Raw genomic sequence first — 71,659 nt, 5'->3', positions numbered from 1 at the left:
ATTTTGGGACAAGACATTTTAATGCAAGCCCAGGTATATAACTATATGAAAAAGGTAGACAAGCCAACCATTTTCTCATAGAGAATCATAAAGAAATATGCTTTCAGAAATATGCAAAATAATTCATTTTTTCAAACAGATTTAGTAACTTCTATTAATTCCAAAAGTCAGCATAACATCATTACTTTATGAAATAAGCTAAGCGCCTTGATTACTTTTTAAAATATAACTTATTTATTCTTTGAGAATTTCATACATATATACAATGTATTGAATTCATATCTATCACATTCTTCTTCCTCCAGCTCCTCCCAGAACCCTGTCACCATGTCCCTCTCCCAACTTCATGTTCTTCTTTTTAACCACTGAGTCCTATTCAAATTAGATCTGTCCATGTGTCCACAAGGGTAGGGTCATCCACTCGATCATGGGAAACCCACCAAGGGCCGCATCCCTGAAGAAAACAGATTATCCCTTCCCCAGCAGCCATCAACTGCCAGTAGCTCCTCAGCTAGTGGATGCTTCTATTTTTAAAATAATTAATTGATATATATATATGCATAGTTTTAATATTTATTAAAGGCAAGAGCAAACTGCATACTTAGATGATACGATTGTTTATTCTCACATAAAAAATAAATCTTGACTGAATATTTGATATTGCAGAATGTAGAGCGTCTTTGGTTTTTCTCAGAGTTAATTGATACTTGATTTTATAATCATAATTCTGAGATTGCCACTTTGCACAGATATGTCATGCAAAATGGCAGAATTATGCTTAGGGCCATTTAATAAGTTGCTGGAAATTCTGTCCTAATCTCAGATCAAATTTTAATTAATGATTCTTTTTATGAAACTCCAGTCAACAACTCAAATAGCCATTTTGAAACCAAACATTTTAATGCAGCACAATCTCAAGATACATTAATTTGATGCATGCTGAGAAACAGTGTTAGGAAAATTTAAAACTCTTTATTTACTATAATTAAGCCACCACCTTTCTCTAAGAACAGAGAACTTAGTATGTACATAAAAACACTTCAGTTCACAACACACAATAGTCTCAGATCTGAGTCAAGGGGTTTTGGATAGCATGTATTGATGTTGCATAGCACGTGTCTGTGCTGTGTGGACAGAAAGAACCAAGAATGTGGCGAAGTTGCACAATACAACGTGGGAAAGTGTGCCTGAAACACCTTGGGTTTTCAATTAGTTGTTGGTCATTGTGTATTCAGAGGATTTTTATGGTTGCCACAAATTTTCAAAAAGCCCCACATTCAGTTACATAGTACCACCTGTGTGTATCATATGTGTGCATATCACCACGATGCACATACCAGCATAAAATACTCTTAAGTGTGAGCTACCTGAAACATCTCAGCTAAGGTTTACAAGTATTGTATGTTAGGAATTGCAGTGGGTTCCCCCCCCTCATATATAGGGAGTTTTCTTCTCTAATAGAAACAACGATTTAATCGTGGAAAATAAACCCTGTAAATATTTTCCTACCATTATTTTTCAGCATGTAAATAGCAGATTAGCACGTCTTTGGATTGGATTGTACTAGAATACGGGCTGTGATACCCAGATTAAGGAGCTGGGCTTGTGTCCAGAAAGGTGGTCCAACAGTAAAGGCAACAGCTGCCAACCTGGTGGCTCAAATTCAACCTCTGGAACACACATGGTGGAAGGAGAGAAGCAGATCCCAGAGTTGACCTCTGACCTCCACATGTGCACTGTGTCATGCACACCACACAAAATAAAGAAATGTATTGATATCCTCCGACCTCCACGTGTGCACTGTGCCATGCACACCACACACAACAAATAAATGTGTTGATATCCTCTGACTTCCACATGTGTACTGTGCCATGCGCACCACACAAAATAAATGAATGTATCAATAATTTAAAAAATAAACTCTGGGTTATTTGTGTCACTTGGAGAATCATCTTTGGAGAATTTAGAAAATGTCCCATTTGTTGCAGGACAAATCAAATTTACCTGTTTTATTTTGAATAAGTATAATGAGTTCTTTGACAGCATTACAGACTTTAGGGGTAGAAAATTAAACGCTAGTCAACAACAGAAATAATTTTGAAAGTATTTTGTGCCTAGCAGTTAAAATTTAGAGGATAAATGGACTACTCTTATCTGTTGTTATTTATTATTAATAAAAAAATTTCATAATTAAATTTAAAATAAATTATAAAACTGTAAGTCAACATCTTTAATTTTCCTTGCCTTTAGTTTTCCAAATCTAAATTCTCATAACATATGTTCTTTTAAGAGATCTTCCTTAAGTGTTTTATTGTTTTACTGTTTTTTGATGAATGTCAGGAAACCGTAACTGTCACAGATTTATTTTAAAGTGTGTTTTAACCTGATTTTTTGCTTTTACTTTTGGCAAATGTATTTATCTTAATATATATGTGATATATATCTCAAAGCATCATGTCATAGATGTGAATACACACACACACACACACACACACACACACACACACACACACACACACTGTGGTTTGAATGAGAAATGTATCCACAGGCACATCTATTTGAACACCAGTCCTCAGTTGGTGGACTGCTTGGGAGGCTGAGGAACCTTTAGGAGGGAGAGTCTTGCTGGAGCCTCCCCACCTCAGCATGTGACTGGGGGGTGGGATTTTAGGGTTTATAGCCTTGCCCAATCCTGGTTTGTTCCTTATTTCCTGTGTGCAGCTGAAATGTGATCATGCAGCTTCCCAATCCAGCCACCTGCCTCTCTCTGCCTTCTGATGGACTCCCTTCTGAACCTGTGAGCCAAAATGAACTCTTTCTTCTTTAAGTTGCTTTTGACCATGGTATTTATCAGAGTAACATAAAGGTAACGGACATAACATGTACTCAAGGGAATGGCTAAACTGAGCTAGTTAACATGCACAATGTCTCATATAGTTTTTCTTGAGGTGATTTAGAGTCTACTTAGCATTTTCAAAAATATATTATTAACTATAGTTACACCATGTACACTACAGCTCTTGAACTTATTCCTTCTATTGACTGAAATTACGTTTTTGACCAGCATTTTATTATTTCCAGTATTACCTCTAGCCACAATTATACTTTCAAATTTGATGAAATAATCGTTTTTAAATTATGTAATTTAAATTTATTGCATGCACAGTAAGTTTTGCCTGTACATATGGCTGTGCACAACATGTGTGCCTGACGCTGGAGGAGGCCAGAAGGGTGTTAGAGTCCCCTGGAGTTAGAGATTATTGTGAACTGCCATATGGGTGCTGAAAATCAAACCCAAGCGCTTGGGAAGAGCAGCAAGTATTCACCTCTCCAGCCCCAAATGACTCTCTTATGGTATAACACACACTAAGAAGGAAGCTGGGCTCTAGACCCCGCCACTGAAGCTTGGATCCCTTTTTTCCTTCTTTCTTTAGTTTTGTTTTTGAGACAGAATTTTACTGAGCAGCCCAGGCTGCTCTCAGACTCATGATATTCTTGTCTTAGCCTCTAGACTACTGTGATTATAGGTATGTACCACTATTTCCCAACTCAGCCTCTTCACTCAAAGGAAAGAGTTTGGGCTTATTTCTGCCAGATGGCACACAGGAAGACATTTGCAGTGTCTTCACCAAGAATCTTATTTAGTCTTCACATCAACCATGAAGTGTGTGTGTGTGTGTGTGTGTGTGTGTGTGTGTGTGTGTGTGTGTGTGTGTGTGTGTAGGGGGGGACACTGTCATCCTTATAAAGATCCAAAAGTTCTATACACAACTCTGCCAAGCAAGCATCATTTCTTGGGCTACCCCGCCTCGTGTGCTAGAGGATCCTCAGAATCTTGGAGGGTTAGACTCACCATTTATATATTTGACACTAAACTGAAAACTAGAAAGCTTAAGTGACTTTCTCAGCGTACAGAACACTTAAGAGCTGAAATGGGACTCAGTCTCAACTCTGTCTGACTACAAAGCCATTTGTATCCTGTCCTGGCTAGTTTTATGTCAACTTGACACAAACTAGAGTCATCTTAGGGGAAAACACCTCCATGATATTGGGCTGTAGAAAGGCAAGCCTGCAGGGCATTTTCTTAACCAGTGATTGATGTGGAGAGGCCCAGCTCATTGTGGGTGGAGATACCTGTAAGCTGATGGCCCTGGGTTCTATAAGAAAGCAGGCTGAGCAGACCACAAGGAATAACCAGTAAGCAGCATCCTCCGTGGCCTCTGCATCAGCTCCTGCCTCTAGGCTCCCACTTGGTTTGATTTCCTGCTTTGGCTTCCTTCAGTGGACTATGATTCAGGATATATAAGCCAAAAAAATTCCTTCCCTCCCCAAGTTGCTTTTGGTTATGTTTCGTCACTGTAGTGGGTAGCTGTTCCAGTACCTGCCCTGGAAGTACTAACCCCATTGAGGCTTCCAGTAACTGTCATGCCTACGAGGTGGGGTCGAGAGAGGAGTCCTTAAGACCTGAGATCCTGGATGCTGGAGGTAGATCGAGCAGAGTTCTCCAGAGAACACCGCTGGACTGCACTACACCTTTCCCAGACCCTGTACCCTATCCCTTCACTTGTAAGTTACCCCACAAAATAAACCTCCCTTTTAACTATGTGGAGTTGTCTTAATACTTCCACCAATGCATCGCAGCCCCAACTAAATAATAGTAGCCCCAACTAAAACAAGACGTAATTTTCTTTAGGCTAGTAAACATTCAATTCATTACTTTGACTTGGGGGGCAAAGGGGGGATCGGGCCTGGAGAGATGGCTCAGCAGTCAAGAGCATCTGCTGCCCTTGCAGGGGACCTGGTTTGAGTCCCAGAATCCATATCAGGTGGCTTACAACCACCTGTAACTCCAGCTCCTGGAAATCTGATGCCCTCTTTTGGCATCGACAGGTACTGCACACATATGGCACACATACATACATTCAGGCACACACATGCACATTAAAACAAAAAGACCAATTCCTGCTCACGAACAACCAACTCTGGTACTGGAAGCACCTGCTGGCTGCTCCTTTGTGGCCCCATTTTATTTAACTTACCTCACCTTGGTGCTAGAAGGGGACAAGGAGGCGAAGAGCGACAGCTGGCATTTACGGACGGTTATGGGGTTGTAACCACTGTACGTATATTAATTTCAGGCTTGTAACAGCTCTATAGGTGCCATTTTGTTGTTGCTGACTTACAGAAAAGACCATCAAAGCAGAGAGATCCTAAGTAGCTTGCCAAAGGTCACACAGCTTGCGAGGGGCAGAAACAGACAGCCAGTGTGTGGGAGTCCTTCCTTGCTGTCAATTGCTGTATTACGTGCTGAATTATATATAATCCCCCAAAGGACGGACTTGATTAAACCTCAAATCAAACCCCAACCTATCCACGTGGCACCATGCGTCTTTCTCCCTGGCAATGCAGAAGAAAGGAGAGAGTCTATTATGTGACATTTTCGTAGAGGCACAGAACAATTTTAACTATGCCAAGGAGTCCCATGGGTGTTTTATTTAAATGGTGATCGGTACTGTGCAGTTGTCTGATATTCCCTCCCACTCACTTTCCTCAGATGTGGAAATAACACTGCTCTGTGCACCCTCCACCAACATAGAAATGCTTCACCAAGGAAGCTGAAACTTTTTGAAGGGAGTTGGGTGTTCAGAAAGTTCCTTTTTTAAAATGCCACTATTACAAGAAACTTGTAAAGATGAGTCAGAGAGGCAGAAGCTATAATGGAAAATTAATTGTTTTATCAGAGATGGAATCCAGCTAAAGCCCCAGCTTTAGACTGACAATAGCCTTCTTCCAAGGAATCCTGAGTTGAAACAGAGCAGCTGTTCAAGGTCAGTCAAGAACAGGGATCCAGCAGTTCCCATTCCCTGGAATAAGAATCTTGAGTGTGTCATAGACTGCGAGAGTGGGAGATGGGCCCACCATAGGGTGTGTTTGCATGGTGCATTGTGGTTGCTCTGTGAGCATGTGTGCATATGTACACTCATGCAATCATGCTTAAGAGTTTGTGTGTGACAGAGTCCTGGAAAGGGTCTATACACTGATCATGCTTGTGTGTATCTGCTCATATTGGTGTGTACATGTATGAGAACTTATTTGTCACAAGGTTCTGGGCACCTGTGGGTCCCTGGGGTATATTTTAGAACCTCAGTAAGGAGAAATGGCCTTGATATTTAGTGAGAAATTGACAAATATGAGATGCCTAGGATGACAGAAACAGTTTCAGGACTATTCCTACTGCCAATGGCATAGGAGAAGAAAGAGACGTGCAGGCTAAACCAATCTAACACCTTTACCTTAAGTGGGAGATGGGAGGTGTCTCGGTGGGAAGAGTGCTTGAGCTTGGATTCCAGCACCACATAAGAACCCAGGCATGATTATTCACAATAGCCAGAAGCTGGAAACAACCTAGATGCCCCTCAACTAAAGAATGGATTAAGAAAATGTGGTACATATACACAATGGAGTACTACTCAGCGGTAAAAAAACAATAATATCATGAAATTTGCAGGCAAATGGATGGAACTAGAAAATATCATCATGAGTGAGGTAACCCAGACTCAGAAGGACAAACACAGTATGTACTCACTCATAAATGGATACTAGATGTAAAGCAAAGACTACAACTCACAGTTCCAGAGAGGCTAGCTAACAAGGAGGACCCAAAGAGGGAAGCATGGATTGCTGTGGGATGTTCTGTATGGTAAATGTGTTGCTGATTAGTCAATAAATAAAACACTGATTGGCCATTGGCTAGGCAGGAAGTGTAGGCGGGACAAGGAGGAGAATAAAGCTGGGAAGTGGAAGGCTGAGTCAGAGAGACACTGCTAGCCGCCACAATGACAAACAACATGTGAAGATGCCGGTAAGCCACGAGGCACATGGCAAGGTATAGATTAATAGAAATGGATTAATTTAAGCTATAAGAACAGTTAGCAAGAAGCCTGCCACGGCCATACAATTTGTAAGCAATATAAGTCTCTGTGTTTACTTGGTCAGGTCTGAGTGGCTGTGGGACTGGCAGGTGAGAAAGATTTGTCCTGACTGTGGGCCAGGCAGGAAAACTCTAGCTACAATGGATCATCCTGGGAAAGGGAAATAGATGAGCTCTCCATAAGTAAACTGGGGATGAGGGGGTGGGCAATGATGGGTATGGGATAGGGGATGAGAACACAAGGGAACAGGATGGTGGAACTGTAACAGGGATAGAGTGGGAGAGCAATGAAAGAGATACCATGATAGAGGGAGACGTCATAGGGACAGAAAGAAACCAGGTGCTAGGGAAGTTCCCAAGAATCCCCAAGGATGACCCCAGCTTAGACTACTAGCAATAGTGGAGAGGGTGCCTGAACTGGCTTTCCCCAATGATCAGATCGGTGAATACCCTAACTGTCATCGTAGAACCTTTCTCCAGTAACTGATGAAAGCAGATGCAGAGATCCATAGCCAAATACCAGGCCGAGCTCCAGGAGTCCAGTTGAAGAGAGATTCTATGAGCAAGGGCATCAAGACTATGATGGGGAAACCTACAGAGACAAACAAACCAAACTAGTATGAACTCATGAAATTTAGATCAACAGCTGTGGGGCCTGCATGGGACTGAACTAGGCCCTCTGCATAGCAAGACAGTTGTGTAGCTTGATCTGCTTAAGGGGTTCCTTGGCAGTAGGATCAGAATCCATCCCTGGTGCATGAGCAGGCTTTTTGGACCACACTACCTATGATGAGACACCTCGCACAGCCTTGAGGCAGGGGGAGGGGCTTGGACCTGCCTCTACTAAATGTACCTCCCTATGGGAGGCCTTACCTTCTTGTAGGAGGGGATTGGGGGTGTTGGGAGGGGGAGGCTGGAGGGGTGGATGGAGGGAAGAGGGGAATCTTTGATTGGTATGTAAAATGAATAAAAAAATTTCTTAATTAAAAAAAAAGAACTCAGGCATGATGATGCCTGTATCAGTGCCATAGGACAGAGACAAGAGGATTCCTGGGGGTTACTGGCCAGCTGGTCTAGCTGAAGCAATGATCTAGTCTGAAAAACAATGGAAAGAGACAGAGGAGAACGCCCAAAGTCGACCTCTGGCTTTATGTGTGCACACACAAGCAAGTAAGTATACATGCACATACACCCCGGTGCACATATATACTGCATACACACATGCACAAAATTTTAAAGAAAAAAATTAAGTATTTTCATACTGAAGTAGATTAGCTGCTGATAACTACCATGCAGCTTCTAAGTCAGCAAAAACATTGTAGAGTTATTCATACTCATCAATATGCCCTTTTATATATACTACCTTCCACATTCAGCATTATTGTGTTGCCATGATGCTCATTTCATAGAGAAGGCAACTGGAGTTCGGGGAAGGATAACTTGCCCAAAGCCACACAGGCAGGAAGAGTGGTACCCAGAAGAAGATTCAGGTCTATCTTCAGAGCCTGGGCTTCTCCACCCCTCCAAGTTGCATTGCTTCAGCTGCGCCAGCCTCCCTCTGGAGAAGTGGTCTGCTGGCCTGCAGCAGACATAGGACACAATAGGAAGAAAGGAAGAAACTAGGTTTTAGACTCAGCTTGCCATCAATTATGTGGCCTTAGGACACTAGAGGGGCCTCCGTATTGCTGTGACAAAATGAGACTTTGGAGTTTGACCCAATAGGATTCTCCTGATCTGGCTGCGTGGGCCACATAGGCAGGAGGTAGGTCCTTGTGGGTGGCCTTCCTACCACCCAAGGAGTAGTGAGTTGGGAAGAATATCTCAGGTGGGTACAGAAGAGTAAATTCAAGACTTGTCCACCTATCCTGGACACATTTCAGATATTTGAGATTTGCCCTTTTCAAATCTGGTCAAAAGCATGCCACACCACTGTTCAGTGAAGTCTAGACCTGGCACCAGTACCACCACTTGCCTATTGTTCGACCAGTGGCAGAAGTCAAGAGCATGCTCTAAGATCTGTGGTCATAAATATGAATGATGTTTCTAAGTCTATGACCCAGATAAGTGCTCAGGAAACAGGGTGTCCATTCTTCTGGCATGTGCTGATCACAGCCTTGTTCAGGGCTTGCTCCCCGATAGCATTGTGGATAGATGAAAGAAAGGGACTTGGTGTACAGACCAAGCAGGCTTTGCCATAAGTGTGGTTCTACCCAAGCCCAAGGTATCATTTGGGAAGCTCTTTGCCTGCAACCCAGAGTTTCATTTTCTTCATCTGTGAAAGAAACTTCCCATAAAGAACATTTGTCCCTGTTCACTATACCTGACACATAGTGACTCTCGGTGAGTCACCGAATTCATGCATGGGCCACTTGGGGACTAGTTGCCTCTGTAAGGTACTTAAATGCTAAAAGTCAGATAAATCTCGAGTTTCTGAGCTGTGTGACCTCAGGCAAACCACTGCTTTCAAAGTTCAGTTTCTTGCTCTGAGAGATGAAGGTAAAAACAGCATCCACTTTGTTGTGAGGGTGAAATGATACAGTACACAGAGATCTCTTAGCAGAGTGGTAGGCTCCAAGTAGAAGAAAAGTAGTTATAAAGCAAGGGCCAGAATGCTATGTTGCTAGCTGAAACAAAAATCTGAGAGGCATTGTGTCCATCAGGAATGGGACTCTCCCCAGTTCCTGTTCCTGGCACCTGGTGAACTCTTGGGCAGAAGATGCACACTGCTCTGTGTTTTTATTACTACCTTTGAGCCCATCTTCTAGGAAATGACATGTTTATAAGTTCTGTCCAGGAGCATATACATGCCATGTCTAGCTTGGTGTCTGGGTGATTAGGTCCTCAAAGCTTAGAGTGAGTCGCTGCCAGAATTGGGAGCTTCCTGCCAGCTCTTGGCCTGGTGAGAGGATATTTCTCTCTGAGGATATCTGGCAGCTCTTCCTGCATCCTCTGCGATGGCCCTGAGCATCCTGGGGCTATAGTGAGCTTTGAAAGATAGAGACCATGCCTTACCATCTGGTTATTTACAACTAGGTTCTTTATTGCCATCCTAAAGGTCTATATACAAAGCTAAACTTTTGTGTAGATACTGTGGGCTCTGCCCTGGCCATCCCAACCTTATTCCATAGTCAAGATATCTATTATGGTTGGTTTTAATGTCAACCTGCCACAAATTAGAATCACCTGAGTGGAGTAGAGCACCTCACCTGAAGAAGTGATTGCTTTGACTCATGTGGGAAGACCCACCCAGATTGTGGGAAGCACCTTCTGGTAGCAGCCCACATAAACTCTTACTGAATTTATTTGTCTTGTGACTGACAATGATTATTTCTTTGCAGATATTAGAACCAGCGTTTCTTGACTTTCATCATAGACTAAGGGCCAGCAGCTTTCCAGGAACTTTCAGGGCTTATTTGAGAAAAATTCCCTCTGTATCCAAGAAAGATATACCCCATGATTTTTTCAAGTTCATCCTTATTTCAGATTCCAAGTCTCTATATGAATGGATGTGAGCCAAAGAGCATAGAGGGTGGGAAGACCCAGGGAGGAGGCAAGAGTCTTCAACAAAGGATAAGGAACCCCTGGCTCCTTCGAACAAACCACTGTCAGCTTAGGATTTGTTTCTTTTTCTGAACTCTGTGATGATAAAGCCATCCTGCTGTGAAGAGATTGTGTGTGTGTGTGTGTGTGTGTGTGTGTGTGTGTGTGTGTGTGTACACATACAAAGTTTACCATTGTAATGAGTTACATGTTTAGCTCATTAGTGTTGCATATTTAGTTTGTCATGATGTTCTACAACCATCATCCATTTCAGTCAACTTTTTCATCATTCCAGAGACTTGAGCAATGACCCCATAGGTCCCCCTTCCCCATATGAGTGAGTTAACTCTACCCTACTGTCTTACTAATGTGCCTGTCTGGACTTACAGGGCTGTCGCTGTGTGGCATTGCCTTCTGGGTTTGCTTGACTGTGTTGCTAAAACTCATATTCCATAGCATATATCAGGACTCCACTCCTTCTCAGAGCCCAATGATATTGCATTCTGTGTACAGACTGTTTAATCTTACTCATTCACCAGCTGGGTTGATTTTTTAAAGTGAGTTTATCCTTTTAAACTCGTAGTTCCAATCTTTTGGAGGTTATTCCTGGAAGTAGAATTGCTGGGTCATGTGATAATTTTATGTTTATATTTTGAGTAACTGCCAACATTTTTTTTAACCATAATAATTATACCATCTTACGTGAGCTTTCCATTTCTCTACTTCCTCAAGCTTGGTTCTTTGAGGTGTTCTAGGAAACCCTCTTTGTTTCTTTGGTGAGCTCCTATCTATCCATCACAACCCAGGTATTATTCATCACAACCCAGGTATTACCCGGGCCGAGAAGCCTTCCTGAGCATGCCTGAAGAGAGACGTCTCTGCGCTTTGCCTCTTGAGTTTCTTATCTTTCGCAGCTGTTTCATATTCTCTGCCTTCACATTTCTTTCACAGGATGATGAGCCCGATAAGGACGGGAATCATGTTGAATTTGAATTTGAATAACTAATATCAAAACACTGAGAAATGCTTCTTGTTCAAGGGCTGAGTAAGTTGTTTCTGGATCTCTGGGCTCTTTGTTGACAGGAAGAACCATTTTCAATCCTTGGCAGCTTCCCAAGTCTGTTTGAAAACTGTTTCTAACCTGGGCTCAGGGTCCTGCACAGCCTCTTCTCTCCCCATGCTTCATCTCCCTCTCTGCCCAAGCCACTTCACTTGACGGAGTTCTTTTGGTCACTAACTCAGCAAATGTTTATTAAGCACCTACTGCGTATCCTGCAGGTCACTACATTTGCCTTCCCAGAGTTTACATTAGCTGAGGGGAAGGAAGCTGGCAACGATCACAGAAACTAACAGTCATCACACACGTGAGGGGAAATGCTGCGAAGATGGACCTAGTTGGATGAGGGACAGTGATCTGCATGAGGTAGCAGGGTTGCTCCACTAGAGAGCAACACTCTCCATAAGTAATGGAAGGAATCTGAGGGGAAAGTGGCCCTGTTACAACCCAGGAGACTTGAAGCTGTCCAGGGATGGACACTTCATTCTACCTAAGTCCTAAGTGATCTCTCTGCCTCCAATCAAAACACCTTTCCAGTGTGGCTGGTAGACAGGGACGCACCATGAACTCTATTTTATTCCTTATTTTCATTGTGTATATTCATCATAAAACACTACTGTATTGCACGAGGACATTTTCATCTAAGTCTGCATTGTGCATTGAGGACACTCCCCCATACACCTTGCCCTCCCTTTTCACACCCACACCTTTTTGTTTCTCTAGACAATTTAGCTTCTATTTTCATGTCACATATGAATTTACGCATATGTATAAAAATCCAGGAACCACAAGTGAGAGAAAACACATAATATTTGTCTTTCTGAGACGGGCTTAATGCACATAATATAATTATCCCTAGTTGCATCCCTTTCCTGCAAACATAATTTCATTATTCTTCATGACTGAAAAATTCCATTGTGCATATTAAACCATTGTCCTTATCCACCTCTTTGTTGTTGGACACATAGGTTGATTCCACAATTTAGCCTTTGTGAACAGTGTTGTGGTAAACGTTGATGTGCAAGTGTCTCTGTTGTGTTAACTTGGGAGGCCCTTGGGCAAATAGGAGTGGTACAGCTGGGTCATGTGGAAAATTATTTAGTTTTTTGAAGAAGCTCCATACAGACTACTATAGTGACTGGGCTACTCTACATTCTAATGTGCAGAATATAGGGGTTCCTTTTTTTCTCTTCACATTCCTCACCAACATTTGTTGTTACTTATTTTCTTAATGACTAGATTGTGACAGAATCTCAATATAACCTTGATTTGCCTTTCTCTGGTGACTAGTGAGGTTTTAGGCTAAAATTGCTAAACTACAATTCTCATGTTTAGTGAGTATTTACATGTTATCCTTTGCTGAGTCTGTTAATTTCATTAGCCTAGTAAATTGAGTTGTTTTCTTGTTTAGTTTCATGAGTTCCTTGTATAGTCTAGATATTAATCCTCTGTGCTAAATAAACAAGCTAAAATCAGATGTATTGCTGTCAAAATTTTTCCCATTCTGTAAGCTGTCTCTTCACCAACTAACCTTTCCTTTGCTGTGCAAAAGTTTTTTGATTTTATGAGGTCTCGTTGTCAATTATCAGTATTATTTCCTGATCAATCAACTGGAGTCCTATTCAGGAATTCTTGCCTATGTCTATATCATGGAGAATTTTTTGTTCTTGATGTCTTTTGTCAACTTGACACAAGTATTTTGCTCTAGGAAGGAACCTCTATTGAGAAAATGCCCCCATCAGATTGGCCTATAGTCAAGTCTGTGGGGGAATTTTCTTGATTAGCAATTGATGTAGGAGGGTCCAGCACATTGTGAATGGTACCATCCCAGTGGTTAAAGGCAATTGCTGTTCTTGCAGAGAACCTAAGTTTGGTCCCTAGAACCCACAAAGTGGCTTACAACCATCTTTAATTTGAGTTCTAAGGGAACCAACTCCTTCTGCCACCCACAGGCACCAGGTATGAAGGCGACACACACACACACACACATACACACACACACAACCATGCAGGCAAAACATTCATACATGTAAAACAAAAGTAAATATATCTACTTTTAAAAGGTTATACCATTTAAAGAGAAAGGAAGCTGGGAAAGGAGGGATGGAGGACGCAAGGAAGGAAGGATGGAAGAAGGAGATAGAGAAAGAAAGGAAGGAAGAAAGAAAGGAAGGAAGGAAGAAAGAAAGGAAGGAAGGAAGGAGGAAAGGAAGGAAAAAGCAAGCAAGCAAATAAACAAGCTAAAGTGAGCCTGAGGAGCAAGCTGGTAAGGAGCATTTCTCCATGGTTCTGTTTCAGTTTGGGCCTCAGCTTCCTACTAGAGTCCCTGCCCTGGCTTCCCTTCATGATGGACTGTAGCTTGTAATACGTAATTAACCCTTTTCTTCCCAAGTGTGTTTTAGCCAGTGTTGTACCACAACAATAGAAAGCAAACTAAGATAGAAATTGGTACCAGAGAATGGTATGTTCTAAAGAACCTGATCATATTGGTTTTTGGTGGAATGTGGAAGACTTTGGAACTTTGGTCTAGAAAACTAGTCTAACATAGTAAGCAGAGTAGGAGCCTGGAAGACTGTAGTTCTGAGAATAATATAACTGGAGAGGCCAAGCTCCAGAGGTTTCATAAGGAAACAGCAACTGGGCCAGGGGCTATTCATATGATGCTTTGACAAAAAAAAGTTAGCTGCCTTTTGCCCATGTCCTAAGAACTTGCCTGAGGCTAAATGAAAAAACAATGAACTGATTTCTTTGGTAGAGGGAATTTCTTTGTTTCTTTCTTTCTTTTTAAATTTTCAAAACAGAGTTTCTCTGTGTAGCCATGGCTGTCCTGGAACTCTGTTCTGTAGACTGGGCTGACCCCGAACTCAGAGATCCACCAGCCTCTGCCTCCTGACTGCTGGGATTAAACCTCCCAGCCGGTAGAGGAAATGTCAAGACTGTATGATAATAAATCTGTGGTGTGGTCATTATTGATAACCCTCATGCAAGTCTACAATGAAAAAAAAAGTGGGTCACAAAGAAATGCAAAATGCACAGTTTGGAGACACGTCAAAGGACACTAAGAAGCTTAATGTCATGCATAGCCAAGGCTTATGCTAAAGAGACCTGTAGTTGTTAAGAAGATTAGCACCACTAAACAGGCAGATCTCTGAGTTCAAGGCCAGCCTGATTTACAGGACAGCTAGGGATACAGAGAAACTGTCTAGTGGGGAAAAAAAGAGGTCTGCTCTGCAGTGGAGTAAGGGAAAGGTGCCCTCAGGGCAAGACCCCACCCAGCCAAGCTTCCAACTTGGGAAAGGGAGCTGCTGAGGCCTACAGCCTGAGGGAGGGGACTCCCTGCATGAAGACCTTGAGAGGGAAAGAGAATGTGGATGGCCTTTGTGTGAAGCTGTGAAAGTGAAACCAGAGTTGCACTGGAGACTCCAAGATGTTGGAGACACCAGAGCTGTGAGGGAAAAATCCATGACCCCTTCACTCTTGCCTCCTTCATGCCTCTGAAGACACCCTTTGAACCACAGTAGGAGCTCTCTTTCCCAAGTTGGAAACTTAGCAACAACAAACAATAGCTGCCACTACTACAGTTTGAAGTAGTGCATCCCAAGCTGGTAGCTTAACTTGGTAGTGCTGTCTGTGTGGTGCTTGTTAGTTATTTTACGGTGCTCTTTCTTACCCTGCGAGGAATGCTGTGGGATGGTCTGTATGTCAAGTGTGTTGCTGATTGGTCAATAAATAAATCACTGATTGGCCAGTGACCAGGCAGGAAGTATAGGCGGGACAAGGAGGAGAATAAAGCTGGGAAGTGGAAGGCTGAGTCAGAGAGACACTGCCAGCCGCCATGATGACAAACAGCATGTGAAGATGCCGGTAAGCCACAAGCCACATGGCAAGGTATAGATTTATAGAAATGGATTAATTTAAGCTGTAAGAACAGTTAGCAAGAAGCCTGCCATGGCCATACAGTTTGTAAGCAAAAAAAAAAAAAAAAAAAAAAAAGAGAGAGAGAGAGAGAGAAAGAAAGAAAGAAAGAAAAGAAAAGAAGAAAAAGACAGCTACTAGTTTTAAATATTTTACATTGGATTGGACTGTTTTATATTGTAAACAAATTATATATATTGAAATTGATATTGTTAGAAAATGCTATATGTATATTTCTAATTGTACTTATACCGTTCATATAACAATGCAATTTTCTGATCCTTGAATGTTATTATTACCAACTATTAGGATATAAAGAAATGAAAGTTAGTAGTTAGACATTACAATAGAACTTGTAGTCATATTAGATATGTTTTAAAAGTTGAGCAGATATATTTTAGACAGGTCATCTTCAAACCCTTCAGAGATCTACAGAATATGGCATTTAAAATGTTTTAATAACTTAGAAAATTTTTCTTTTTTGAGACATGTCGGCTCCTGGCAGTACCAATCTACTTCAGAGAAAATATGGGCATTGAAGAAACTGCATATGGAGTTAACTTTCATTGTGGCAAAAGTTAGCCACTGGGCAACAAAGTATCCTCGAATCAACAGGACAAAATGGACAGACAGGACATGAAACAAAGGACTACTGATTCTTGCCAAAACAAGTGTGGTTATGGCTTTATCAAAAGGCATCTTCTGAGGCCAGGACAATATGGTACCATCCCTGAAGTGGCCTTCGCAATTCGGAAAAGGTACAGTGCCCTTTTCTTTGAAGGCAGCTGAACAGGCAGTGGGCCAATGGCTTCTGATGTACAATGGAACAGCAGCTGAAACAGTTATTCTTGAAGAGTAAGCTCACGCCTCTCAATAGTAGACTGGCATTTGATAGAGGGATGTGGAGAAGAACGGGATGCTGAGATGAAGTCATATATACACAGCCAAGAAGAATGGACAGCTGAATTAAAAAACCATCAACAGTTTTAAAACAGAATTTAAAATCCTGAATCATGACATGACACTAGTGGAATTCAGGTGTTTCTGGTACATGGACTGCTCTCATCCAATGTGAGGTTGAACTGTTGACCTTGTGTACATCCTACTTCACAAATGAGTCTGTCAGATACGCTAAGCCTATAGGCTGAAGATGATGCTCCAGCACTGCGCAGAAACCTCAGGTGACTGTCCAGGCAGCTGGCTGTTTCTGTCAACTCAAAAATTTTTTGGAAGTTGCTTGCATGTACTTCCTGTTTTTATTTTTGTTAGCTAATATTATTTCCTTCTTGGGCCTCTGAGGGAGTTGAAGATTAGTTAGTTATAGTTGAAGATTAATTAGGATAGAAAGTGAATTAGATACATTTTGGACTTACCAAAATAGGATAGATAATAAAATTATTTTCTCTGAATTTGTCAAATAAAAATGGACTAGACATTGTTTAGGTATTTATTACTTGTATATATTGTATATAGTTATTGTACTTTTGTATATAGTTTTTCTTTTGTTAGTTATAACCTTTTTCTTTTTTTTCTTTTTATTAAAATAGAAAAGGGAAAATATGGTGGTATTTTAATTGTACTGAAATGTGATTTTAATTGTATGTTAATAAATAAAGTTGCCCGGGGGTCAGAGCTATTAGAGCCATAGCAAGAGCGTGGCAGTGGTGGCGCACGCCTTTAATCCCAGCACTTGGTAGACAGAGCTAGGTAGATCTCTGTGTGTTCAAGGATACAGCCAACATTGGAGACACACGCCTTTAATCTCAATACCATAGAGGACTTGGAGGGCTGTCCATACAGGCAGTGACGAGGCAGTCATGTGTTTGGGTTTACAACCAATGAGAAGGCAGAACAGAAAGACTATAAAGACAAACACACAGGAAGTAGCCCCTTTTCGGAGAGCTCTCTTGGCTGAAGAGGATCGCTGAAGCAGGAAGGGTAAGGCTCTTAGCTCTGACCTCTTGGCTTTCTTCTCTGAATCGGCTCTGTGTTTCTTAATTAATAAGACGGTTGGTCACATCTATGTAGGAAATGTCACGAAACACAACAGAATCCGCTAACAAGAGTTTTATTAAGATGAAAGGGACAGACAGGTGCCCAGGCCTATGGGAAAGACACGTGTGTAGAGAAGAGGAAGAAGAGAAAGCCGGGAATATGGCACCGGCTTTTAAAGGCTGGGTGGCATACGTGTGTACACAGGTCGACATAACTACTCCACACCTGCGCAGATCACAAGGTTGCGTTGCACGCTCATACGCAACCATGCAAAGTCACGGATCCTGGTCACGCGAGACGCCTTGACCCGGAAATGGCTATTTTGACCTGGAACTGGCTAGGCAAAAATGTCCAGGTCCGCCGTCCGCTGGGCATGTGCAAACACGCCCAACCGTGGGGGCACGTTGTGAACCCATCAGTGCTGGTTTTAGAAGCATAACGGATCTAAGAGTGAAGGTGTCTTAGGCTCTTCCTCCATGGCTTGAGAGAGCTGTTGAGGCCAGGCAGTGGCAGGGGCATCCCTGCATGAAGGGCCTGAGAGGGGAAAAGGCTGTGAGAAGTGTTGTTTTTTTAAAATGGCAGGAAGGCGTCACACCATACAACAGGGCCTACCTGGGCAGTTTATTGAGGGGACAGGAGAGAAGAGGCAGAGAAGGGGGCAGAGACCGGCCCCTGGGAGTGAGAGCAAAGGAAGAGAAAGAGAGAGAGAGACGGGAGGTGTACAAGGCCCACCTTTTATAAGGAAATGTAGCGAATGCGCACAGGGGCTTAGTGGCTACAGCTGAGGTGTATCCTGTCAGGACCCTAAAGGCAGGCCAGTACAGACGCCTAAATGCTGACAAGAAGCCCTGTGAGAAGCTGAGAAAGCAAAGCCTGGGTTTCAGTAGAGACCCCAAGATGTTGGAGACGCCAGAGCCATAGACACCCGCCAAGGAGATCTCCATACAGGGAGTAGTCACCCCAAGAGAGACATGTATGTTGCAGATAGTGAATGCGGAGGGCCAGAGTCATCTAAGCTCTTTCATGGTAATGTATATTCTATGTCATTAGATGTTGGAAATATGTAATTTATGTTTTTACTTTACAGGGGGTTACAATTTAAGAGATTATGTTGTGTCTCAGAAAAGACTCTGAACTTTGTCATCTGTAAACGGTGTTGGGACTGTAAAAGACTATGGGGACTTTTGAAGTTAGACTAAATGCATTTTAATGGCCATGAACCTCTGGGGGCAAATAGTAGAATATGGTGGTCTGAACAGGAAATGTCCTTCATAGGCTTTGGTATTTATAAATTTGGTCCTCAGTTGGTGTTGCTATTTGGGAGGTTTAGGAGGTGTGGTCTCACTGGAAGAAGTTAATCATCAAGTGTGGGCTTTGAGATTGTGTAGTCTCACCCTATCTCCAGTTGTTCCCACCACCTTGCTTTGGGTCTGTATTCACTGGTGTGACCTCTCAGCTTCTGGCTCCCTTGCCTCCCTGCCGTGATGGACTCATCCCTGGGAACCATGAGCCTGAATAAAGTCTTTCTCCTTTAAGTTGCCTTGGTCATGGTGTTTTACCACAGCAACAGGAAAGGAACAAAGATATTTTCTTACATTTTCTTTTATAAGTGTCGGAGTTGCAGGTCTTATACTTAGGTCTTGGTCTATTTGAAGTTGATTTTTGTGCAGGGTAAGAGGGAAGACTTTCATCCTTCTATGTATGGTTATCCAGTTTTCCCATCACCATCTGCTCAAGGTGTTGCCTTTTCTCTGGTGTATGTTTTTTTTTTTTCATCTTTGTCAAGGACCAGGTGGCTGTAGCTACATGGATTTGTATCTCCATTGTGTTTCACAGATTGATGTGTTGGTTTTTGTGCTGGTACTGTGCACATAATGGAAATCAGGGGTAGTGATACACCAAGCAATACTCTGTTCACTTAGGATTGCTTTGACTCTCTTACAGGGATTCTAATGTATTTTATGTTTCTGTGAAGAATAGTGTTAGGATTCTGATACTGCTTTTGGTAAGACAGCTATTTTCACAGTATCGATTTGTCCAATCAGTGATCACAGGCAGTCTTTTCATCTTCTAATGTCTTTTTCTATTTTTTTCCTCTGGTGTTTTAAAGTCTTCATTATTTTTCACATCTTTGGATAGGTTTACTCCAAGGTAGTTTGTTTGCTTGCTTGCCATCTCCCAGCCTGTTTCTTAGTCTGCAAGCAGGAGGTGAGGGGCACAGCTGATCACAGGACGGGTGAGAGTTGAGAGAGGTTTGCACCAAAGGAGAAGGAAGAGCTGCCTTTCATTTTCTTTACTTTCCTGTTTTTTAACATGATCTTCCTGAGACCTTTCTAACAGCATGACTTCTTGAGGGTGGATTGTTTCAAGTATTTCCTTCTCTTTATTCTTTGTTTCTTGTCCACAGATCTGAAGTAGAGCTCATCCTTCACTGAGGACAGGCGGGCAAGGGGCATGAGAGAACTTGGGAATTAGTCCCGACCGCTAGATAAAGCTGGTGCTATCTTCCTGCTTTCAGAGGATGACTCGGGCATTTGTGCATCGAAATGAGGTACCTGTCAGTCGTGATGGATGGAGTCAGCCCACAGGGCAGTCCAGTGAGCTCGGTTTCCTGTTCCCCTGTGATGGTGCTCAGAGACCAGTATTAGGACCCTAAGTGGGAGGGTGTGTGTGTCGCAGGCCTAAGGGATAGGCAAACTTTGTGTTGAGGTTCTCCAGGGATAAGGAGAGTCTGTTTTTAGCCTTCTCCTGCACACATGTGCAGTAATTGTGTTCGCATGTGTGCACGTGTGTGTGTGTGTGTGTGTGTGTGTGTGTGTGTGTGTGTGTGTGTGTGTGTGTGTGTTTAGAGGACATTGCAGATAGAGGAAAACTAAATGCCTGAAATATTTGCTTTTGAGGCTAAAATAGCCTCAGATGAAGGCTATTCAGTGCCAAGCATCTCTGCCTCCCTGCACTTGCTTCTCTTTATGATACTCCCACATCTCTCTCTTCTAGTGTCTGCTGACTTCCGGCTATGGGAGTGATGCTGCCCCATCTCTTCTAGGATTCTCAGTCTATTCCAAGGTCACTGCCAAGAGCTTCTGTAGGTAGAGATTAGGAGGAGGGAGGGGAATTAAAGAGAACAGGAGTGAATGGCAAGAGAGTGAGACCTTGAGGGGGAAGAAACAGTTCATTCTCAGGTTGTGAGGTCCTTGGGTAACAGCTACTAGAGACTCGAGGAGCTCCAGGCTGGCAAGCAGGAAGACAGCCTGAGACACAGCGACCGGATGTCGTACAAGTGCTTGGAAGTTCCTGCCTGCCAGAGCTAGCGCTTCACTCACCTTGGGAGAGGAATCCTGCAGAAGGAGAGCTTAGGGTGGAGATGAGAAGGGGCAGAGGGCCTGGAGTCAAGGCCAGAGGGACAGGGGCATCTGGGACCTGCAAGGCTGTCACCCCACCACACTCCAGCTGCTTAATCACCCAAGGCTGCCTTGTGATAACCACGTCATTGCATTGTTCTCTGAGGATACAGGGGAAAAGGTGACAATGTCTGTGATGTACAAGGTACTCACCAAATGGCCCCTTCTGTCATCTGAGTTGTACAAGAGCACATAATGACCCAGCAGCCGGAAGAGGATGATGCCCCAGAGAGGTGCAAAGTGTGGCTGGTGCATCAGAGCATGATTAGCTGATCACTGCCACCTCGGGGACAGCTGTAAGGAAGTACTGGCCACGTGCCAGCTATGGCAAATGTTCTTGGCATGTCCTCCTTTCCCTATGGCAAGATCCCAACGGGGCTCTTTTCCCCATTCTCCAGATGAGCAAATTGAGGCTGAATCCACTCACTTGGCTTAGGACTCTGCAGAGGTGAAACCCACACTTTCAATGTTGTGAACTATAGCTCTTGTCTGCCTTGTTCAGGCAAACCGACCGAGTCTCAGAGATGGACACTCTAGAGCCAAGTCCTAGAGGTGGGCAGGTATGCTGCAGGTGGTTAGGACCAGATCCGTCTGGGTCTGGATGATAGGTCTTGGTGACTGACATGCTATGTTCTGTGGCCAGGTTCTCAGCTTTCTAGCCTATGCTGCTCTACCTGGCCAGGACATGAGAACTGAAGCTGACATCTCTGTTCCCTGCCTGGTGCAACCCAGGCATTCGTGACGTGTACGGCCCGGCCAGCCCCTGGCAGTCTCCCAACCAAGGCAAACAACTCTGCTGCTGACTGGAGACAAGCATGTTTTCTCCCAAACTCAGAGATGCCCGTGTTCTGGGAGTTTTTTTTTACAGCCGTGCCGAACCTTCAGGCTGCTCATGGCATGGCGGAGGGTTCCCATGAGGCAGCTATGCTCCCACCCAGAGCCACACAAAGGCGCATCATAGCCAGGATTCTGAGGGGGATTTCGTGATACTCACTCCATGTCACTGCCAGGGATAACTCAAAATTGAATGGCAGTCCCTGGTTGTGAGGAAGGGCGGTGCCTGGCATCAGCTCAGGCAGGTGCCCAAGTCAACTGGCATCCAAAGACACATGTCCACTCATGCCCATCCCAGTGTGTGTGACCCAGTTCACATGGGGCTGAAAGTCCCTTTTCCATAACCCAGAACTCTGCTTCGGCACTCCAGGACATCCCTCGGTCCCTACATTTTGAGACAGCCTTCGTTCCTTGTCCCCGTATTCGTCCTCTGACTCTGTATCCTTCTTTATCTCCTGGTCTTTGAGAGCCTCTGTGGCTGGGGGTCTTTCTCTTTTCTTCCTGCTTGTCTCGGACTCTGCCTCTCTGTTCCCATTCTCTGTCCGCGGCTGACTTTCCCTTTGCCTTTCTGTTTTACTCTCTGTGTCTCTTCCTGTCTCTGCCTTTCCCCACCTTTGTCTCTGTCTTCCTGTGGCACTCTCCTGGAAATGCTGAAAGTGGCCGAATTTCAAGTGACAAACGGCACTCTCCGCGGAGAATCCACCCCCAGACTGCGCGAGTGCGTCCTCCCCCACATCACATCACATCTCCAAGAGCAGCTATTGTGTCTCACTCAGGCCCAGGGAGTTGAGTGGAAGGGCCCGGGGGTCTGAGCTCTGACTGCACTGCCACCTCCCCATTGGCTCCCAGCAGCCTGTGCTCTGCCAGCCAGCGCTGACAGGGCTGAGCGACAGGGGGAGACTCTCATCCATAAAAGGGGGGAAAGGCTTCAGAACTGCCATTCGAAGGGGCTCTGGTAAGCCCTCACAGCTTCCTCTGTGGCACTTTTCTGAGCTAGAGTCAGGGTGCCTCCCGAATCTTGGATCGGCCACCCTACCACCTGACCAGCCAGAAGCCCACCAGGGACAAAGCAGAGTACAGGTAAGATCTTCAGGAAGCTCAGGCATTCAGGCTTTACGCATCTGCTCCTGATGCTAGGCTGAGGGACCGGTGGGAGCTTGGGAAGGGGGAAATCAGGTTTGGTTCTGATTACTCAGCACAGGAAGTCATAGTTTCAAGGCTAGTTTACAAAAGCCAGGTCAGTGAGTCCAAAGGACTGCCTGCCCTCTAGACCCCATGCCTTGTACAGTCCTGGCTTACACAGATGCCAGCTACACCTTGGCTCTGCCACACAGCAGTCCCCATCATAGTTTCCAGAGTCTGGGGAGAAGGGGGCAGCCTGGGTGGAAGATCAAGAGGTTTCACTAATTAGCCTGATTTTAAAGGTCAGCATCCTCACTGGACTTAGAGAACAAGGGCTGGGAGTATTAATGAGGTTCAGGACTCGGCTTTTGCCAAGTATTGATCGGCACCACCACCGCATAAACAAGCGCCGTCTTTTTTATTCTTTCTAATTCATGTTAATCGCCGATGAGGTGCTAATTGGTTATGATTTTACTCAGAGTGGAGTCGGGGACTGTTTGGTTGAAAGGGAATGAAGAAACAAAGTGGAAGCGTGGCTGGATACCCAGGCTGAGCAGGACTTCTGTCAATTTTACTTTGAAAAGACTTGTTGCTTTCATGTAAATTACAGCCACATTACTGCTGGAGGCAGCTAAGTCAGGCGGCAGGAAGCTCACTTGTGGAAAGCTGAGGGCTCTCTTATAGAAATACCCACATCCAAAGGACGTAGTATGGAACCCTAAAGTCTGACATCAGCAAAAAGCTGGCGAGCTTCGGAGAAGGTGACTGTAGATCACTCCATGGTTGAGCAGTAAATTCTGTGACTTGTTACTTTTCCCTGGGTATTTTTTTTTTCTGAGAACCTCTCAAGATTTACAAGTACCCCTTAATAAAGCCTCCAAGCTCTTTAGGTTATTGGATCTGGTTTCAAGCACCCTCCCACAGACAGCAAGCTCTCATTATCACCCTTCCGCCAAGGGTTGGTGAAATGTACACCATTCATCTTTCTGATCTGACAGGCATGGCTGTCAAGATCTGTTGCAAAACCTTTCAGAATGTCAGTCCTCCTCTGCTCCTTCTCATGGGGGCTCTACTCCCACGCACTGCTCACCCGCCTCCCCTGTTTCCCTCACCAGTGCCCCGTCCCACCCCACTTTCTCTCTTGTTCGGTTTTTGCAGGTCATCCATCTCCAGGCTTTGAGATCTGCGTGGGGGGAGCTCTTGAAGCGGCCACAGCGGGGTGAGTTATGGTGACGGTACGTGCGTGCGCGCGCGCGCGCGTGTGTGTGTGTGTGTGTGTGTGTGTGTGTGTGTGTGTGTGTGTGAATTTACCGACACAACCCTGAGCCCATCGCTTTGTCCTCACTGTGCTTTAGCGTGCTGGGTGGCAGGTGACTCTCCTTGTCTCCAGGAGTAGCTGGCAGCTGGGTGTCACAGTGGTTCCACAGAAGCTGTGTGGTAGACTCCACTGCTTCACTGCAGCAGGCTGCTCAAGTGGTTGGCTCTGGGTTGTTTGAGAAAGCACAGGGAAGGTTGTGATAACTCACGGGATTCACTGACCATTACTTCCAGAATTTTCCATGTTTTACCTAAGAGTGTGTGGCCACACCTGAGCCTACGCTGAGTTCAAACCCATATCCATCCTTCATTCGCTGTGCAATTTTGTGACACTTGATTTCCCTTTCTGGGTCTTAATTTCCTCACCAATATCATGAAGATAATAACAACATCCTTTCCCTCATATTATTGTGAGGCTCCTAGAGGAGGCTGTATGCACCTGGCATTTGGTAGGCATTCAGCGAATGTTACTATGGTCAACTCTCCACTGATTCAAAATGGCGGGCCTCCAAGTGAGCCCCTCCCTCCTCTTCTATGACGTCTTCAGTCGCCCCAGTCCATGCTGCTGTGTGCTCTTCCAGGGAAATACGACTAAAAGTCAAATTATTTCTGGGGCCAGTGTTCCCCTCCCCATTGCTACAGATGACTTCATTTCTTTATCTGCCCTCTCCCTGACAATGAAATCCCTCCCTGACATCTCATCCCAGCTCCAGGTGTCCTGGCACGACTCTTCTATTCATTAGATCTCTCCCTCATTCTTAGAGGGGTCCGCGGTGGCTGGTTTGGTTTTCACGCATGTCTGAGACAGTGCGGCCAGCAGCTGGTTTCTCTCAGCAGTTCGCTCATCTCAACTCCGAAGTGACCGGCAGATCTTAGTGGGTCTGACACGGTGCTAAAGCAACCTAACTGAGTCAGAGCCGACCGCAGGAGGAAGAGACAGTAACATCAGACTGAACTATGTCCCCAGGTCCTTTACAACTCAGCCTGGATCTTACTCCTTACCCCCACCGGAGCTCTGAGGCAGGTGACATGCTCAGGAGTTTTCTCCTCACCCTACCCCATTTGCCCTGCTGGCCGGAATGCTTGGCCACTAGCTGCAGATGTACTCACCAGACGTAATGTCTCCACAGTGGCTTCCACTGCCTTTGTTCCCAGTCTTATTCCTGCAAAACTCAGCTTAACCTGATAAGGGTTTCCTGAACTGTTACTCTGTAGCTCAAGGGAGCTTCGGGGAGAAGCAGAAGAGGACGTGGGCTTCGGCCTCCTTTTCCTTGCTGCTTCTCAGCCCCTTCCCTCTCTTTCCCATTCACCTCTTTCCCCAGCATCTACACTGTCACCCCACCCACCCACTGTGTCCCTTTTCTCTGACTCTTCATCTCTCTCCCTGACCTCTCATTTTCCTGTTTTCTTTCTCCTTATCCTATAAATTATACCAAATGACAATAAGGGAGGAGATTCCATTACAAATCTGACAGCTGAGAAACATCCCTTTAAAACTGCAGCTAATGATATCACTGAGACCATGACCTTTGTGGCCTGGACTGCAGGACCCATATTTCTATCTGTCTCAATGCAGCAAATGTGATTACCTTTGGCTAAAGCCTGGTCCTGTGTCCATACTTTGGTACTTGCTGAGCAAAAGGTTGGCTCATTTTCTGCTCAGGACCAAAGCCATTCTGCAAAGTGATCGCTCATCCTCTATCAGTGAGCATATCTCAATAAGAGTACCCTCAAGTTTCAGATCCTTCCTTGGACAGCCCCTTGGGAACCCACAAAAACAAACTTGCTATTTTCCAGTAAGATGAAAAGCCCTAAAATGGTTTCATCTCCAGGAGTGTGTGAAAGTCTTGGGGATAGCCCACAGGACATGCCACGTGCCCTTACATCTCTGTAAAGTCTGGAGATAGTCCATAGGACATGCGATGCGCCCTTACACCTCTGTGAAAGTCTGGGGATAGCCCACAGGACATGCCATGTGCCCTTACATCTCTGTGAAAGTCTGGGGATAGCCCACAGGACATGCCATGTGCCCTTACATCTCTGTGAAAGTCTGGCGATAGTCCATAGGACATGCCATGTGCCCTTACACCTCTGGACAGCTTGTGCAGTCAGTGGGTTAATGCTATGCCTAGTTCCCATCTCTCTGAGTCACTGTATTACCATCTAGAAAGGGGGCTGATAGTGCCCAGATCACTGGTGCAGGTAATTCATATAAAAGATATAAAGCGTTTGGCCTCCATTCCAGTCCTGCCACCAGGGGTTGATGCTTCTGTCTGTCAGTCCACATTTTTCCCCTGAAGACTGAACCTATACTGATAGCCTGCCCTGAGGGGCCATCTGGAGGCATCTGGCACAGAGCAATGGCACAGTCTTTGATAGATTCCAGGGTGGTTGTCACTGGAGTGTCACAGAAACATTGACATGTGTCAGGGTGGGTGTGAGAGCTGGTGCTCTCCTGACTCATTGTGTGACCTTAAGCAAGTGACTTCACTCTTACCTTTTCCCATTTCCTCTTCCTCCAAATAGGAATAATCATATGCATCCATTGCTCCCAGAGATAATTGTGATGTTAAATCATGCCATTATTATTCCTCCCTGGCTTTTCAAATAGAAATGCTGGCTGCCCCTGGAGCCCTGGCTGACTACAGTAGAAATATCTCTAATCTGGGGAGAGGGCAAAAATCAAATCAAAACGAAACCAACTCTTTCAAGGAACTCTGGATCAAGAGGTAAAACAGTTCCTACTGTGTCCACAGTGCCCTGGAGAGAGGGTGCTGGGGGCTGTCTGATGAGCCCATGGTTTTACCGCTCAAAGAATATTACAGTCTCAGGTGAGTGGTGACTTTTAATAGAGTCTGCTACCAGCAATGGTTCTGAATTTGTGGGGTGCAGGATGCAACCGACCTCTATTTCAATCTGCAGTAAACCCATCTGGTCTTCTGCCAAGAGATGGCTACATTATTATTAGGTAATAAGTCCACATGGCCGGAGACCCAGGAAACTTAGCTGAAGCCTATCAGATTCGCATAAATCAACGAGACAGGACCAGCATATTTCCTTGGCGAAGGGTCAGACAGTAAACACCTTTGGCTTCGTGGGCCACTGAGTCTATGTCTCAGCAGTTAATAATGCTTTTGTGGTTGGAAATCAAGCTTTTTTTTTTCCCTAGAAAATTCCCAGTTTTAAAATGTCTGTTTATTCACTCAACAAACTTGTATGGACCTCCTGGTCTCATTTGAGCCCTGGATGAAGCTCTGGGAACCATTCATCCATCATTCATCTATTCATCTGTTCAGCTACCCATCCATCCATCCATCCATCCATCCATCCACCCACCCACACAGGGATCAAGCAAGCCTCTCTGATTCTCTCATGATATTTCAAACAAATGCAAACTATAGCTAGGTCCATGAGGCTGGCACAAACTGGCCTCTGCCCCTTCTTGGCATTTAGCACTCCAGTTTCCCTTTTATGTATTTTTCCCAACTGTGGCCTCCCTGTCATGGTCAAGCACACCACACACACTCATACTGCAGGAACTTTGCATTTACAAAATTCTCTCTTGTGTCAGACCCAGATAGTCAGATGTAATTATGTGCTGGGGCTAGCATGGGTAGCTGCAGGAGCTCCAAGGGGGGATCGTGTCCAGACAGACTTCCTGGAGGTGATTCCTGAGGCTGAATTCTAAAGAACGAGTGAGAGTTAGTCAGGTCAAAGGTAATAGGAATGGGTGACAGGTGTTCCAGGCAAAGGGAACTCTGTATGCAAGGGCTGGAAATAGCATGCATGGGCACTTGGTTATGGAGTTGAGGAAAAATACGGGGAAAATATCGGTTTCAGCCTTATGGGGTTATCTTGAGGACTCCCTCACATTAAGCTCTATTCAGGATGGAGCACAGACAGGCACGCAGTGTGCACTTTGCAAAAGTAAGCTCTCTGTATTGGGAAGGCTGCTGGGTATGGGCTGAAGGGTCAGACCTCTGAGAGGCATTACAGAGCCTGAGAGGCTGGAACAGAGCTGGGTCTGATGGGAGTGTCCAGAAAGTCCTCTGGCTACCATGGAGGCTGTGTCTAAGGGGATACCAGTTTTGTATAGAGAGGTCAAAATTGGGCCTATTTCAGAGCTCAGTGCTATGAGAAGTCTCCTAACAGGTGTTAGAGACTGACACAGGCTCACCAGTGGTTTAGTTTGCTCAAATATTATAACAGGCCAGCTGTTACAATACAAAACACAAACATACACCCCTAAAACAAAAACAAAACCCAAAACCATGAACCATTTATTTTGTCTGCGTGTAAATGGAACACTCACTTGCCCAGACCTCTGATTTTTCTCATCTGATAGAGCAGGGGAGAAACCCGAAAGATGCAGAGACGCACAGGGTACGTGCATATAGTTCTCTGAGTTTTCTACTCTGAGCTTCCCTGTGCCAGCAGTAGTTGATCCGAGTCTCAGGAGAAGCACATGGACCTGCATCCTGGCCTACAGTTGCATAGAACTTCAGACAAATTACCAAGTTCCTGAGCACCAGTTTTCGCATCTCTAAAGTGGGCCAGTCATGCTCACCTCTGAGAAGGTGGGTAGAACCAAGCTCAGGGCAGAGTCAATGTTCTGCGAATTGTTGCTGGGACTCATGGAAGACTTAGCCGTTGGTGACTCAAACCTCTTCTAGAAACTGTAATTATTAGGTGGAGAGAATCAACAGAGTGGGCCTGGCACCTCAGCGTCACTCACTGCTCAGAGCAGAATGTGGGCAGCAACCTGCACTAGAGGTGCCCCCGCAGGGACGTAGGGCAGTAGGGCTCAGTGATGGCAACTGACGTAATGGCTAGGAAGGCTCTGTTTAGGGAGCCTACTGTGTGCTTTGAGAGAGGAGACCTGTTCTGGGGTGTATTCTGGGCTTTGGGCTCATGGGGGGAATCTTTGAAACCCCTGAACATCAGAAGAGGAGGAGCAGATTGCAGGAGGGAAGGCAGACAGTGTCTTGTCTTGGAGACAGTAGGTCAGGATGTCTAGGTAGGGAAGAGGAAAACCCCTAGGTGGCCAGGAAGAGTCTCTGGGGCCTCACAGTTCCACTTTCAAGAACTACATGGTGATTTGACTTACACAGAGTGGACTGATGAGACCAGAGTGACACTTCCGTGGTGAAGAGTGAACACTGCTTTTGCAAAGGACCCAAGTTTGGTTCCCAGCACCCACGCCAGGCTCACAACGGCCTGTCACTTCAGCTCTGGTGGATCCAGGGCACTCTCTACTGGCCTCCACAGGCACCTGAAATAGATATCTCCTCACCCGACATAGACATATAATTAAAAATAAAATAAGAATCTTTTGAGAGTTGACTGTGAAAGGGACAACTTTAATCTTTTACCTTAATTGAAATGTAATTACACAGTTGTCCTCTTTCCTTTCCTCCCTCCAGTCTTTCTCATGTCCCTTCCTTCTGGCCCCTCCCATGTTCCCCCTCCCGAAAGGGACAACTTTTAATAACCTTCCTTAGAAACCACCAGTTCATCTGTCAAGCACTTACTAAGGGCCTACTATGTGCTGACTGGAGTTTCAAATGCTAGGATGATAAGAAGTTAAGACAGCTAATGTTCTAGTTGGGGAAACGGTAAAGGCAGATACCTCAGCCAGTGTGAGCCTGTCTGGCCCTGTGACATTTAGTTTATTTAATGCATCAAGACAGTCTTGTGAAAACCTGAGATCAGAGTTCTTCAGACAGAGGAAGAGAAAGTACAGGGGTCCTGAGGCAGGAACAAGCTTAGCCTGTCTGAGGCCCACAAGCATGTACTACAGAGAGGGCAAGAGATTGTCTCTTTGTTCAGTGTGTGTGTGTGTGTGTGTGTGTGTGTGTGTGTGTGTGTGTGTGTGTGTGTGTATGCCTGGAGGGGCAGAGTGCTTGCACAGCTAGTTGGGGGGTGCACTATTGTGACGGAGGAGGTACAATTCCTGGCAGGTGAGACCTAATCAGGAAGGAAGTGGGAAGAGGAGAGGAAAGGTTCTCCAGGAAGAGGAAACAGCATGTGCAAGGCCAAGGGGTGGGAAAGCAGATCCCAGACCTGACTGTTGAGGTTAGGGATGGGACCAGACAGACAGTGCCTGACAGTGAGGCAGAGGGTGAGGCTCTGCTCCACTTAGTGGGCGCCATCTCAGAATTTCTATGCTGAGAAAGGTATGTCATGCTCCAATCTGCGAAGCTGAGGAGAGAGGCCAGCGCGGAGAGGGGGTGAAGGGGGAGCTCTGGTCAGAGTGAGGAGCAATGCTGAAGTGAAAGAGGATTGCTCCAGAGAACTTGCAAAGAGCAGGAAGAATGGGAGTGTAAGTCAGTAGTACAATGCTTGTCTGCCGTGTGTGAGGCCCTCGGTTCTATCTCCAGCTCCAGAGAGGGAGGAAGAGAGACAGAGAGACACACACAGATTCACAGAGAGAGAGACAGAGAGACAGAGAGACAGAGAGACAGAGAAAGGGACAGAGAGAGAGAGAGAGACAGAGACAGAGACAGAGAGAGAGCACTCCAGTCTGGGGACTCAGAACCTAGCGGCACACCTTCATGTTGGTGACAGTGGAAATGTGACTTGCAGTTGGACAGACCTGATCAAGCCCTGGCTTCCTAGCTGTGTGGAGCCATTTTCCTGTGCCTCGGCTTCTCCACTTGTCAAGTCGAAACCACAGCACGGCCTGCCTTGCAGAGCTGCTATGTGGATTGTGAACAGAGAAAAGATCCTAGTATGCGGCGATTACTCAGCACTCAGCCCGTCCTTACTCCTCGGCCTTGACTCCCACTTTCCCTCCCCAGCTTCTGTGTCCTTGACTACAGGACTGGAAAGAGAATGCCTGCCTATGCTGCTCTTACCCCAGACGTGAGTAAGAGATATGGCCTTGTCGGCTCAGGACATACTTCACCATCCTGTCCTTCTCCCTCCCTCTCCAGCAGAAGAGTGAGCCAGAATGGTGTGGTCTGCGCTGATGCTGGCAGCTTGTCTCCTCGCGGTGGTACCCTCTAACCATGCAGCGGACTGCCTGGACCTGTGCTCCCTGTGTGCGGTGAGGACTCAGGATGGGTCCCATCCCATCAACCCGCTGGTAGGTCTCAGCAAGGCTTCTCCATGCCGCTCTATTCATAGGTGGAGCCCAGAGCAGGGAGGTCGTATCTCAGGGCAGCTGAGTCTGCTGCACCTACTACATCAGGGCATGGCTTCTCCTGCCCTCCAGACAGCCGGGAACCAAGGTCTGGTATTGTCTAGTTCCCATTGCGGTCTAGACTTCATCACCATGGCTCTCCCAAGCCTGCACACAGACCGTGTTTCCAGGCAGCCGAGTGCCTGGCAACGGGGTGTAGACATGGGGTGCTTGGTGTACTGTCTGTAGCCCTGGGCACACATTCCAAGGCTTCTTTTTTCTGGCTGATAGGCACCTCCAAATTCAGGCTCCTGGCCAGATCTCTCACTATCAACCCTGTCAGGATGCGTTTGGTGGGCTTGGAGCCTCAGCCCCTCTCCTGGGCCTAGCCTGGCCTGTTGATGTTGCTTTGGGTCCTGCTTTCCCACAGGCCTCACCCCAGCACTGCAGAAGGACTGCAGTTGTGTCGGCTGAACCGTGGTGGACAACACTCAGGCTTTGATTATGGCTCTTTCTAGCTCGCTTACTCAGAAACTGCTCTCCGAGTCTTACTTTCTTCATCTGCAAAATGAGAGCAATTCCCTGAGATCACGGTGCTAAGTGTTTATAATATCTCAGTCTAGTCTACATCCATGGAGCTGCACACAGTGTGTCCTGCTCACCCCCAGGCAAGCAATGTGGCTAAGCGTGGGGACTCCAGCCGCAGATCTTCAGAATTCAAGTTCCCGGCATTGCTTCCTACCATCAACACTGTTAGAGTCAAGGGGGTTGGATGCTCCCCGTAGCACTGTGAAGCAGATCCTATGGTCCCCCCAACACACACCCTCAGGTTCCCCATGCACATTCTTCCTGCTGTTCTGAACCTCTGTCTCTAGAGTGTTAGCAGTGCCCTCCACTCCTGGCAGAGCAACTATACCCTTTGGAAGAGTGAAAGCACATGTAGGGCAATGGGAAGATCTTGGGCATTTTCACCCATGTCTCTGTGCCTTTGGGAGGAGTCTGATTTCTCATCTCTCAAATGATGAAAGTCATTTGGTGACGTGACTACCTTGCTCTTTGGGAATCTTTCAGATTTGCTCCCTGGAGTGCCAGGACCTGGGGCCACCGTCAGAGGAGTGGGAGAGATGCCAGCGCCTTTTGTCTTTCCTCGCCCCCTCTGCCTCTGGGCTCCGTGGCAAGGATGATGTGGAGAACGAGGCTGCTTTGGAGCAAGGCTACAGTGCACTGTCCAAGCTCCTGGAGCCCCTCCTGAAGGAGCTGGAGAAAAGCCGATTGCTCACCAGCGTCTCGGAGGAAAACCTCCGGGGTCTCTCTAGCAGGTTCGGGGATGGAAAAGAATCTGAGCTGGTGGGTGCTGACCGGATGAACGATGGAGCCACGCAGGCTGACACACTCCATTTCAACGAGGAGGACTTGAGGAAACTGGCCAAACGCTATGGCGGCTTTTTGCGCAAATACCCCAAGAGGAGCTCAGAGATGGCCGGGGACGAGGACGGGGGCCAGGATGGGGACCCGGTAGGGCATGAGGACCTATACAAACGCTACGGGGGCTTCCTGCGGCGCATTCGCCCCAAGCTGAAGTGGGACAACCAGAAGCGCTACGGCGGCTTCCTTCGGCGTCAGTTCAAGGTGATGACTCGGTCCCAGGAGAACCCCAATACCTACTCTGAAGATCTAGATGCTTGAAGCGTAACACTTCCCCACCATGGAGCTGGGTCAGGAGTTTCCCCCGCCCTCTTCCTATGCTAGAGCTCACTTTTCCCTCCTCGTGTGCTTGACCCACCCCTGACTCCATTCAGCACTCACAGGAAAAGGTTCCAGCCCAGCCCAGCCCTGTTCTGCCAATAGGCCCCGTGTCCGGCTCAAACCCTTAGACCTCTAAACTACCACTACTAGTGGTAGTTTTTTGACATCAGCCCAACCACTCTGTCCCTGTGACGTCCCCCACCCCAGAATCCAGAGAGACTTGTTCTTTGAACCTGTAGATCTGGGATCCCCAAACTTCACTGATCACGTGCTCCTCTCAGAAGAAGGATGAGCACTCCCTGATAGTAGGCATGCATGAGACATACAGAGTGGAGCCTTAAAACGAGGTATTTGCAAACAGATATCGTAGCTGTATTCTCAGCATCTGGGGCTCTTTTTTATGGGCCCTGCTCTGGAGGCCACAGGCTAAATGAAAAGCCTTTTCGGGGGCAGGGATTATGACCCTAGAAAGACCAGGCCTCTAGCACGATCAATGCTCAGTCTGAGCATCCAGAGTTCTCATGGTCTCAAATGTGTCTCTGGAAAAGCCCGGCTCCTAAGCCCTGGTTTAGGGTGGTGCCTTTCCTAAAGGAGTGAAAGCCCCTTGCTCATGATGAAAAGCCATGAGCTTCTAAAGGCTGAAATGATAAGAGGGAGCAAAACAAACCAATTTGTTCTGTACAACAAACTCAGAATTTGGGCCAGTTCCCACAGCCCTCATTAAAAATGATCAGTATCACACTTCTACCCCATGAGGAACTGAATCAGAGTGGAGCTGAGGAGGCTAAGCACAGCTGTGCTCTTCAGTAGTTGAGTTGGCTGCGGGAGCCTGAGCCATTTGCCTGAGCCATTTGGCCCAGCGTATGCCCTGGCACTGGGAAAGGGGATCCAGAAGCTGCAGCTGAAGGAGAGATTGTCCCACCTCAACACTACAGTGAGCCTTATTCTCCATGTCTCCAAACAAAAGCAGAGAGCGGGAAACAATTGAGTGTTCATGATAAACTGGATTCCCTTGATTAAGATAACCCAGAATCAGAGGCAAGGTCCTCTCTGGTTTCAAATCTCCCCATCTCCAGGCAGATATTTATATTGATAGGTTAGGGAGATGAGGCTGGATGGGAGAGGAAACAGACTGGATTTGCATATTTGCATGAGATGTCTTGAGTGGTCCCTCTCCACACATAGGCCATAGCCTGGAGAGCTCTTCATGTGTTCTGAAATCTGTAGATTGTTTTAGGATGACTTTGTGTGCTGCTTAAAAATCACATTTATCCAACTTACTTGGAATGTGTGAGTCCTTAATAGGCCTGTATAATTCCCTGCTTCTCTGCTATAATAAATAAAATTATGCTGATCACTTGGTGTGTTTGCATGAATAATAGTCTCCAGAGAAAGTGTACTGCATTATACATGCATATCTGATACGTATATACCCACAAAAGCACACATGTATGGTTGTATTAGAGGATTGAACCTGGCAACTCATGCATGATAGGCAAACACTCTACCACTAAGCTATTACTCCAGCTCCTATAGTCACATTATAAAACAAAATGTGGAATAAAAGAAAACAAGAAAGTGAGGGTACCACAGACTCAAATCTGTAAATTGAGTCTGTGTGACTTTGGGTAAGTCATTGACCTTTCTGGGCCTTACTTCTTGTTTTTCTATCTGCTTAGCAGCCTCACCTGAATCTAATGATATTTTAACTATCATTTGTTGTTGCTTGGATTCTAATGGCTCCCTCAAGGGGGGGGGGGGGTGAGAAGGTGCAGTGTCAACAACACAGACACTGGGAGTCCATTGAAAGCAAATAACAAACTCATTTATTTAATAACAGGGAAGGCCTTATATACCCTCCTCCCAGGGCCCAGTCTGTGTGGTCGTCCCTCATTGGCTGGGCACAATCAGGAACTCTGACAGTGACTATTGCTAGGCCTTCAGGCAGACTCTGCAAGATCAGGAACTCTGACATTGACTAGGAACTCTGACAACTCCTGTTGCTAGGCCCTCAGGCAGACTCCAGGTTGGCTCTTAAGGAGTGCGTTATGTGCATGCCTTAGCTACTGATCTGAGCCAATTTCCTCGACCTTATGGGCCTGTCCTACTACAGTGTGTGCCCTGTGGCCTGCAGTCAGCACCCAGCCACCCAGATTGCAGCCTGGCAGGATTTCTGATCCAGCCAGCACTGGCTCAGCCACGGCCACCAAATGTAGTTTTTATTGAAGTTGTTCTATTTATCAATAGACTCAGGAGTCAGATGTCGGGGTGAAAACCTGCAAGATCAGAGAAGCTGAGAAACAACCAGCTGAACTTCCTTTTTGGCGAGAGAGAGAGAGAGAGAGAGAGAGAGAGAGAGAGAGAGAGAGCACCTCTCCACACTGGTCCAAACCAAAAAGACTGAGAATCTCTAAGTCCCACCTTACTCCTTCCTGCATCTCTCTACCCATATTACTGGGTCCCCCATATTCTCTATGGCTAATTCTTGTCAACTAGTTACGGGCTCTGCCTCCTGATCTGAAGTTAGTTTTATTAACACAGTCTAGGAGTTTCACAGTGCCATCAAATATCCAACAACACTTCTTGTTTACATAAAATAAAGACTAATAGGGCCTTGTTTACAATGTGGCTGAGAGGGTCAGATGAGATCATACATATAAAGTTCCCAGCACTTAGTAGGTTCAATAAATGAGAGTTTCCTTCCCTGTGTGGTCTTAAGGAACAATAGCAAAGTTGGGCATTCAGCAACAGAACATCAAGGACAGAGGGAGGTACTGCACCCTCAGGGGCCTCTTCCTGCGCTGGGAAACGGGGACAGGTCACAGAGATGTTCCTAGCAAGAATGAATGTGCTAGTGGCGAACATATACTGCCCTCTGCTAAACTGATGCCTTAACTGAATGGTGCAGATGAGGTGTCTTTAAATAGGCTGTGTCACAGGGACTCAGTGGCAGTAGATGTGCGTTCCATTGGAGCACTTGCTTTTGGAGTGACTTCATAAAAAGCACAGGGCCAGGGATGTGACAGTACTCATTTAATGAAGTACTAATTGATGGCCTACTGTGTTTGGAAGACTTATTGCAGAATGGACACATTCTCTGTTACAGTGTTATAGAAATCCAACTTTCAAAACTGCACTCAAAGAGCTCAGCTTTATTCATGATTTTGCTAGCAGGCAAGGTACCCAAGCCAGCGCTTCGTAAAAGCCTGGTCCCGTCATGTAGTTTCTTACAGCTTTTATAGTCTGAACAACAGTGTTGAACTCTCCGACCATCTAAGGGTGCCCTCTGGGTCCCATGACCACTGACAAGAAGTGTCTACTGTAGTCCAAGTATGTCTTGGACAACATGGTCATTGACATGAAACATGGGCGTTGCTGGGAGCCATTAAGAAGTTCTTGCTTTAGGAAACAGGGTTTGGTTGTCTCACTGGACAGCTGTGTCAACCATTTCTTAAGACAGATTTACAGGCATTTGATTTTCCCAAGAAAAGAGAAAGGGGATTCAACCTAAATAAGCCTGAGCACATAGAGAAGAACTCAGGAAAATCTGACTCAATCTGTCTCTCCCGAGCCCCACAGCTCCCAGGCTGAAAATATTAAGCTGTAAAAGTGCATGGCAGCAGTTAGACTACATTAGGTGCATGTAATACTGAATGTTTAGGATATATATTCCTTTTTCCTCCTCAGCAGGTTAGAGGATTGGCAAGTAAGGAAAAATATGAATCTAAAGTTAAAAAATAGTGGCCATTGCCGTAAAGAGAAAAATTGGGATACAGAGGTAAAGGACAGTAGGTATGTTCAGAAAATCCTTCTCTTTGGGATATTTCTTTCTTGGTAGTCACAGGAAAGGGAAGTTGGAAGGAACCTAAGCTTTGAATCCATTTTATCCAGCCACACCCAGGTCCAAAGCAGACACTTGAATCTGCCTGAACATGTTTATAGACTGACACTTCATAACATTGTCCTACACTTTTTTGGGGTCAAAGTGTCATCTCTATCACTTTTACCCACTGGATTCTGATCCTGCTGTCAACCTGGACTAGTCTCTAGGGAAGACTTTTCTGCCACTTTCAAACAAATGGCTTATGACTACCTCAGATGGGTAAAGGCAGACAATTTGTTGGCTTATATAATGCAAATACCAGTAAGGTTTTGCTTCAGATAGAACTGGAACAAGGGACTCTAAGGACTTCAGCATTTGTCTATCAGTAAGTGCCATGTACTTTCCAGTGGCTTCCAAAAGTTTCAGTCCTCAATACGCAGGTTTCTGTTTTATGTACTATTTTCATAATAGTCCTAGCCAATGCTCTATTATACCACTTGGGCAACATTTGGGTCTTATGATCAATAATGAGCTAATTCCACTCATCACAGATAGGTGTTTGTATGGTGATCGGGTTGGTCACAACATGAACATCATAGAGGCAGGATGGGTTCAACCTCATGCAAAGTAATGGGACAGGAAGGGGCAGGACCAAGTGGGGGGCGGGGACTGGAGCATGATTCCCAGTAAGTCAGGAAAGTGCCAGGCCACAACAGCAGTGAATCACTCTCTAGTGAGTGGAGGGATTGGTGGGGACAGGAGATGTTGGCAAACAGATGCTGTGGGAAATCTACAAGAGACTGCAGACAGCTGGCTCTCCATGATGGCTCTCAGTTGGAGCTAAGTAATTATAAGATAGTATTGCAATATGCACAGCCGTGTGTTTGACACTAGTCATCACTCTCGCACCACTTTATGATTTCTTTAGCTCTTCATTTTTTTCCTATACATTATGGATTTCACAATCCTAGTGTTCTGGCTTCCCTTTTCTAGGTTACTTATGTGGTCACCAAGAGGCATGCTTATGAGGGGTAGACAACGTGGTTCTAGGGGCACAGAGTATTTGGGCTCAGATTTCCAATCTCTTGAGAGGAGAATACTGACTTTACTGGTCAGAGGCAAAAATTCAGGAGTATCCAGTAAGTCACAATACACCTAGCTTGCCTTTGGCACTGTGTACCACATACTGCTGTGCTCCAATAGTCCAGGCCCTCAGGCCCGAGTATTGTTCCGGTACTGCACAGCAGCCACGGCAGTGAGACTGGACCTCTTCAGAACTCAATTTTCCTTTTTTTTTTTTTTTTTTTGGTTTTTCGAGACAGGGTTTCTCTGTGTAGTTTTAAGTGCCTGTCCTGGATCTTGCTCACAGAGATCCACCTGGCTCTGCCTCCCGAATGCTGGGATTAAAGGCATGGGCCACCATTCGGCAGAACCTAGTTTTCTAATGGTGACTCTGGGGTGCCTGATACCACTTGAGTGAAGCACATGCCCGTTGAAGGAACAACATTCTGCTGTTTGTGTTAAAGAGCGGCATTAAGTAATTCTTCCGGAGTTGTGACCTACGTGCTCTGAAGTCCCCTCAAGTGTGGATACTTACATTATGCATATAACGGCAGTTGCTTCTGTTTGGTCCCCAGGAGAAAACATTTCCACACCCTAGAGGACTTAACAAGATCCTTTTTAATGAGCTATTTGTGGAGACAGAGAATATCCCAGCCCTTCCAGATTCCAGAGCCTCTGTCCCTGCCCGAGACCGCTGCGCAATGGTCACAGAGCAGACAGGCACTGGCTACCGGCGTGCCAACACCCTAGTAACCTTTAGAGAGCCCATTACTAATAAGCAAGCGGTTTCCAGACAACATCCAACCCAGTCACCAGACAGGAAGTTTGGTCATAATGATCATGACAGTCATTACCATTCTCTGCTTTGGATGGCCCCTCCACCCCACACCCCCTCCAAGCCCCTCACAGGAACCAGCCTAGTGATGGGGCTTATCCATTAATTAAAGGCTCCAAAGTGAAGACAACAAAAATCCCCACACCAGTCACGGGAACAATTCTTCCCTAATAGATGTCAAGTCGGCATCCTGAACACTGCACAGGAGTGCGGAGATTTATAACAGAGATTTCTAATTACTCACCCAACGGGTAAACGGGCACCCATGCCGCACTCACACACCGTTTGTCCTGTTTCTGTCTAATTTCAGTTGAGTCCATCATTCTTTGTTCTCAGGAGTCCTTCCACACCTCTGACAGGAAGTTTGTCTTCTGAAAGCATGTTCCTATTTTGCTTTCCAACACCTCTGGTCCCCCGCCAGGCCCCTGCAGGAGCTGCCCTGAGGTCTGAGAAGCCAGGGGAGCTTTCTGATTACTGACAGGATATGTGAAATATTGGGACTTTGGGAAGGAGTACTGGACAGAGAGTCCAGGCCCATGGGCCTGAGTATTGCTCTAACTGAACAGCAGCTGTGGCAGGGGACTGGACCTCTTTGTTTTTCTCTTCTGTTAAACACTGCTGCTAACATTTCAAGCTTCCAGCGCATGATGATCTGCCTCAGTCAATAAATTCTGACCAAAGTCACTGAGTCTCAGTTCCTCGTGTAAGAATGGAGTCGATGATCTCTACCCTATGAGCTGAGGGAGTTCACAGACACACAGGGTCACCATCTGGCTGGAAGCTGTTGCATAATCAGGGGCAGTGTCTTCCCTATCTGAATTCATCTCATTTTTGAGGAACATTAATGAGCAGCTACTGCATACATAGTGCCAGGCAAGGAGCAAGGGATTCATTGGTGCTTAAGCAAAGTCCTGTTCCACGGGGTTCACTTTTCAAGGGGGGAGCTAAACTATCTCTAAAAGAGTAAATGGATCTGTCAGGAGTGGGTTAGGTGGGGTGAGTCCTGAGGAGGAAGAGAAAGGGAGGTCGGGGATGAGCAATGAAGGGAGGGTAGCCACTTAGAGAGGTCACAGGACCTCTCTGAAGGGTGACAGAAGACCAGAGATTAGTAAAGTGTGCATGTGTGTGTGTGTGTGTGTGTGTGTGTGTGTGTGTGTGTGTGAGTTGTGTGAATGTGTGTACGTTCCAGGCACAGAGAACAGCAAGTTCAAAAGCTAAGAGTGTGGTTATTTGAGGTAGAGGAGTAAGGAGGAGGGAACGAGGGAGGGCAGAGGGTGGAAATGGAGCAGGAGCAGATGGGACCAGATGGTACTGGGCTTCCACACTGTTCTGACTTACCCTGCTGCCTACTTCAGCCTCCAAGTGTCCTGCTCCGGATAGTTATAATACTGTTGCTCAACTGATGGACCTTAGAAAAGACCCTTGCCTTATGACCTATAGGGAATGGAAGCCTCTGGAAGGATGAAATCTGGGCGGGTCAATTGGCATCCCCCTAAAAAAAAGGATGATGGAAGGTTCCAGAAGTAACCCAGGAACTTTTCTTCATTAAGATCAAAGCCTCAATCACAATGCTTTCTCCAAAACAGGCAGCAAGGGGAAATGGGACTTGTGGCTCCTGGGTGGTTCAAATTCTCTGCAGGCAAGGGGTAGCTCTGGGAATGCCTCAGGTGGAGGCTGGCAAGCCAGTTTGCAAAAATCAATTGCACTTGAGAAATTAGCTTGCAGAAGGTGCAGGAAGCTCCCACCTCCCCACCCTTCTTAGCCTGAAAAATATAACCTCATGGTTTGAGCTTTTAGGAAGAAAATTATCTGAATTGGTCCCTGAACTGCTTTATATAAAAGATTCATCACTGTCAAGTATATACATCAAATTTTTGCAAATCAAATCAGATTTCAATGCATTAGGGACTATTGCTCTTCAGTTTCTTTTCTGATTTTGCAGGTTACAATGCTTTTTCCCCATTTAAAAGTATCTGAAAACCTCCCAAAAGCATCAAGAGTGTTCATGTGAAATTAAACAGTCGTGGTTGAGACAATGAGTTTTCACTGATCCCTTCCCTGGGCAAAGGCACAGTAGGGGTCAATGAAGGCATGATCCCTTCACTCAGGACTGTGTGGTACAGCAGGGGAGATTCCTTAGAGCAAATGCCAGTAGCAAATGCATGAAGAGTTATTCTGCTGGGGTGGAGGTGAGAGAGGAGCTTTGGGTAGAGACAGCCCAGGCCTGGCCTGTGGGAGCCCTTTGAGGGAGTGACTTCCAAACCAAGGCCTGAGGAGGAGCAGATAATTGGTGTGGAACAGAGACATTTGAGTGACAGGAAAAGCTTGATCACAGAAGCCCTCTAGGTTATGTTGTGTCAAGTGGGCCTCATTGTTGTGGAATATTACTTTAACTAGACAGAGATGTGTTGCATTTGTTAATGCTGCATTTGTTTAATGATGTAAAGATGTGTTACATTTGTTTATGCTGCATTTGTTTAATTTTGTAAAGATATGGTATTTTGCCTGCCTAAGGCATCCGATTGGTCTAATAAAAAGCTGAATGGCCAATAGCTAGGCAGTAGAGGGATAGGCGGGGCTGGTGGGCAGAGAGAATAGGAGGAGGAATCTGGGCTTGAGAGGAGAGAATGAGGGAGAAACAGGAGGAGATGCCTGGGGCTCACCAGCCAGGCAGCCGCTTGCCAGCCAGACACGGAGTAGGACATACAGAATGATTAAAGGTAAAAAGCCTCGAGACAAAACGTGGATGAAGAGAAACAGGTTAAATTAAGTTATAAGAGCTGGTGAGACAAGCAATAAGATAAGGCCAAGTGTTCATAATTGATCATAAGTCTCTGTGTCATGATTTGGGAGCTGGTTGGTGGCCCAAAAGAAAGCCTACTACACCTCATTGCAGAAATAAAGAAAGGAAGCAAAAGGTCTCATCTAAGAAGTGACATGGCCAGAGTGCTGAACCAGAGCGATACTGCGCACCAGAGTAATAGTACATCAAGGGTTTAAAACCTGGCATTGCTAGGGCCACGCTTCTTCTGGCCGTGTTGTGGATGCTGCAGGATGCCATGCCCCGGGCTGTCAACGGAGTTGCTGTCATTCATTCACTGTTGCCCTGGAGCTCACATTTAAGGAGCTAAGACAGGGCAAGGGAGATGACTCAGGGGTTAAGGGTGATTGCTGCACAGGCCTGAGGACCTGAGCTCTGATCCTAGCACCTGTGTGAAAAGCAGGGCATGGCTGTGCACCCGCTTGTAACCCCAGTGCTGGGAGGCAGAGATGGGAGTATCCGTGGAGCTTACTGGCAGCTCTGAGTTCCACGAGAAACCTTGTTTCAAAGTGATAATAAGGAAAGTGACAGAGCAGGATGTCCCCTTCTGTTTTTCATGTACACACACCTGCATGTTACATACACACACACACACACACACACACACAGAGAGAGAGAGAGAGAGAGAGAGAGAGAGAGAGAGAGAGAGAGAGAGAGAGAGAGAGAGAGAGACTGGGCTTGGTGGCACACAACTTAGGAGGCAGAAGCAAGTGGATTGCTGAGTCTCAGGCCAGTCTGGGCTGCAGAGTGAGTTCTAGGTAGCCTACATAGTTAGTCCCTGTCCCCAAAACAAAACAAAACAAAAACAGAAGGAAAGGAGGGTGAGACAAAGGCAGAATGCCGTGCACCCACCTTGCAGTAGAATACAGAACAGGCTCTACCTGTCCATTCTTCCTCCCCAGTTTTAATATCAGCTGGTTCTTTTACAGTCTCCATAGCTGTCTTTTCCAGAATATGATATGGCTGAAATGGTGCAGCCTACAGCCTCTGCAGGGGCTTCTTTGGCCTAGTGATGGGCACTCAAGGTTTCTTTATGTCCGTCTTCAGCTTCCTGGTTCATGTCTTCGGGTCAGTGGGTAATATCTTGTTAAGTAGATGTGTCAGTTGGGCTTCTCTAGAGGAACAGAGCAGAGGAAAAAAATTACATAATAAAAGGTGTGTGTGTGTGTGTGTGTGTGTGTGTGTGTGTGTGTGTGTGTGTGAGGTTGGCTTACACAATACAGTCTGGGTAGTCCAGCAGTGGCTGCCTTCACACTGGCGAGGCTGAGGACCTGGTCGTTGTTCAGCCCACAAAGCTGGTTGCCCCAGCACCTCCAGTCTAGCACTGATGGCCTGGGGATCCCTGGAGAGCCACTGGCCTTCGGTCCGCGTTGGAAGGTGGAAGGAACGGTCCTGATGTCAGCAAGCGAGAGCAGCAGGAGCAACAGGGTGCATGAGCCTACAGCCAGACTCAAACCGGGTCCACGAGCGTGCCAGCACGGTGGGAAGGCATCGGGAAGACAGGCGGGCGAAGAGCAAAGCTCCACGTTTAGGGTGGGTCTCCCCACTTCACATACCTGGGTCAAGAAAACCCCTTACAGGTGTGCCCAGCGCCCAGCTTGGTTCACTCTAGATCCAGTGGAGCTGATAAGCGAGATCAAGCCTCACAGTGGGGGTTCTCCAGTTACTCCACGTGTACACTGAAGGGCATCTTGGTTTCTGAGGGAACATACATTTAAAACTAAGAGCTTTAATTATTATTAAAGTTGTTACTATAGTACGTTATTTTTAAAAGATTTTTTTTTTAATTACGTGTATGTGTGAGCCTGCATGAACTTGTGCGCACCGCCTCATATAACCCTGGAGGCCAGAAGAGGTATGGAGTTACAGGCAGTTGTGAGCTGCCATGCAGGTGTAACCCAACCTAGGTTCTCTATAGGAGCAGTAAGTGCTTTCAACCCCTGAGCCATCTCTCCAATCCCCGTTATTACTTTGGATGCGCGACAGAACGAGCTAGTTTTATCTATGGTCAGGGAGCTCTCTCAAGGGAGACAACCTTTAGCATAAGACCTGAAGGACAGCAAAGGAGCCAGCCACAGTAGAGCGAAGGGAGGACAGTAAGGGCAGGCCTTAGTGGGGAGTACTGGGCCAGTACGGGTGTGGCATGATCTGCCAGTGGGGAGTGCCCAGGCCAGCATGGGTGCATGGTGATGTGAGTGGGGAGTGTCCAGGTCAGCATGGGTGCATGGTGGACTGAGTGGGGAGTGCCCAGGCCAGCATGGGTGTATGGTGATGTGAGTGGGGAGTGCCCAGGCCAGCATGGGTGCATGGTGGTGATGAGCTGAGGATCACATTGACTCACTGGCATTAAGCTACTGGGATATTACGGCCCAGACTCTGGGAAGCTGCCTGGTCTTTAATCGGGGAAGCTAAGCACATCACAGTGTCTGTGTAGAAAATCTGAGTCATGTCCCAACAACCTCACCATGTCAGAATCCAGGTTCCATCTGCAAGAAAAGGAAATGGAGGCTCAGAGCAGGAGGATGCTCGCACCCCCAATCTGACTTGACTTTGAGACTAATAGAACATAGAAAGGAGAGATGTGGAATTCAAGATGTCTGTCATATCTATCAGAGTCAGAGCCTGGGCAGACAACAAGGACAAAATTAGTTTCAGAATTCAATTAGGCAATAAGGAAATTAGTGGAGGAAGCCAGCGGTGACCTCCTATGTGGGTGGAGGGAGGGCAAGGCAGGGACTGGGGAGGGCTACTGTAGTCTCAGATTAGAAGAGTTAATGAGATGGCCAGAACCCAATTGTCCACAAGATCCACCTCTTCTGAGAAAATGGAGTCCTTTGTTGACATGGCAACCAATTAGAAAAGGCTCTGCATGTCTGTTGGCAGCGAGAGAGAACACCCTGCACATTGACACAGCTCAGCTCGGCCCACAGGTGCATCAGGATCCGATGGATCCAAACCCAAACAAAAATGGCTTAACACTTGTGGAAAAGTGAGACCTGGGCAGCTTACGGCTGCATTCTGTGTAGCTTTTGCTGCATAAACAAACCAACCACCATAAAACTCCATGGCTGAAAACAATTATGTACACTGGGGAGCACCTCTCGGATGGTTTTACCTGGGCAGAAATGGGGTGGGGGGCTGCAGAGCTGGGAGACTCTACAGGGTTTCCCCCAGCTCCTAACAGCAGATGCTCTGGCCAGAGTGCCTCATCTTCCAGCAGGTTAGAGCAGCTTTGAATGGAACACTGCACCTCAGGTCATCGCTGCAAGCAAGCAAATGTAAATGCTGCCTTAGACAACACCCAGTGCCAATTTTGTCACAAGCAGTTGATCAAAGCAAGTCACAGGGGCAAGTCCACTGAGGGGAAGAGGTGAGACTAGGTCCAGACCACATTACCAGGAAGTTTAGATGGGCAATCTTACTAATTAACCTCAACTCTTCTCTGAAACCACCAGAACCCAGGATCCTGATTCCTCACATCGCACTTGGTCTTCTAGGACTACGACAGTGGCAAAGGTCCAACCATTGCACCTACGGGCTGGGGCAAGACGGAGGAGTGGCTAAATAGAGTGGGTGGGGCACCCACCGCAGCCATTTTCTCAGGAGGCACTCTAGACACGGTCACATCATGTTTCTGCTTATCTCTCACTGGCCAGGTCTTGGTCATGTAGTCACTTTGTTACAAGGGATGCTGGGAAATATTACCTTTGTTTCATGTAACCAAGCGGTCAGGCAGGCACGGATATTTGTTTTGTTGCACCTGGAACTTTTGCCCCGGAGATGACCTAATGTCCTAGAGGAGGTGGTAACTCTAATTCCCTCGGGATGGAGAACTTTTCACTTACTTGAGCAAATGCCTTTTAACCTTGCACACTTAGGTATTTGCTAGGTAAAATATAACAACAAAGAATCTTTGCGTAGAGAATGAACACATTAGCCTTGTAACTCTAATTTGGAACTTGTAATTGATTTTAGACTTGTGGTTTTTCTGTTGAGGCCCATATGACTTCTTCTATTAAGCCTGTGAACACTAGTGTGACATGCAAGAGGTCTCAGGATTCACTACAGTTCAAGTCTCAAATTAGATTTTCCAAAGTGCTTAAACTTTGGAAAGTTTTGCTTGTGAGGTCCAGCAAGGAAAGTGTTTTAAAAGTGAAATCGAATACATTAAATTAGTAAGTCCTGTGTTAAATCTTGAAGATAATGTAATTAACCACATTTGCAGAGGAGATGGATTTTTTTTTAATGGAGCTGACTATTAATCAAAAGTCCCTTGAAAGTGACTGCACAGAAGCAGAATGAGTTTCGTAAATTCAACTGAAAGGCTTAAGGGCAAGTAGGATTTCCTTTCTTAAAAAAGCAATCCCAGTGCACTGAACATTAATTAAATAACAAGTACTTACACATTATCTTTGTTTCATGGCATCTCTGATCACACTCAGGGCTAAGCTGGGGTTGGAGGTAACAAAGTTTCTGTTTGTCCCTTAGGCTCACAGCACGCCAGCCTGGGTGGGGACTTTAAAGACATGGAAATGGTGGGACTCAGCAGAATGGGAAGAGAACACAGGGGGCAGGCACAAGGGGCAGGTACAGGGGTAAGGCACAGGGGGCAGGTACAGGGGTAAGGCACAGGGGGCAGGTACAGAGGGCAGGTACAGGGGGCAGGCACAGGGGACAGGTACAGGGGCAGGCACAGGGGGCAGATACAGGGAACAGGTACAGGGGCAGGTACAGGGGGCAGGCACAGGGGGCAGGTACAGGGGGCAGGTACAGGGGCAGGTACAGGGGTAAGGCACAGGGGGCAGGTACAGGGGCAGGTACATGGGTAAGGCACAGGGGGCAGGTACAGGGGCAGGTACATGGGTAAGGCACAGGGGGCAGGCACAGGGGGCAGGTACAGGGGGCAGGTACAGGGGGCAGGCACAGGGGGCAGGTACAGGGGGCAGGTACAGGGGGCAGGCACAGGGGGCAGGTACAGGGGCAGGCACAGGGGGCAGGTACAGGGGCAGGTACAGGGGTAAGGCACAGGGGGCAGGTACAGGGGCAGGTACATGGGTAAGGCACAGGGGGCAGGTACAGGGGACAGGTACAGGGGCAGGTACAGGGGGCAGGCACAGGGGGCAGGTACAGGGGCAGGCACAGGGGGCAGGTACAGGGGGCAGGCACAGGGGCAGGCACAGGGGGCAGGCACAGGGGGCAGGTACAGGGGGCAGGTACAGGGGGCAGGTACAGGGGGCAGGCACAGGGGGCAGGTACAGGGGGCAGGCACAGGGGCAGGCACAGGGGGCAGGTACAGGGGGCAAGCACAGGGGGCAGGTACAGGGGGCAGGTACAGGGGCAGGCACAGGGGGCAGGTACAGGGGGCAGGCACAGGGGCAGGCACAGGGGGCAGGTACAGGGGGCAGGCACAGGGGGAGGCACAGGGGCAGGCACAGGGGACAGGCACAGCCAGCACAGTCCCATCTTGCCATATCCACCTCCAAAAGTTACACACTGGAGACTTTGCTTTGGAGCAAGCGGTCTGAGGAGACACCCATATAAGAATGAAAGAGTTGGGACAGTCACCGAAGCCCTGAGGGGATCCTTGAACAGAGGATAGTTCCCAGAGCATCCTAAGGCTCTCCACCTGGGAGGATAATTTCTGCCCTAAAAAATCGGAAGCAATCCTTACCATCGTAGTGCCAGTTCCTGGCAGGGACACTGCCACTTCCCACGTTGAGACACGGTGCTCATCGGGCTGCTGTCCTCTCCAGAAACCTCAACCTCAGTCCCAGGCCACAGACCAATCTCTGAGCCCTGCCCGGAACCTGGCTGGAGCTGGGCCGCCGCTGAGACCACGTTTCTTGTTTTTCACTGCCAAGAAAGCTGGACTGGTGGTCATGCTACTACCCAGCCCGTAGGCTCCTTCCCTTCCTAGACGGCTCCCTTCCCCACAAATCCTGTGTGTACAGAGAGGAGTTGAGTTACATAAAGTCCGGGCACACAGTAGGCCCTGGATTTACTTTCCGCGTCCTCTCCAGAAACCCAGTGTGTTTTGTAGAGATCTTGATAAGTCTCAAAAGTAATCCTGCTCCTTTGCTCCCTCCTCCACAGCTGCTTCCAAACTTGAGGAGCATCACCCTGGGGCAGGAGTACTAAGCTCTACCAGACGGATCCGCAGCAAGGATGCATCCACCGCAGGGGGCAGCAACAAGCCAGGTGGCTGCAGTCAGCAGTGTCTGATCTGGGCGCGCCCCCTTGTGGCCACCTGTATCAATACACACGGGGGAGTTCTGCCACCATCCAGGGTAGGTTTAAGAATCTAAAAAACTCTGGGTTTAAGGCAGGAACTTAGTAGTGCCCTGACTATAAATGGGTGGTTATTAGCATTAAGATAAAAATCTTTGGCGTTTGTTGTTATTGTTGATATACCCTGCTTTTCAATGCTGTCTTATTTTTGGCTACAAATGAATAAGCAATTTTCCTATTTTCAAAGAAAAGGAAACAAGGCGTAGAGAGCTCTCAAGTGCACCCAAGGACCGTGAGCTTGGATGACTGACTTTGGGTTTGAGTTTTCACTAAGTACAAAACAATGCTCCCCTCCACCCATTCCATTATTTCTCCACTTAAAAAATCTGAGTATGAAAGTAAAGACAGGATCACAATAGGACTCTACAGATGGTCAGGGGGTAAAGAGCAATTGTTACTTTTGCAGAGGACCTGGCTCAGTTCCCAGCACCCACATGGCGGTTTACAAATATCTGTAGCTCCAGTTCCAGGGGCTCCAATGCCCTCTTCTGACCTCCATGGGTCAGGCATGAATGTGGTGCACACAAATACATCCAGGCAAAATACTTGTATGTATAAAATAAAACTAGAAATTAAAATGGCCTGTAATATTTGGCTACCCACTCTTCCCAAAGCTCCAGGGAAAGTTTAGAATAATAACCACAATGAAAGCAAATGTGATAAACCATAAACGTCGAGGGCTCTCAACTAAACTCAGCCCAAGTGGAGTTAAAAGATAACAAGGAGGATTTTATTCAAGGATATCCATGGTGGATGGTGTAGGGACCAACTCAATAGAGGGGGTGTGGCAGCCCTCGTAGCAGGAAGATGGACTGGACTCAAGTCCAGCTCTGATGATGATGAATGAGGACATACATACATTATATACATTCATTACATCATGGGCCTGACTGTGTCTGCCTGACTGGGTTGTGGATGCAATTGTGTGAGCAGGGGCTTCATAATCAAGGAGCAGGGTGGAGCTTGGTAAGCACAGACTCACCAAGAGAAACACCAAGGACAAGGGGTTTCTTGGTCAGCTGGGTGGATAGGATTACCACTGCAGGCAGGCCAGCACATACCACATACCACATACCAGACACCAGGGATGGGTGCGCCTACAGAGTGACAGGATGCTTGCTCCACCTGGAGTCCAGGAGGACAGAGAACTCTAGCAAGCAGAGAACACAGTTTTATTCATTCATTCATTCATTCATTCATTCATTCATTCATTCATTCATCCTCTTAATCACTTACTTTCTTATTTATCTATTTAATCACTTAATTGATCATTCTCCTGTATCTGTACTCAGTTCCTCCTCGTTTACTCATCCTCTTACTCCATCCATCATTACCATCACTAGTCCATATCCTTATCTGTCTGTGAGTGTATCTATCTGGCCCTCTCTCCCTCCATCAATTCTCCATATATCTTTCCATTCATGGTTCTCCTTCCTTGCTTCCTCCCTCCCTTTCTTCCCTGTCTGCCTCCCTTCCATTTCCCTCCCTCCATCCCTCCCTCCATCTCCTCCTGCTTTCCATTCTTTCCTCCCCTCCGTATCCCTTCACGTCTTCTTCCACTAAGTCCCCTTCATTTCTATCCATTTCTCATCCATTCTTTGAGTCCTTGTGTTTACTGTAGGAGTTCGGAAATTGTTTAAAAGCCCAGTTCGGCCTCTACCATTTCTCATATGTCATAGTGGAGAGTGAAAAATGAGGCACCAGTGCTTAGACTGCAAGGGTTGGGGGAGCTTAAGGCGATCCTAAGTCTTTGGGAGTGGTTGGAGAAGGATGTGGGCAAAGGGCACATGATGACACTCGAGTGTGATTGGGGACCTACCCGTGTGGCTGGAGTTTGGCAATCAAAGATGGCAAGAGCCAGGGGAGGGCAGGCCCAGCTGCCTGAGCTCACCCTTGTCTGCCCCAGGTATTTCCTTATAAGACTTTTGGTTCTGCACACTGTGTGTGGCCAAGATCCGTGCTCTCTCTCTCCCCCGCCCCCACTCTGGCCTCCCTGAGAGAACAGCCAGCCAGGCTGTCTCTAATGTCCTTGGTGACAACCCAGTCTTTCCTAGTCATTGTCACAGTCGGTGTCTGGGCTTCCCCTTGGTCTGTGCTTCTACCCCAGGCTGTGATGCCTTTAGAGAAATAGCTTCTAAATTGGCTCCGACAGGCCTCCCTTCTACTTCCTCCCCATGTTGATAGGCTCCAGGTCTCACAATTTCACTCTTCACTCTCTCCATGTCAGCCAGACGGTTGTCACTTAATCCAAAACTCAGTAGATTCTGACTGTACCCCCCCTACCAGTCCCCACGTCATCGCCCTGCCTCTTGGGGATCACCCAGACCTCACGTGGATATCCCTCTGCCTCCCGAGTTGCCCCTCTGAAGCTCCAGGGTGCTTGTAATCTGCTTGAAAACTATCTTTCAGTGATACCTTTTTCCAGGCCAGGGATCAAGGTCAAACCCCTTAGGCAGACATTCAGAGCCCTTTATCATCTGGCACACTCTGTTTCTCCCAGGTTCTTTCTTAGACATTCCCTTCTATGCTTCCCAAAGCTCTGCATCTCCCCGGCACACCTGCTCCTGCTACCCTCTCCAGAAGCCTGTTGTTCGTCTTCCAGAACATGACTGGTGTTCTGTCCACACTCACCATGCTTTAATGAGTCTATCTATCTCCATGCAATAGGTTGAGCGCCTATGATGGTTAATCTTCATTGTCTGCTTGGCTGGCACCTAGGAGATGCACTTCTTAGTGTGGCTGTGAGAGTGTTTCCAGAGAGTTTTAACTGAGGAGAGGAGACAGACCCTGAATATCGACAACATCATCCCATGAGGGTCAGGTCTTGAACCACATCAGGAGGAGGAGATAGCCCCCTGGTCTCAGCATCCACCTTTCTCTGCTCGCTGACTGCAGATATAGATGGGGTGTGCAGCAAGCTACCTCCGTCTCCTGCTGTCTCAGCCTGAGCTAACCCAGCCACTTCCCTGCCCTATGAGATAACACACCTTTCCTTCCCAAAGCCACTGGAGGAATTTTGTCCTGATAACTGGAAGAGCAGCTAATCAAGGATATGGGAGACAGAGCCTTTTCCGAGTTTTTATCCCATCTCAGTCTCCAGAACAGCATCTGGCAGACAGTAGGTGCTCTGTGAACACAGGCAACCAGATTAATACATGTCTCTATGGATGCCTGATTTGGATTCGATGAATACATCCATGATTGTCTAGAAAATAGCATTTCACAGCACTCCTCCCCGTCCTCTGGCTTTTATATTCCTTTGGATCCTTCTTCCTCAGGGTTCCCTGGGAGGAGGTGATGTAGATGTCCTGTTTAGCATGCAATAGTCATTTACTCACAACATTTTTACCAGTTCTGAGTGTTTGTATTAACTAGGGAACACAGGAGTTTGTCTCACCAATGACAACAGCAGCACTAGTCTATGGATATAAACAGACATATTCATAAGGCAGTTTGAAAACATGTCCATTTAGCAAAGGTTGAAAACATGTCTGTAGCTGGAGAGCTTCTCTCCAGGTCCCACCAAGCCCCCGCAGTCCCACAACCCACGTATAAAATAATCACTCAGATGCTTATATTACTTATAAACTGTATGGCTGTGGCAGGCTTCTTGTTATCTACTTCTATCTTAAATTAACCCATTTCTATTCATCTATAAGTTGCCATGTGGCTCGTGGCTTACCAGTACCTTACATCTTGCTTGTCATGGCGGCAGCTGGCAGGTCTCTCTGCCTCAGCCTTCCACTTCCCCCAATTCTCTTCTCTTTGTCCCGCCTATACTTCCTGCCTGGCTACTGGCCAATCAGGGTTTTATTTATTAACCAATCGAGCAACACACATAACATACAGAACATCCCACAGCACATGTCCATTTAGCAAAGGTTGAAAACATGTGCATTTAGCAAAACGAGAGCAGTAGGTCAATCTCTAGGGCCTGTGCCTCCGCAGCCAGGGACTTCTAACAAGGCTTATAGGAGATACCCAACACGCATTCCCTTCCGTGGAGTGGGATACAAATCGAATCATAAAGCTGTTGGTTACCCTCATACCGTCATGCCATTATCGCACCCCATCTTACCTGGCAAGGTTTATATCTGAAGAAACCTGTTAACAGCCTGCATAGCACGTTCTAGTGATATAAAAGCTAATTAACGGGAAGGAGATTTTCGAGGCAGTTTCTGTTTGATTTCTCTACATCCTATAACCTGAGTGTGTGGTGTCTGCGGCAAAGGGGTCCTACCATGTACTTCTGGTGGGTAACCAAGAGCAATGACAATAGCCTATATTATTTTGAAACTGCTGGGGCCTTCTTGATCCAAAATTCATCCAGAGGCACTCCACATCTGGCACTGGGATTTTCATTTAACAACATGACTTTTAGGAGTAGTAGTATCTATTCATGCAGAGTACCTCCATTCAACCTTTTAAATTTTTATGTGTGTGCATACATATTTGTACTCATGTAATGGTGTATACATATTTCCCATGAATACATGCATGGAGACCAGAGGAGGACTGGGTATTCTCTTAAGGCCTCTAACTAAAAATGGAGCTAAGCCGGAAACAAGGACACCTCAGTATTGTTTCACCTACCCCCTCCAGCACTGGGGTTATAGGTGCTTATAGCCAATTCTGGTGTTGTGGCTTGAATGAGAAATATCTCCCATTGGGTTATGTATTTGAACTTCTAGTTCCCAGGTGGTGGTAGTGTTTGGGGAGTTTATGGAACCTTTAGGAGGGACAGCCTTCCTGGAGGAAGGACATCTCTGGGGATGGGCATTCTGCATCCTGCTCACCGTCTCTGCTTCCCTTGGAAGGCTGAGACATGATCAGCTAGCTCCTCACTCCACCCGCTGTTATGGACTCTGACCCTCTAGCACTGTGAGCCAAAATGAACTCTTTCCTCTCTAAGCTGCTCTTAGAGGTCATGGTGTTTCACCACAGCAACAGAAATGGAACAAATCCACCTGGTTGTTATGTGGGTACTAAGGATTAAAACTCAGATCCTGTCTCAGTTAGGGTTGCTATACCATGATGAAATACCATGACCAAAACCAAGTTGGGGAGGAAAGGGTTTGTTTATTTGGCTTACTCTTCCACACTGTACTCTATCACTGAAGGAAGTCAAGGCAGGAACTTAAACAGGGCAGGAACCTGGAAGCAGGAGTTAATGCAGGGGCCATGGAGGGGTGCTGCTTACTGGCTTGTCATCATGGCTTGCTCAGCCTGCTCTCTTATAGAACCCAGGACTGCCAGCCCAGGGATGGCACCACCCACAATGGGCTGGGCCCTCCCCCCATCAACACTAACTAAGAAAATGCCCTACAGATGGATCTTATAGAGGTTTCCTCCACTTAGATGACTCTAGCTTGGGTTGTTGACATAATCTAGCCAGCACAAGGTCCTCAGGTTTGTGCAGCAAGCCACCGAGCCACGCCCCAGCCCTAAGTTATCTTTTTTAACAGCTTACGAAGCAGTAGGTTTCCACATGGTTTTTCCATACTTCCTTAGTTTGGGCTAAGCCCTCCACCCCTTCCCGACCCACTCTCTCATCCCCGAACCTTTCTGTTCTCAGCATTCTCCCCATCTACTTTTACACAACATGTGCTCTGCCATCCACTTCGTCCTTAAAGCCTCGGTGCCCACTCCCTTCTCGTGACCTCTTTCTAGCTTTCCAGCCTCTATGAACAGTCCAAGTTCAAGTCATAAACCTGCAAATTTGAGGCTAGGATCTATGTATGAGAGAGAACATGTAGGATTGGTCTATCCAGGCCTGGGTTACCTTACTCAGCAAAACGTGGAGAATTATTCATCTAAGCCATCCTATTTCCTCTTATTAAATTTTTTTTTTTTTTTTTTTTTTTTTTTTTTTTTTTTTTTTTTGGTTTTTCAAGACAGGGTTTCTCTGTGTAGCTTTGCGCCTTTCCTGGATCTCGCTCTGTAGACCAGGCTGGCCTCGAACTCACAAAGATCCGCCTGCCTCTGCCTCCTGAGTGCTGGGATTAAAGGCGTGCGCCACCACCGCCCGGCTTATTAAATATTTTTAAAACCCCTGGATGGGCCCTTTATATGCCAGCCTTTATATTTGGTCCTTGGGCTGGTATTTTGAGATTCATATCTCGCCTGCTCCCAGAATTTTTTTTTACTTATTATTTAACTTTTAAATTGACAAATAGTCTAAGAGTAGACGCCCATTGTTGCCCAAAGTTAGCAGTCGCAAGAGATGGTATTAGAACTCAGGCTTCTGCGACTTCAAAGCCAGTGCCAGTTCTTTCATGAAATTCCGGATCACTACCGTCACCTGCACTAGCCTGTTTCTGGTTGTTGGGGTGTAAGTGCCTGCTCCACACTTGGGATTTGAGAGCCTCCTGTCCTGGCGTCCTGTGTTTACAGAGGCCCTGGTTGTGAGAGATGAGATGCTGAGAGAGAATTTTCACTGAGCAATTTTTGTTGACTTCTCTGTTTACGAGGTTTCCCGCCTCCTTTAAGCCACACCTGGCTATTAAGTGGGAGGAACGCAACCAGCGGTAAAGGTGAGGTTCAATCAGCGGCTGGCACCCTGGCACCTGTGGGCCGCACCTCTGCTCCCACAGGGTAAGTGTGGAGCAGAGCCAGGCCTGGTTAGCTACCGAAGCGCAATATTTGCTGAGGAATTTTAAACTTTTATTTTAAAGGCCTTGAATATTGGAAGGGGACTGAAGTGTGATCCTAATTAGTCAATCTTAAAAATAAAAACCCAGAATCAGGCCGGGCAGCAGTGGCACAAGCCTTTAATCCCAGCACTCAGGAGGCAGAGCCAGGTGGATCTCTGTGAGTTCGAGGCCAGCCTGGTCTACAGAGTGAGATCCAGGACAGGCACCAAAACTGCACAGAGAAATCCTGTCTCAAAAAACAAAACAAAACAAAAAAACCCGGAGTCAGATATCGAGGGTGAAAGCTGAAAGAAAGATCAGAGAAGCAGAGCAGTCAGCCACCAGACTTCTTACCTCTATAAAATCTCAGACCGAATTGAGGGGTGGCACCTTGTCTCCACGAATCCTTAGACTGAATGGGGGCCAAAATTCTGTCTCCATCCACCTTATATTCCTGTCTCCACCTCCCTAGTGCTGGGATTAAAGGCATGCGCCTCTCATGTCCTGGGATCAAAGATTGATTTTCCCATGTGCTGGGATCAAAGGCTTGAGCCAACATCCCCTGGCTCTGTTTCTCTTTTAGACTGGTCTAATCTCGTGTAGCCCAGGGCAGCCTTGAACTACTGATCTTCTTGCTTCCTCCTCCCAAGTGCTGGGATTAAAGGTGTGTGTCATCACTGCCTGGCCTCTATGGTTAACTAGTGGCTAGCTCCGCCCTCTGATCTCCAGGCAAGCTTTATTTGTCAGAACACAGACAAACTATCATATAACAGGGGACATCCACTTTAGTAGTCACTGTGAATTCAAAATTTTGTTAATTTTGCATAATTTCAAACAACATTCTGTTTTTTTAAATTTTTTTCCTTTTTCAACCTCATTTCAACTTTCCTTGAAATAGTAAGTTTAATTCATGAAGATATTTCAAACATGCCTTTACAGTGTCTGAAAGCTGTAGTTACAGACAGTTGTGAGCGGCCACGTGGAGGGGGCTAGGAACTGAACCTGGGTCCTCTGTAAGAACAGCCAGTGCTCCTAAGTGCTGAGCCATCACCTCTGGAATAATGTTTTTATTTAAAGAACCAATAACGTGGAACATTAATGAGACTGCAGAAGAAGATGGTCTTGTCCCAGGCTGGTGGCATTATTCATCAGTTGCATGTTTCTGGAAGACCATTTAAAAAACTTATCAAAAGCTCTAAATATAGTTGTAAGATTTTCCTCTACAATTCACCTTTAGCACATTCCTCCCTTAGGAAACCCACAGACAGGTGCGTGGAGCTTTATCTGTAGGGATGGGCATCGTCAGTGCTCGGAGCAGGGCATCATCAGTGGGGGCCAGGTCAATGCATCAATGTGAAGGGCAACTATGTGGCCTTTCCAAACAAATACATAGAACAATGGCAGGAGCAATATTTATAAATGATTATTAATAAATCCTAATGATGAAATTACAGGCATAAGCAGTGTAACTAGTACTTCCTTTGTGCTTTACTAATTCAAGGAGGTTATGTAGTCCTTGTGATTTTCTTTAATTAAAAAAATTTTTATATGCTATATTCTGATCACAGTTTCCCCTCCCCCAACTCCTCCCAAATCCTTCCCACCTCCCTACTCACTCAACTCCATGACCTTTCTTCTCTCTTTTTCTTTAGAAAGCAAACAGGTAAACAAATAAACAGAAACTCCAAACAAACCAGACTAAAAAATGAAAAAAAAAAGACAGAAAATAAAAAACAAGAAATCCACACACAACCCATAAAACATAAAACCATAATATACCAAAAAAAAAAAAAAAGACAAAAAATGCCCAAACAAAGCAATATCAGACAAAAAGTCTCCAAAAATACTACTGAGTTTGTTTTGTATTGCTGGGCATGGGGCCCGCCTTTAAGTGTGGTTCATATAACCGATGAGACCCAATGATGATACACTAATTTTTCCTTTGCAGGTGGGTATCAACTGAAGATAGCTTCTTGGTTAGAGGTGGCATCCAGCGTCCACGTCCCCTCTCCGTGCTGAGACCCTGTCTGGTTTGAACCTGTGCAGACCTTGTGCATGCTACCACAGTCTCTGTGAGCTCCTACATGTGTCAATCCTGCTGTATTTGGAAGACACTGTGTCCTTGGTATCATCCATCATCCCTGGCTCTTACAACACTTCTGCCTCCTCTTCTGCATGTTTCCCTGCAGAATCCTGTTTAGGATTGAGCATTTCACAGTCTCTCATTTTCTGCATGTTGTCCAGTTGTGGGTCTCTGCATTAGTTTCCATCTGTTGCAAGAAGCAGCTTCTCTGATGAGGGCCGAGCGAGGCACTGATCTCTGGGTAGAGCAGAACGTCATTAGGAGTCATTTTATTGCTGTGTTCCTTAGGCAGAACAGTAGTATTTAGTTTTCCCCGGGGGGCCCATGGGGAAATCTTGGGAGGTGGGTACCCTACCTTAGAAGCAGAAGATGAATCTGGAGAGTCCCTCAGAGCGACCTTCCTGTAGGTAGGCAGCAGGTGGCAGAGCTGGGTTCTAAACCCCTGAGGCCAGCAATCTCCTGGAGCAGCAGATTCTTAGTTAGAACTTGTTAGAAATGCTAGTTCCATGGCCGGCTCTCCTTACCAGAAGCTCTGGGCTTAGGCCTGGTAACCAGTGTCTGAGCAAGGCTTCTGGGAAGGGAACCACCACATAGCTCAAGTCCAACTTTCCTTGAAACGAAGTTGGAAAAAAAAAAAAAAATCTAAAAGTAGCAGCGCTGGGGGGACGGCTCACCGGGCAAAGGCGATTGCTGCGCAAGCTTCATGGGCCTGCATTTGATCCCCAGAACTCACAAGAAGTTGGAAAGAAAGAATCCATTTCACAAAGTTGTCCTCTGACTTCAACCACAAGCTACAGCACCCCCTCTACCCTGTGTCATAAATGTATATGTAACAGTTTAAAAATGTCTTGTAAGCCAGTCATTAAGATATTAACAATGGGACTGGAGAGATGGCTCAGTGGTTAAGAGCACTGTCTGCTCTTCCAGAGGACCCCGGTTCAATTCCCAGCACCCACATGGCAGCTCACAGATGTCTGTAACTCACTTCCAGGGGATCCAACACCCTCACGAAGACATGAATGCGGACAAAATACCAATGCCCACAAAATAAAATTAAATTAAATTTTTTTTTTTTTTTTTTTTTTTTTTTTTTTTTTAAGGAAAAGGATATAAACAATGTCACTTCTGGATAATGGGGTTTTGAGTGATTTTGTTTTCCTCTCTGTCTCCCCCTGCCCGCTCTCTGTGGCATGTTCGTAGTTTCCAAAAGGCAGCAAGGTAAAATAAAATACACGTTCTTGTAGAAAAAGGAAGAAGAAAGAGCGAAAGACAGAAGTGGGTGAGTGATGTGCACTTGCAGGAAGGGACCTGCAGACAGACATCTTTTTTCCCCCAGAAGCTTAGGCAGTGCTTGTGACATTATGGGGATCCTCAGCAGTCTTGCTATAGTGATACCCTGTAACTCAGCAGGTCCAGATGGTTGACATTTTGCATTTCTACCCAGCTCCCAGTCCCTGCTGCTGATGCTGGTCTAGGGGACCACATTTTGAGAAACTAGGGACCAGAGAAACTCAAGCTTCTAACTTAATGCAAGCTCCACGATGGGAAGGATGTGCTTCGGTAATGTTCCCAGCACTGAGAACCGGAAGAAGAACCCTTACCACACAAATGAAAGGAGATGCTACAGCTGAGGACCCAGGAAGCCAGACCTCCTGGCCTCCTGCTCTCAAAGCCTGCCTCCATGACATACTTCCTCCAGCAAGGCTGTAGGCATCACCATCAGCCAGCTGTGGCCTCTCAGGGATAATGCCTGTGACTGGGCAGGGTGACAGCTCTGGGTGTTGATTCAATACGTGAAACCCACTAGGCCTAGGCTAGGATGGCCAAAACTTGAGTTTTGCTTGAAACAAAAAGTATCAAGAACTTGGCAACCCCAGCCAGACTGGTTCTGGGAAGCTCAAGGAAAGATGTCAGAAATATCTAGGTTGAGGTTACTGTAGAAATATTAATCATCCACATAGGCTGCTTGCTGCCTTTGGATTACAGGTTAGGCTTGTAAGTCTGAAGTAAATTATACACTCTTGATATTCTCCAGCCCCGTACTGTATAATGATAAATTATACAGTTATAGGCCTCAGCCCAAGTTATAACAAATTATACCGCAGTGTATAATTATCCAGCACTGCACTGTGTAATAATAAATTAGACAGCTACCAACCTAAGTTGAGATTCCTGGAAGAAACAGCAGAACAAGCAGAAGCCGTCGACCTAGTCCTCTGATGGAGTCCTTGTCAGACAAGTCAAGTGTCAAAGGAAAGAGGAGGTGGTGACTGATCCTTCCTTTCCCTGCTTAGATGGATGCTCCCTTGGCTGTGGGCACACACTTGGCCATGGAGCTCTGGATTAACTTAGAATCCAGCACTCAGGGGTCCTTGGATAAAGGGAACTGCATGTAAATTAAAGTGATCCACAATGTTACGTTGCCCATCCTGGCCTATTTGGCCCATCACATGATATGGCAGTGACTGAAACTAATGATTTTTTTTTTTAAATAAAGGTTTATAAATGAGGCACCCACATGTGGAGTGAACCTACACCCAAGTCTGCTTCTCGGGAGCAGGATTGGGGATGTTCAAAGGTTATAGTGTTATGAATGAGAAACGTCCTTCATAGCCTTGGGCATTTATTTGAACGCTTGGCTCCTAGTTGGTGGCTCTGTTAGGAGTGGTGTGGACTTGCCAGAGGTAGCACATCACAGAGAACAGGATTTGAGAGCTGAAGGCTTCATCCTCCTCCAGTTCAGTCTCTTTGCTTCCTGTTTATGGTGAAGCATGTGAGTACTCAGCATCCTGCTCCAGCCGCCCTGCCTGCTGCTTGCTGCCATGCTTCAGCACCGTGGTATACTCTTAACCCTCTGGAACTGTAAGCCCAATGAACTCGTTCTTCTAATTCTGATGGTTCTCTGTTGGCTCTTTCTCCAGATGACCTGGGTATAGAGAAAGTGTGGTATTGATATTACTATTAAAGGGTTGGTATTAATCTGTGTCTTTAAATCTAGTAGCAGATTTTTTTTAATGAAACTGTGTGTTCTAAAATTTAGTGTACATATGTTTAGGACAGTAATGCCTTCCTGGTTAATGTTTCTTTGATTAGAATGAAGTGTCCCTCTTTATCTTTTCTGATTAGTTTTATTTGAAGTCTATTTTGTCAGATGTTAGGATAGCAATGCTTGCTTACTTCCTGTTTCCATTTGATTAGAGTGCTTTTCTACGTCCTCTTCCTCTAAGGCAGTGCCTTACTTTAAAATGAAGATGTGTTTCTTTTAGGTAACAGACAGATGGGTTTTATTCTTGATCCATTCAGTCAGCCTTGGTCTTTTGATTGGAGAATTGAGGCCATTGACATTTAACATTATTATTGAAATGTGTGTGTAAATTATGGTCATTGTACCATTGACTTTTGGTGTTGTGTTCTCAATCTTATCTTGTGTTTTAATAATTATGGCTTCATATTTCCTTCCACATTCTCTATGTTGGGCTCACTTGTCTTTCAGCATGAATGAATCTTTCCTGTATTTTCTTTAGGTTTGCTTTGTTGGTTATAATTTTTTTAGGCTGTTTATGTTATAGAAAGTTTTTCTTTGTCCTTCAATCATGGCAGATAGTTTTTCTGAATATATTAGTCTATGCTGGACATCGTAGTCTTTTACTATGTGGAAGCTCTAGACTCTTCTGGCTTTTGAAGTTTCCATTGAGAAATCAGCTGCTGTTCTGATGGATTTTCCTTTATGTGACTTGTGTTTTTTCTCTTGTAGTTTTCCTTTGTTACATATACTTAGTGTTTAAACTGTGATCTGCTGTGAGGATTTTTGTTTCTGGTCCTATCTATCTGGTATTCTGTGTGCTTCTTGTATCTGCATGGGTATGTCTTCCCTGAGTTTGGGGAAGTTTTTTTCTCTGATCTTGTTGTAGATCTGGTCTACGGCATTGACTTGGGATCCTTCTCTCTCATCTATGCCTATAATTCGAAGGTTTGCTATTTTTCATGGTGTCTCTCATTTCCTGCAATTTTGATTATTTGTTTCAACAGTCCTTGCTTATTTTAAAGTCTAGCTCCTCTACTTTGCTCTGAGTCCCAACAGCCTTTCTTCTGCTTTGTTCATTCAGTTAGAAGGCTTTCCTTTGAGTTTTCTGTTTCAAGTACCAGGTTTTTCCATTCCTTCTCCACTTCAGATTGAGTCCTCTTCAGTGGCGCTATCTCCTGGTTGAATTCCATTCTCAGTTCTTGGATTGTCTTCGCTGTTTTCATCAGCCTTATGTATGTGTTTTGGGGAAATCGTTCAGGTACTTATCAGCCTTAAACTCTCCCTCCTTAATTTCATTGAACTGTTTCTTCGTGTCTTCTTTAAGCTCCCTGAATTCTTTGATGAAGTTTATGGTTGTTCTTTTAAATTCCATGTCCTGGAGTTCATCTAGGTAATTCTCATTGACAAACATTTCTATGGGACTGATAGTTTTTGGAGAGAAGATACTGATGTGATCTTTCATATTGTTGGTATTCTTGAGATGAAATCTGGGCATGTGAACTTCCTTTGTTAGTTTAGGCTAGACCCTGGAGGAGGACATGGAAAATCTGGGTATCTCTCTTTTCTTTTAATAGTATATTGAATATGCATGCAATATGATTCCATTGTAATAAAAAGGGTCCTGGTATTGCAAAGGGGTGAGGAAATGACAGGGTGCTTGTCTGCCTGCAGTGGATAGGTTGATGGGAGGAGGTGGCATTAATTACGTGAAGGGTGAAGACGACTTTATATGGTATACAGGACACGGTGTCATGGGTGAAAAAAGATAGTCCTTGGGGACTAGTAATCCCTTCCAGGTGACAGTGAAAGTTAGGCAGAAGGTGAAGTGTGCCTGCAAGAGTCTTCTGTAGGAATCTGGCTCTATCCTGAAGGCATGGGTCCCTTGAGAACTTCTCAGCTCTACCGTGTAGCCTAAACAGTGAACCTGAGCCTTGCAAGTACTGATCCTGCTAGGCTCTTGTGAGTTCACTAAGTGCGTATGCCAGTGCTCTTCCTGTGGCTGCTGGAACCTGCTTAGCTTTGTAAGCCCCTCCTGGAAGGAGACTCCCAAGGCATCCAGATTCATTGATTGAGCAGCTGCTACATTCCAGCCTCTCTATTTTGCAAACGGCCATTGTTGGGCTACCCAGCCCCTGTCACGTAAGGCAATGCTGTACATCCTGTTATAGTATGTACATATTGGTTCTAGTGCTTCTGCCGCTTTTGAGAACGCTGCCGAATCCTCCAGATCAGTTTTAGAAAGATAACATGAAGCAACGTCCAAACAGCCCCACTGCCAGCACTAAAAACAAATTGGCACATGCACACTGCTCGAGAACTGTTGAAATCTTAGCTACCCACTCCTTCCCCAAAATGAACTAGAGAATAGGCTCAAAGTGAGGGGGAAGTAATGGAAGGATGCTTCAATCTCAGCTGCAGTGGCTACTGGTTAAAAGAAAGATCTTTCAAAAGCTGAGAATAAAAAGAAAACCTTGGCAGCAGAACTGATTTGGAATAGAAGCCAGAAGATCATTGGCCAGCAGGTGGTGGCTACAACCAGGAGCACCAAGGAGATGGGAGATAAGAGAGTCAGGTGGGTCTCAGAGGGGCAAAAATTAGAGGGCTCACGGGTCAGTGGCTCCGTGGGTTTCTGGTATTCAGAGAAGTTTGAAGAAGAGTTTGCAACAGCCTTTCAGCATCTGAAACTGCAGGGCCTGGCTTCACGGCAGTCTCAGGGCAGGGCCTTGCTTTCAGCGCTTAACAGAAGGAAAGCAATTCTGTGTGATTGGAAGAATGGGGGTAAATCGGCCCGCTTCTGGGGGTTGATGGCTGCTTGCTGGCTCCTCTTGGTATAGAAAAAAACAAAACAAAACAAAACAAAAAACAAAAAACAAAAAACAAAAACACCTAGACAAGGGGTTCTCAACCTGTGGGTCTTGACCCCTTTGGGGTTGCAGATCAGACATTTACATTATGATTCATAACAGTAGCAAAATACAGTTAAAATAATTGTGTGGTTGGGGGTCATCACAGCATGAGGAGCTGTGTATTAAAGGTTCATAGCATTAGGAAGGTTGAGAACCACTGCCCTAGGCAGTCTTAGCCACTTAGTCTGTTCCTCAGAGTTTCTTCTAAACTATTGGTAACTCCATACTGCATCAAGAAATCCATCAAGAAATGCATTTCCAACTGCTGGGTTTGTGCCAGGGGCAGAGGGTGTGTGTAGAATGTTCTCAGGAGTGTAGCATCTGAGAGTTGGCCGGGTTGAACGTAGGCAGTGTGACATCCTGAGAGTAATGTTCGTGGCTCTGACCCTACCACCTCACTTCTTAAAATTTTTATGCAATGATATTTATGACAAAATTTATTATAAGTAGGGAACACTAGAAGCAGCACAAATCTGTATCAATGGATTTGTAAATTAATTTATTATGGAAATAGCCTGTTTCTCCTTCAACGCCATCCTCATCACCTGGACCTGCAAGTCGTATCATGGAGGTATGCTCCTAGCTGGAGGTAGCCTCCAGGATCCCACCAGCATCATTTGTCTCATGTGCCTGGGTGACTCCAGGAGTCTAATGGTTTCCACCTTTCTCCACTGGTGTCCCTCTAGACCATTTCTACACACAGCCCATGTTCCCACCCCAGGGGAACTGTGTGTTGTTCAGGATAAAGTCTAATTTCCTCACCAGGCTCCAGGTCCTACCTCACCCACATCCTTCAGAATGACCCTTCTCTCCTTCCTGGAGCTCAGTTCCACCTCCCAGCCTTAGCCCTTGCTGCTCCTGTCTTGGCTACACTATTCCCTCATCTTCTTCTCTTTCTCCAGGGCGAAGCATAAATGTCACCTCTCCATTTCCCTCTCCAGCCCAGAGAGGGAAAAGACCCACAGCTTTGCCTAGCTTATACTTTTTTGGCATAACATTCAGCATAAAGGGATGCATTCTCAATTGGTCATGTTCTTATTTCTCCCACTGGGACTGGGAGTAAGGATTTAATGGGCCATGTGTCCTTCTCTGGTATCCTTGCTTAGAAATTGTTCACTCTACATGTTTGGCAAATGAGAGAATGAATGTAAGTTGTTTTTTTTTTTAAATGAGGTCTTTCTCATGAGATGTCCCAAATACACACATAAGAGCCTACTTATGAAAACACAAAGACTACAGCCTTAGCACAGCTGCCTGTTTTCAGGACCTCCCAATCACTTGGGTCTATTTCTGCTTTCCTATTTATTGACTTACATAATTAGGTCTTCACAATAACTTTATCAGGTTGGCATGGTGTTTGGGACCATTCACAGAGGAGAAAATGGGCAGAGAGGTTAGGAAACTCGAATAACTTTAATCCCCGCACTCAGGAGGCAGATGCAGGCTGATCTCTGTGAGTTCAAGGCCAGGTTGGTCTCTTGGTATTAAGTTCCAGTTCAGCTAGGGTTGCAGGGGAAGACCCTGTCTCCAAAATAAACAAACAAATACATAACTAAAGAGTGAACATTTTAGAAAAACTTGAACAAGAACAAGGCACACAGCCAGGAACAGGAATCTGGGAAGTCAAGAGGGTCTAGCCTCCTAGAAGACATTTACTAAATGATTTTACAGTGTTCATGGCAGTGAGTGGGGAGGTGGGAGACAGGAGGCTGTAAAGTCAGGAAACAGTGTCTGTACCAGTTATACCTCCATAGCACCAAGTGACTTGAACAAACCACCTCCCTTCTCTCTGTGCACTACGGAACTAGAACTGCTAAGAATACACTGGATAATGTGCTCAAAGTGTCCAGTGGGGACCTCACCACTGTGGACGCTAACAGTACAGCAGCAGACCTGTGGGAAACAGGCCTAGAAGTCACATCCCAATACCTTGACCAGGCCACGCAGGGCCCTACAAGCCTGGTGGCTTGGCTTAAGGCATGAGTCCCTTGTGGAGCCCCAGCTGTCCCAAGGCTGTTGCTGCTGTGTGGTGGAACATGACACTCTTGGAGTCTCCCCAGGAGAATGTGCCCAGGCCAATTGTGAAATAGCTGGGATTCAGGCAGCCTCCAGGTGCTAAGCGCAGTCGTGACCCCAAAGAGCCTTTGCGGCAGCCCGGGAAAGATGAGCCCTCACAACTTTGCCACAGCAGAGGGAATCATGCAAAAGAGACATCAAGTGTCTGGGAAATGCGATGCATGCTGGGCAGCAGCCTGTTTCTCCAAGAAATCTCCCATGAAGACTAGGTTGCACACCTCTCCATTTACGTCCCCTTTCCTTCCCACTGGGGACTTGACACCCATTGTGGCGCACAGTTCTTTTTCTTTTCCTTCCTTCCCTCCCTCTTCCCTTCTCTCCTCCCCTTCCTTCTTTCTTTCCTCCTGAAGAAGGCAGTTGTTATGTTGCCCAGGCTGGCCTCAGACTCCTAGGCCAAAGCTACATCTTACCTCTGCCTTTCAAGTGTTGGAACTATGGCCACACACCACATTATCAGGCCCTGATGTAATTTTGATTACTTGGAAATTCCCCTTATCTTCAAACAAGGCCTTGGGTTTCTCAGCTGCTTTTCATATTCTGACCTGAAGTAGGCATAAAACAAATACTTATCTAATTAACTTTTTTTTCCTGCTCATTTTGTTCTGTTGGAAAGGCCCCAGAAAGAATATTGCCTCGAACAATTTCAGGTGGGTAAATTTGGACTTTGTTTCATCTTTAAGCCATGATCCTCCTGCCTCAGCCTCCCCAGGGCTCTGAAACTTTGCTTTTAAGTGTCGCTGGGCACAAGGATCAGCCTGCCTGGATTTTAACCCAGGCTCTGTCTCTTGCCAGATGTCACCTTGAGAGTTTTAAAATCTTTGTTGTACCTCAGTCTCCTCAACTTGGAAACGGACCCTCATGATACTTGTCTTAGATACTTTTCTATCACTGTGATTAAAACACCATGACCAGGGCAACTTCTAAAAGGAAGCAGGCATTTGAGGCTTACAGTTTCAGAGAGTGGCAGGGAGCAGGCAGGCATGGTAGTAGAACAGTAGCTGGGAATTCACATCTATAGCTAACTGGGAATGACATGGGCTTTTGAAACCTCACCATCCACCCCACCCCCAGTGACACACCTCCTGCAAGGCCACACCTCCCAATCCTTTCCAAACAGTTTCACCAACTGGGTACCAAGCTTTCAAACATATGAGCCAATGGGGTCTTTCTTATTCAAACCACCACAGCACCTCTTTAGAGATTGGTATGGGGGCTATAAATAGATTGGCATACATAAAGTGCTTACAAGAAAAACTGGCACATAGTAGAAGTTAGCTATTATTTATTATTATATTATTTCTCTTAAGATGAATTTTATTAAAGCATATAAATAGTATACCAATTTTTTTGTTTATAGTTTGACCAGCTCTGCTATCCAGACACTCCCACTGAATCTGCATACAGCACTCAAGATGCAGAACATTTCCACCTTCCCCAAGACCCCTCTGCCACTTCTGGTCCCCTGCCCCCAGCTTCTGATAGGGGAGATACACTGGTTCTTGGTTCTAGCACTTTGCATAAAATGGATGCATATCTGAGTGCTGGCTTCTTTAGATCAACATCGTTTTTTTTTGTGTGTGTGTGCGTGTGCGATTCTCTCTCTGAGTAGTTTACACCTTTTTTTAATTGCTCTAAGTCAGATTATAGCCAATTATCTTCTCAACCTGAGTTTCTTTATTTGCAAAATGAGGTTAATGCTTTCTACTCTCTTGAAGATGGTAAGGTCACTGAGATTTGCACCCCTCACTGAGAACATGCTGTCTCCCATACTTCCCCTGCTTCTATGAAAGAGCTACCTACATGATAGGGATTAAGCCCAGAAGGTCAAAGGCATTCTGGAACTGAGAGGGGAGAGTTTCTGAGTAGATTCACAGCTGCAAAAGAATGACTGTGTTTATCAAGCAGACTGTTATTTTTTAATTTTTTTTTTGGTCTGGGTATCCTTTCTACCACCTCCCTTTTCTAAGCATAATTAAAATGCAAGCGGGCACTGCCCAGGAGGAGACAGCTGAACATTTAATTGCTCTGAGCAAAAACTTCTAGCAAAAGGTCATGCTACGATGGTAACCCAGGCTCCTTTGCATTCCTTGTCCAACGTCGGTGATAACGCATTAGTCTGCATGCATGTGGGACCCAACCCGGAGACAGCATCAGTCAGGCTACAGGGTTACCATTAAACGCTCACCCAGCCTCATTTTGAAGAATGTTTCTGTGGCTTGGATTTATGCCATTGACTTCCACCCCAGCTGACCCTGCCTGAGTGGACAGGCAGGGTCAGAAGGCCTTGGCCAGCGGGGACAGTTCCTTTTACCATAATGTCTTGGCTTGTTGTCCTTGAAGTGGGGCCAGAAAGACACATCTGCTGAGTGGCAGGCAGTGGAACCCTCAGAATTGGGTCATTACCAGCTGGGGCTGTGCAGTCTTAGGATAGGGAAGGTTTCATGAACTCTTGTTTGCTCTAATTTTTATTTCAACATATTTAAGAAGGGGAAAAAGTAACGTAAATATAAACAAAAACCTGTTCTTAAACTGATGGCATCTTGTGGTCTCTGCAAAATTGATTTGCACATCACAAATCCCTGTTGAAAGTCTGGGAAAATTAGGTGAAGTTTATTTATTGCTTTGCTTTTTAGATAGGATCTCGAATATCCCAGGCTAGCCTCAAATCACTATATAGGTGAGGATGGCCTCGAACTTCTGACCTTCCTGCCCCCACCTTTCCTTGTACCATTGTACCTGGTTTTTGAAGTACTGGGACTCGAACTCAGGGCTTTGTGAATTTAAGGCAAGCACTCTAACAGAGCCACACCTGCAGCCTGTGAAGTTTATTTATAAAGAGGAAACAAAATTTAGATTAACAGGACCTATGGCTAGAAGCTAATCACAGGATTGATTTACATACTCACTGATACCACCAGAGACAAGGATTTTTCCATGTTTCTGCCTCATTCTTCCTAGCAAGATGACTTCCAGCCTCATCTTATGCTGACACTACGAACATTAAGTCCCTTACTGCTGCTTCCCCAAGCTGTTGGTAGCCACTGTTCTATTTCCTGTCTACACATTTGAATATTTTCAATGTCTCATGCAAGGGAGTCAAATAATACTTTTGTGTCTGGCTTCTTACACTTAGTTTGTCTTCAAGTTTCGTTTTTGTTATAACATGTGTTAGATCATTTTCTTCCTATCTGAACAGACTTTTCTCAAAAGGAGATGTACGGAAGGCTAACAAGTCTATAAAAAAGTTCAAAACCACCAGCCATCAGGCAAATTCAGATTAAAACAATAAGGTATCACTTCCTACCTGTCAGGATGGCTACTATCAAAAAAGCAAAGGGTATGGGAGAGAGTGTGGAAAAAAGGATGACCTTTGAACAGTGTTGTTGGAAATGTAAAGTACCTATGAAAACAGTATGGACTTTCCTAAAAAAAGAAAGAAAGAAAGAAAGAAAGAAAGAAAGAAAGAAAGAAAGAAAGAAAGAAAGAAAGAAAGAAAGAAAGAAGGCTGGGGCAGCTGCTCAGAGATAGGATACTTGCCTAGTACACACAAGGCCCTGGGTTTGATCCCAGCTTTGTGCAAATTAAAAACAGAACCATCATACGAAAATGCAGCAAACCCACTACTAGGTATATAGCAAAAAGGAGATGGAATCCATATACAAGAGAGAGCTGCACTCCCAATTTTGTGGCTACATTATCCATGATAGCTAAGACACAGTCTTAAGTGCTCATCAAACAGTGAGTGGATATAACATGTATGCTTAATAAAATCTTTAAAGGCCCCACTTTAAAAACAAGAAAGGAATGCAACAGCAAGGATGACCAAGTAGGACATCATGCTAAGTGAAATAAACCAGACACAGAAAGAAAATTACAGCCTGACCTCACTTGTGTGTATAATCTGAAAAGGCCAAACCCATAGAAGTGGAGAGTAGAATGGTGGATACCAAGGTGGGGTGAGGAGCTTAGGGAGATGTTGGCCAACAGTATAGTTTTAGTAACTCAAGCTGGATAAATTCTAGAGATCTATTTATAGTGTGGTGAGTAGAGATAATAACAACATACTGTATTCTTGACAATTGCTTAGGGAATCGATTTTTAAGAGTTCTCACCACTAAAAAGATGAGCAATACACCCACTAATTAGCTTGATTTAGTCATTCCAAAATATATGCTTTTCAAAAATCTTGTTTGTGATATGTACAATTTTCATTTGTTAACTAAATATTTATTTTTTAAAAATTTGAAAAAATCCTTCTTAAAGCTGAGTACTTATGTATTTATGTATTTACCACATTATTTGTTGATGGACCCTTGGGTTGCTTCCATCTTTTATCTGTGAGAAAGCTGCTGCTGTGGACTTGGCTAGGCAGCTCTGGAGCCTGCTTTCAGTTACCCCAGGTATACACACAGAAGTAGAGCTGCAGGACACAAGGGGTTTTGTATGTGATTTTGGAAACCATCTACAGTAACTGCACCGTTATATACCAGCAATGAATGCGTTTTCCAATTTCTTTATTTGCAAATGCTTGTTATTTTTTATTTACTTGATGACACCAAATACAACAAGCATGAGATGACGTCTCATTATACTTTTTCACTTTCCCGGTGTTGTGGTTTGAAAATGACCCCCAGGCGTCCCTAGGGAGTGGCACTATTAGGAGGTATCGCCTTGTTGGAGTAGGTGTGACTTTGTTAGAAGAAGTATGTCACTGGGGGTGGGCTTTGAGATCTCAGATGCTCAAGCCAGGCCCAGTATCTCACTCTCTTCCTGGTACCTGCCGATCTGGATGTAGAACTTGCAGCTACCTCTCCAGCACCATGTCTGCCATGCTTCCCTCCCTGGAAATAATGGACTAAACCTCTAAACTGTAGGCCAGCCCCAATTAAATAGTTCCTTATAAGAGTTGCCATGGTCATGGTGTCTCTTCATAGCAGTAGGAACCTTAACTAAGATACCCAGTAAAGCTGAGCATGTCATTTGTGGATCTTCTTTGGAGAATTATCTAAAGGCCTTGCCTGCTTTGAAATTTTATTATTATTTATTAGTGTTATTATTATTATTATTGTACACAGTATTTATTTAGTGATGTTCTGTTCTTAATTACCACATGGCTCTCTATCTGCATCACAGTTCCCCACCTCGGATTATGAGGGCCACAGGGCTGGGCAGCTAGCTGTGATTTACAATGACGAACACAGGGTCACAATGAAAGAGCTTTGAGATGTTTGTGGACAGAAAGAATGAGGATGACATTGTGAGTTCTGAGTAAGGGTCCAGACAGGCTGCCCAACCCATAGAACCCGAGGCCTGAGCAAGGCCTCAGAGTGTCCATATGGGGGAACCTGAGGCACTGTAGTGAAGGACGTGATTGGTCTCCAAGTGTGATTTCCTGGTCTCATGGCAGCCCCTTGCCTGGAACCAGTGCAATAAGCATTCCATTTAGAAGGTCTTACTGAGCATCTGCAAGCAGCATTCACTAAGGAAAATGAAAACAAGGCCATTCTTGGAAGAGTGTGCCCCCAGAAGACAGTCTCTCACAAGACCAACCAGGTCCCGTTCCAAGGTCCCTGAGAATAGCAGCCTGGGAGCAACTAAGACTTTCAAAGGCTGACAAGGCACAGAGTGGATGGGTGAAAAGAATGACACATGGGAAACACTTTGGCTCATAAAACTCCAACCTGAGGCAGGACAACAATGTCAACCAACACGCAGAAGCAGATGTGAGTGCCGCAGAGATGATCTCAGAAATTGTCAGCATCCCCCACACTGCCAAATCCCAAGCCCAGCTCTCCCTCCCCACCCAGCACCCCAAACACACACACACATACACACACACACACACACACACACACACACACACACACAATCTACAGACAGGATCAAGAGAGAACACTTGGCACTCTGCACTACATCACAATGAGTCTTGACCAGTGATAGGAATGCTGGCCTAAGCTTGACTGAAGAGTCTTGGTTGAGAAGTTAGGTTCAAGACAGCTGGGCTAGAAAGGCTTTCACTTCTCCTCCTTCGCTGAATGGCTGCCCACACTGGCTGAAAGTCAACTTATACTGCAACCGGATAGGTTCTTCATGTGGGTTGTCAAGCAGCAGCACCTGATATATCATGACTGGACGCATCAAAGGACTGAATTCAGGGAGCTTGGAACTGGCTGCCGGCTGCAGCTTCACTCGCATTGACTTTGGGACAGCCACCTGAAACATATCTCAGACAGGCTGTGTGGCAGTGCTCCTCAAGGTCAACATCAACACCTGCACATCCGGGTGGCCAGGGGTCCCCATCTGGAAGAAGTACAGCAGAAATCTGAAGCCATTCTGGTCATACACAGTGATGGGTGTGTAGGCTGCTGGGCTTCACAGGCTCCAATGGGGCAAACATTTGAGCCAGATGTGTATTCTGTGAGGCTGGGGAAGAAACCAGTGCTCCAGCCTCCCAGAACCAACCTGGAGAGGACTTGGGACCTGGTGGCACTTCCTTGGGGATACTTTTTTTTGAGGAACATATTTCAGTGATCCTGGAGATAGTTGTGGTGAGAGGAGATCCAGCAAGTTCCTATCTGCAGAAAGGCCCTGGAATGTGATGGCAGCCACTACTTCTTGTCTTTCTTTACAGCAACTTGGAATCACAACCTTGTTCCTAGCAGGAACATTGTATCGTTGATCTCTAAAGCTGCCAGGTCCTGATGAAGTAAAATTGGAGCTTCCAGGTCAATGAGAGGGCAGTTCTTCCTGTAGGCTATTTGATTCAGAGAGACTCTGGAGACAGGAATGTCCCCCACCGCAGCGGATCACCTGTTGACTCATCCTGATACCACCTGTTTCCACAGCAGAAACCCCTGGGTGAGGAGGTCATTTTCTTGAAGAATCTCCACCAGTGCGTCCTCGTCATCGGTGGTGTCACTTGCTAGCCAGCACAGGGTCGGTCACAGCTTCTCCCATCTTTCATACACAACCTGCATGCAGGCAGGGCTGGGGCTGGCCTGTGGTACATGCTTGGCATCTCCCGCAGCACCTTTACATGGCTCCGTACTTCCTCCACCGTGTTGACTCGCTTGAAAACCGTCTCGGACTTTTCTTGTTCTTCCTTGACCTAATTCTTGATCAGCCGG

The 71,659-nt window shown here is 45.9% G+C and overlaps 1 protein-coding gene, 1 long non-coding RNA gene and 1 pseudogene across 3 annotated transcripts in view; 2 read left to right on the top strand and 1 right to left on the bottom strand.

Annotated features, from left to right (window-relative positions):
• Positions 1-20,277, top strand: part of LOC128101568 (uncharacterized) — a 35,120-nt gene extending 14,843 nt beyond the window's left edge. The window contains exon 3 of the long non-coding RNA XR_008215125.1: positions 19,846-20,277. This is a non-coding gene — a long non-coding RNA (uncharacterized LOC128101568). The remainder of the gene's footprint in view (positions 1-19,845) is intronic.
• A 2,182-nt stretch (positions 20,278-22,459) lies between these two features.
• Pdyn (prodynorphin) lies at positions 22,460-34,338 on the top strand. 2 transcript variants are annotated; one of them, XM_052724813.1, is made up of 4 exons: positions 22,460-22,753; positions 23,954-24,014; positions 31,051-31,199; positions 32,307-34,338. In XM_052724813.1, exons 3-4 carry the CDS (start codon positions 31,065-31,067, stop codon positions 32,919-32,921), a joined length of 750 nt encoding a protein of 249 aa, XP_052580773.1. In that variant the 5' UTR covers positions 22,460-22,753; positions 23,954-24,014; positions 31,051-31,064; the 3' UTR covers positions 32,922-34,338. The 2 variants fall into 2 exon arrangements, with proteins under 2 accessions (XP_052580773.1, XP_052580774.1); XM_052724814.1 differs by having other exon boundaries at positions 31,048-31,199.
• Positions 34,339-70,520: 36,182 nt separating this feature from the next.
• LOC128100976 (ADP-ribosylation factor-binding protein GGA2-like) overlaps positions 70,521-71,659 on the bottom strand; it is a 1,192-nt pseudogene continuing 53 nt past the window's right edge.

Source organism: Peromyscus californicus, unplaced genomic scaffold (genome assembly GCF_007827085.1).
Source record: "Peromyscus californicus insignis strain IS unplaced genomic scaffold, ASM782708v3 Scaffold_7__1_contigs__length_154581171, whole genome shotgun sequence".
In the NCBI taxonomy this organism is placed as follows: domain Eukaryota; kingdom Metazoa; phylum Chordata; class Mammalia; order Rodentia; family Cricetidae; genus Peromyscus; species Peromyscus californicus.
This window is presented reverse-complemented; position numbering and strand designations above follow the sequence as displayed.

Bases quoted from the DNA above. Each gene is read 5' to 3' on its own strand.
- Pdyn (XM_052724813.1), top strand. From the start codon at position 31,065: ATGGTGTGGTCTGCGCTGATGCTGGCAGCTTGTCTCCTCGCGGTGGTA. The intron at 31,200-32,306 runs GTAGGTCTCAGC...GGAATCTTTCAG, and splicing joins CCCATCCCATCAACCCGCTG to ATTTGCTCCCTGGAGTGCCA.